Source organism: Nipponia nippon, unplaced genomic scaffold (genome assembly GCF_047370975.1).
Source record: "Nipponia nippon isolate SJK-2023a ecotype South Korea unplaced genomic scaffold, ASM4737097v1 scaffold_15, whole genome shotgun sequence".
In the NCBI taxonomy this organism is placed as follows: Eukaryota; Metazoa; Chordata; class Aves; order Pelecaniformes; family Threskiornithidae; genus Nipponia; species Nipponia nippon.
This window is the reverse complement of record NW_028262331.1, coordinates 5,875,917-5,937,549: the sequence shown is the minus strand read 5'-3', so window position 1 is coordinate 5,937,549 and position 61,633 is coordinate 5,875,917. Positions and strand designations below refer to the sequence as shown.

At 45.2% G+C, this 61,633-nt stretch overlaps 1 protein-coding gene across 6 annotated transcripts; it reads right to left on the bottom strand.

The window, feature by feature from the left end:
• Nucleotides 1-900: 900 nt before the first annotated feature.
• Nucleotides 901-17,882, bottom strand: LIG3 (DNA ligase 3). Of its 6 annotated transcripts, none has more exons than XM_087751609.1 (20): nucleotides 17,733-17,882; nucleotides 16,751-17,329; nucleotides 16,117-16,254; nucleotides 15,085-15,282; nucleotides 14,487-14,638; nucleotides 13,515-13,681; nucleotides 12,795-12,872; nucleotides 12,513-12,681; nucleotides 11,671-11,826; nucleotides 11,065-11,196; nucleotides 10,204-10,283; nucleotides 9,653-9,740; nucleotides 8,590-8,667; nucleotides 8,196-8,319; nucleotides 7,662-7,804; nucleotides 6,736-6,810; nucleotides 5,989-6,135; nucleotides 4,765-4,939; nucleotides 3,753-3,844; nucleotides 901-2,931 (listed from the first exon to the last, which is right to left on the bottom strand). In XM_087751609.1, exons 2-20 carry the CDS (start codon nucleotides 17,307-17,309, stop codon nucleotides 2,698-2,700), a joined length of 2,985 nt encoding a protein of 994 aa, XP_087607735.1. In that variant the 5' UTR covers nucleotides 17,310-17,329; nucleotides 17,733-17,882; the 3' UTR covers nucleotides 901-2,697. The 6 variants fall into 6 exon arrangements, 4 of the variants coding, with proteins under 4 accessions (XP_087607735.1, XP_087607736.1, XP_087607737.1 ...); XM_087751610.1 differs by having other exon boundaries at nucleotides 16,751-17,326; XM_087751611.1 differs by having other exon boundaries at nucleotides 16,751-17,228.
• Nucleotides 17,883-61,633: the final 43,751 nt, after the last annotated feature.

Here is a 61,633-nt window from a genome sequence, read left to right as displayed (position 1 = left end):
CTCCCCTTTGCTCAATTTTTATGGTCCTGTTACATTCAGACTGCTTATCAAAAGCAATTTCTTTTGTACTCTTTCTGCTTGTGAGGGTGGAGGGGAGATTCTGTGGTCTGATACGTGCCGACTGCAAGCCCTTACCGCTGTCCTCACGAGCAGCGTATTGATTTGGAAGCCTTGCTGGAGAAAATGGTAACTGGCGTAGTTTTCCTGCAAGCATTCAGTCCATCTGGCTGCTACCACAGCGAAGTTTCAGAGTCTTGATGCCTTAAGTTTTCAGCCGCCGTGGGATTGTATACTCATTTCAAGCCATTTGTGAGGCTGAGTACCTTCTGCCGCAGGTTTTTCCTGCCTAGCTTTCCCCTTTGCGGGGGAGGTGATCACTTAGTGTTCAAACTGAATCTCTGCATGGCTGCCAGCAGAGGAACAGCATAAAAAACACGCGTCCGCTTACAGCTTCTGGAGTAGTGGAAGTGCAGTTACAGAAATGATCACCAAAGCCATCTACTTTTGCAATAAGTGGTAGTATATGTTAACAGCAAATTAAACTTGTGTAATCTTTAACATGGAATGTTGTACCAGTTGCAACTTCCTTCTCAACTGGCGTGGAGTGGAGGGTCTCTACTCTGCAAGTTGGAATCAATAAAGCACTGAAGATGAAGAAATCTGTCGCTCAGTAGGCAGCAGAACCTCTGCACTACTGAGGTCCTCTCTGAACTCCATGAATATGCAACAGCTGCTGAGGTTTATTGAACTGAAAATTCTGAGTTTTACCTCTGTCCCTGTTCAGGTGGTTCTCTCATCTTTGGCTTAGGGTTTAACGACTTCCAGCATGAGAAGAGTACCGGTACGATTCAATGCATCATGTTAAAAAAAAAAAAAAAAAAAAAAAAAAAAAAAGGCAGGTAAGCAGTAACTGTTTTAATCTTTAAGAGGTTCAGGAATACACATACAAAGTGTTGAACCGCCTCATTTAGTAAATTCACTGTGAAAATTCATGTTGTTGTGTTTTTCAATAAACTCAGGGCTGGGGGAATTGAGCAGGAAGATTATTCCCCTGTGGACAGATGTACTTTTACTTGTAGAGGGTAGGCTTATTTTCTACAGCAGATAAATCAAGTTGCAGATCAATGTGTGACATTTTAGGAATGAGAAGATACACCCACCAACTGACTCTGAAATGTGCTTTCTGAAGGGAGGACTCTCTCTTTTTTTTTTTCTTTTCCTTTTTTTCCTTACTACAGTGTTTGTTTCCTTTGCAAAAATGGATTCTCTACTATGGATATGATGGAGTTGTTTTTAAAGGAAAATCAAAATCTGGAGAAAACGGATTAATGATCCAAAGGAATATAATGATCTGAACTAATAAAGTAAATGGAAATATTTATGTGCTTTATGTACACTGTACAGAGTTTAAATATTTTAAAAGTTAATATTCTACTTGAAATGGCATGTTATTCTCTATTAAATCCTGTCGGTACTATGATGGTTAAACTTACTAGTTTTGGTACAGAAGTTTGGTTTATAGTTTTATAATAAAGTTGAAATGTGATTTAGGTAACCTTGTTTTCTGACTCTGTTGCCAACAGGCTAAGAGAAAGCAGAGATCCTACAGCTACAGCTGAACCTCAACCAGAAAAAGGCTCGGGCTACCAGGTGCTTAAATGTCATTAGAGGGTGGGGTACAAGTTAGTAGGGGTTGTAGGAAAAAAGTTAACTGAAACCACTAACTTCTTAGCAGTGCAATCGTAACTTTGTGAAGATTACAAAGGGGAGAGCACACTCTGTACCCTTGAGACTACGGGAACCAGTAAACTGGTCAGCTCCACCTTCAGGGCTCACGCAGTTATTCAGCACACGTGCATTGTCATTTGCAAAACACTTAAGTTAAAATGAACCCCTATTTCTAAAACCTATCTTCCTCATTTTGTTAATATTCAAGTACTTGCAATAGTTTTGAACAGCTTCAGAGAAGGAGGTCTCTCAATTATCCTAAAAGATCCGGATGGTAGAGTTCCTTTCTCAGCTTTTACTTGTCGAAACATGAATAGCAGAACATGAGTAACATATTCTACGAAACAAACACTCCAAGAGGACGCTTGGATAATGCTACAGTAGTTCCTGTAATGGAAGCTTATTTGGTGTCCTAGTTTTATTATGAAACCTACAGCAGAGGTGTAAACTGCTACTGGATACAGAGCTGTGCTGAATGTTAGAAGACAGGAAAGAAAAGTCAACCCAGGAGGATGCGTGTCCTTCCTGTGAACTGTAGCCATGCAGCAAGATTACCCTGGCACTACAGCCAACAGTTTCAGGTATTCGGTGGTCTGTTTTCCTGTCCAGGCAGAGAATAACCTTTGGAAAATAAGTCCTGACAGCAAAGGAGAAACTGCTTCAGTTTTATTTCTTTATCTATAAAAATACCCGAACTTTAAAAACCCAAGGAGACTAAACCAGCACCTAGATAAGCGCATTGTTCTACATTATGGGCAGAAAAATGGATTCAGCAGTGACATTTCTTCAGAGAGTTTGTTTTAATTAATTCCAGATGGTTGCTATGGATCTTTACCTCTGATGGACTTAGGCATTTCATTTCTATCCATGTCTCCACAGAGGAATCTTGCCATTTCTTCCACCTACCTAGTTCTCAGCTGCTCCCCTCAGGGAATTCTTGTGTCAAGACTGGTCAGCTGCCCCACACTGCTAGCACGGGGCTACCAGTCTCCGTTTGCGGATGCATTCCCAGATCCAGTTGGGAGACACACGCTTAGCACCAGGATTCTCATCAATGTCCCCTATAACATGCGTTGCTGAGGCCGTGTCAAACTCTGGCACGAGATCCCCGTCGTACGCTATAAAGTACCGCCGGATTTTGTCGAAGTCCTTCACAGAGGGTGACAGGTACAGCTTCACACCAGTGAATATGTCCAGCAGCGTCTGCACATTGTGAAAGAGGATGAGAAGCACAGGTTAGTAAAAACATTAGATTGGTCTGGAAATTACACTGCACTCTTTGAGGCATGAACAAGTCCATTCACAGTTCCCAAGGTTATCGTTCTAATCCCGTGCCTAATAACTGTAAATTGCTCTTTGGCCTGCCATTAAATCGTACACAAGAGCAACACCCATGCCGGTCCTCTGAAAGCCAGATGTTACAGCTGACCGGTGCTTCCCTAGCTAAGGGGAATCGTCATTCCCCTTAGTGATGATGCTGATGTGGTCCGGTAAACATCACCTTAATGGCTTTGTCTTTAAGAAGCATCAGCTTGTAAAGTAGAGCATAACCGCACTGGGAGGGGACCTGCTGTTTACATCAAAATCACTACTCCGGGCTTATCAGGAAATTATAGCTCAGTGATTCTTAATCCACTCCTACAATTTGCTGCACTATGGGCTAGAAAGGACAGTTCTCTCCTTTTACAGCTCCCAACTCTTCCATAGGCAGCGGTCAGGACGAGCAGCTGCTCAGCAATCGCAGCGCTTTGTGGAGCAGGACCTTGTGAAGAGAGTACTGGCCGTTAGCGTGACAGACCCAGGTATGTCAGCTCTGCTGACAGGAAAGAAGAGCTGCAACCACCCGCTTCCTTTACAAGGGGGCTTGTTGCTGCTATTTCTGCCTTTACGTTTCATTTTAATTTAGGGTGCTGCTATAGAAAGATTTCAAAGACTTTTCCAGATGGAAGGCAAAAGTGAACAGACAATTGCAACTGCCTCTGCTTCCTCCCACCCCAAAGTGGTTGCTGTCCAGCTGTCTGTACCTTTTTTCCATTGTCATCCATCTCAGATGCTTTTCGCTTCTCCCCTCGTTTCTCCTCTGATTTTTGAGGGGATCCAGTGACTGCTTTGCTTTCTAAAAAACAAAAAAATTGTCTCATTTGTGCTCTCTGTCCAGATATTGGTTGTGTATTAAAGCAGGGGGAGAAAAGTAAAGAGGGTAAAAGGCTTCCCCCCCCGCTTTGTGAAAAATCCATGAATTAGAATGTAACTCATCAGACACATTTTTCTACTGCAAATGGTGTGGGCCACCTTCCTGCCCTCATCTCCAGGATGGTGCTGTTCGACTTCCCTCCTTGCTGTCACCACACCGCCTTTTTGAGGCTGCCCAGAAACCTGAAGCAAGTTACTCCCCAGTGAAAAAGCGCTGGTGAAGCAAACTCATTTCACAGCTTTGCAATTTACTACCTGGAAATCCCCTCCATCCAGGTGCCCTATTATATGCATTAATTTCATCCAAATAAAATTAAATACTGGTTCATGGCCAAAAACATCTAAGCAAAGGGCATGTGATCTGCAGGAACAGGAGCAGCAGGTCTGCTCTTCAGAGCAGTTTGTACAGTCTGCTAAGGGCATTTATCTAATAAGATTAAAAGGGATGGCAGTCCTAGAGAAATCCCTCCAAAGTAGTTTTGGTACTAACTATAACTGAGACTCTGCTAGGTTCAAGATATCTGTTCTAAGTAGCAGATAATCTCAGAGAGCTTTTATTGTCTAAACGAGTTGCCTAAGCACCAACCTGAACAGCATCATTAGTGCTGCTTCCCTCTTCTCTCAATCCCAGCACATCTCAGAGCTGTGGCTATTCAATCCACGCTGTGAACAACGCAGGCCAAACCAAGGCTCTCAACAGCTTTGCCCATTAACCCTGCCGTGCACATGAGAGCTGCCATGGGATCTTCAAGCATCTGACGGAAGGCAAAGATCCAAAGCCAGCCTGCCTCAAACACAGAGCACGCACCCTGAGGCTCCTCTCCCTGGAAAGCACCACCTTACCTTCTGGCTTCTGGGCTTTTGCAGGTGACTTGCTTGGGGGAGTTTTAATAGTGCTGTGTGGTGTGGAAGACCTGGAATTTCCCTCATTCTCTCCACTGCTGCCAGCCGTGGACTCATCTTCCTCCCCAGCAACAACACTGAAATCAGCCTTCTCTTTGGAGAGTTGGTACAGCTCCTGTCCCACCAGAAACAAAGCGTCGCCTTTAGCCACGGTGAAACCTCTGGTACTAGACACGAGCCCTAATGCATGTGCTCCTCTTGTTTGTTTTCCCCCCTCCAAAGTGTTCGCTCATGTTTTTTCTTCCCACATCTCTTTGTAGCCATTTTCCTGTCAACTTTGTTCAAGCTCTCTGCATTCCACCCAGCTGCTTGACATTGAGGGACCAAAAGCCCTATGTGTTCACAGGATCTGCTACAGAGCAAGACTAACTCTTCACAGCCCGGCTCCCTGACCTGAAAGATGAACAGTACCCGTTGCTCCCTCAGGGAACAGTCTGTCTGAAGAGGGTATTTTACCTTTCTCTCTCCTACCTGCATAGAGAGCCAGAAAGACTGCTGGGCAGCAGGTGGGCTGAATCACTCCTTGCTTCAATGGCATAACAAGCACTTACATCTGCTGCCAGTGTCCCTGTAGGCAGCGCGAAGACAGCCCAAATGACAATAACTAGGCTGAGAACAGAGCTCATCAACAGCTGACTTACTGCTGGGGATGGCAGCAAGCCAACCGGTCTCTATCAGTAAAGGAGGCAAGGAAGCTGCGTGGGGCGGTGCAGCCCCGCAGCCCTGGCAGACTGCGGCCTGGACCTGGGCCAGCCTACCCTCAGCCACTTCCCAGATGCCTCCCCCCGTCTCAGCAATTAATGGGAGACCGAATGACCATAAACACTTAAGAGAATAAAGGTCACCTCTTTCAGGAAGGAAATTCCTCACCATGAAGGCTGTTACAAGAGCTGATACAAACTAGCTGCCAGCACAGACTTTCCTGAAAGTGCACAACACAACAGCTCAAGAGACTCGAGATGCCCCATGAAAGAATAAGATTCACATCAAAATAATCCAGCAAGCAGCCTGAGCCTAGAATAAATGGAAAATGTAAGATACCGTCATAGGTACCAGTCAGCAGATATCTTCACTACATACCCCGCTATTCGAATTTGTCTTTAAATATAGACTGCTGTCAGAACTTGTTCTCGAGCGTGCTGCAGACGCACTGCGTTAACTCACCTTAAGCTGCTGGAGGTTGGTGGCTGTCTTCCAGTCTTTGTCATCTCGAATGCGGGTGCAGCGAGGGAAGCGAATGGAGATCCCATCTGCAGTGTGGGCTTCGGCTTTAGAGAATTCAGCCCCTGTGATCTCCCAGACTGGGGCTTTCTAAACACAGTATTGAGGAAGTCACGTCACGTTCCTGCGTTCTCTCATGAACTAACGCTAATGCGTCTGTGTTCCTCTGCCTCTGCAACAAGCCCCCTCCCTGCCCCAGCACAGAGTTCCATATACACAAACTGACCTCCCTGGTCACCTTCATTAGAAAAACTTCTGGTTTTTTCAGTGAGTCAGAGATCCTCAACTAATACGTAATGCCAATTTCTAAATAACACCTTTTCTATGGGGCATACACAGCACAAAGCATACTGATAAATTTCGTAAAATAATAGCAACTTTGGGGTTACAGTTGTGCTTCAACCATTTTAAGTGAGATTTTTCATGCCTCAAATTTAAAGTAAGTTCACTTCTGGCAGGGATTTAATGCACAAGAATATTTCCCAGAAGTGCTGCAGGTATGATTTCTTCATGAAGCTCTTAGTCTCAAATGTACCTGCAAGATTCAGAGATAAAAACTTGCGCTTAATTTTCTCTTCCCAGTATGAAGACTAATCTTGTAACAGAGACAATGTGTACACTTAAATGAAGTATAGCAGATTGCTATATCTGGGCTGGAAAACATAGTTAAATGACTATGACAGCACTTACCTTTGGATCTGGGACAATGAAGTCTGGGTAGTAGATTTTGTTAATTTTTAGCCACCTTGGAATTTTACTAGGATCCTATTAATTAAAAGCACAAAAACAGAATGATAGCACTTATGATCATATATGAACCTATTTCTACAAAAGAAGTTGCTGAAAGATAACCTAGAAATAGATTAGCATATAGGAATTACATTGCCTTTGTATGGATGAAACTTGCTTTAGCCTGCAGTGCAAGGTGCGCTGATCTGCAGCTGTTTCTCTTAGCTAGAGAATCACAAAAATGATCTGTAACACAGCTCTCCATTGCTGTCATTCTATATGCAAAACAGTAACATCGTTGCTCCAATTGTGATTCATATAAAACTACACATTTTTTAAGATTCTATAACCTTGCAAATGGCCTTCAGGATATCAAGTAAATGTTAAAATCCAGCTCTCTGTTTATATGTCAAGTCTTGAAAAATTAAGATTCCTCACCTAAATAAGGCACTCACAGAAAGTCTTAACTCCAACATGTCAGGTTATCTGCCACAAGACAACAGTCTGACTTGAGCATTTCTCACCTGCAGCCCCATCTAGTGACTGCCTTCACCAATTGCAATGCGCTCCCAAAAAACGGTACTTGCTGCGCTCTTCCCAATAAAACTTTGTCTTAGCAGGAAACAGATGGTGCCTGGCTTCCCACTCAGTCTCTGAGTACAAATCTCAGGCAGCGACTCATCTCAGGAGCTGGCTGCACCTACATCTCACTTGTGTCAGAGCAGTTGATCTGCTTTAACTCTAATTGAGCCTCTGTTCATTCCCAGCAGAGCACTTCAATTCCGCATTTAGCCAGCACCTCAACTGCAGCCCAGCAGGAAGACGGCTTTTATCAAGCCCTTTGCTGAGCATTCCTTTGATCGCCTCCATGCCAGAGCCCCTCTCACCTTGCTGATCTTCACCATATCCAGCTCTGTTTGCAGACGTGCCAAGGTGGCATCGTCGTGGCCACCAGAACACTTGGTCACAGTGCACCACTTCTCACTCTTGGGATCATAGCAGCCCATGAGGAAGATGGACATCATCCCACCTGCAGGAGGGGAGAGCAGGGTGGCTCACATCTACAGGACAAGCCACAGCTTTTCAAAAAGCAAAGTAATGAACTAAACCTGTTTTCCATCTTTGGGAGTCAAAGGGCCTTGGGCTTGGGATGGCTTCACAACATCAGCTCCCACACGCAGAGCTGAACAGAGCCTCTACACTGCACAAGAGCCCAGCCTGAGACCCAAGGCTTTGCCGTGCCAACGAACCCACAGTAAACTTGTAGCCTGGCATGTAGTGGGCTGCAGCAGACAGTCACTGACTGCTACCAGTCTCATTCTGGTGGGAGACCAAATGCTACAGGAGGCCTGGAACAGGAAAAAGCTTGAGAGTTTTCTGAACTGACAGAGCTCTGACTTAAGCCAACTCCAGAGACTTACCTTTACTGCCTTGTCCATAGAAAGCTCCCAGCACCACCAGGTCTGCTGTGTCAGCCATGGCACCCTCATTTAGGTAGTCCTTTTTCACTTTCAGCCAGTGTCGTTTTCCTGGTTCATAATTACCCTGTGCAAAACGAGGCAAGAATCCCAGTCAGCAAGATCATCTGGTGGACAGCTGTCTCCTCAAATAGCCCTTGCTTTTATCCAGCTTCGCGGTACAAGAGCACAGCAGCGCTCGGATGTATAAGGAGCAACTTGGATTGGATGTCAGCATCGACAAGAACCCAGAGATGTTTCGAGGATGCTCAGCCTTGTGTGCTTCATCCACAGACCTCTGTCTGTTGTTATTCCCCAACTCCCAGCATACATCAGTGAAGAGTAAATGTGAACCTGCCTTTATGTCTTTCAACACCAGTCCTTCCAGTCCCTCACGGATGACTCGGGTGATCATATCTGCCAGATCTGAAGCTTTCTGAAAAAGAAAGGAATCATGGTTAGCTCAAGACTGTCAAAGGGCTGTGGTCTTCAGGCTTTCTATTGGGAGCAGTGGTTCACTAAAATCAAAGCAACTGCAGAGAGATGAACAGGTAATTTCATAAAATAGTTTTCCAAGGAGAGTGCCATATGTGTTCCCTTTGCTGCACATCCAGTGACTAAGCTGGGAATATGTCCCAAGAAGAGAAGTGTTCGTTAGTTGAAAAGTACTCCTCAGAGACGAGGTAGCCACACTGATTCTGTCCCGAGTATGTCCCATATGTACAAGATCAGACTTTCGTCAGCCGGCAGTGCCTGCTTACTTCTCTGTCCCGCTGCCTTGGGACCTGTGCTCTTTTCTTCTCACCAAAATGCTTTCTCTGCCTCAAATGTCTAAGCATTCTCCACCAAGGTGGAGCACCAAGGTGCTACAGAAATCAGTAGCAGTGGGGAAAAATAATGGGCATAGGGCTTGTACAGAACAGTCAAAGGAAAAACTGAGCATGCTGCTGTCCAAATGCAGTTTTTGGCACTCAGGATGTACCTGGGCTGTGCAGCACTTGAAGTTGCCAGTTTGGGAACTGGAAGCAGTCTAGCTCCCTTCAGTCATACTTCAGTCTTCTCTACACGGCTCAGCATTGCACAGTACAAACTAAGTTACAAAAGGCTTTTGCTCCTCCTAACAATGTCAAAGTTACAATGGCTACAAAATCATTAAGAAACCAAAAAAAGAGATGTGCAACTTAAGACTATACTGAAGCGGTTGTAGCAGAGACAAGATGGGAGCACAGGCATGGCCCTCTTGAACAACACTAGCTCAAGAAGTCTTGCACAGAGACCAAAAGTAGAACCATTTTGGCAGGCAGGGAATTGCTGGATTTACAGCTTTAATCATAAAAAAGGCCATGTGGTAAAGGAGCAATGAAGTGTCCGGAGTGCGATCTGTGAGATCGCCACGCGTGCTATTTTAACATTGAACTCACTGTGACGTGCTTCATCTCCGAGAAGAGGATCCGGTTGGGGATTTCAACCATGTTATCGTGGAGAAACTTACGACGTTCACACAGAGGCCTAAACCAGGGTACGGATAATTAAGGACAAGCAAACAATTACAACATGAAGTACCAGTGACGTGAACATTGAGAAGAGGTATTTAAATAATTAAATGATGTATCCTACAGAGTTCCAGAAAGGACAATCAATTCTTATTTCCTCCAGGTAGTTATAAAATAGAAGTTTTGTGTTAAAAGTGCATTTCGTTTCAGAGGACATAAGATGAGGTGGGTACTGAGCCACACTGAGTTCAGCTGAAACGCAGTTAATCCTGGTATTTTGGAACTGCAGTCCAAGATGGAGCTCCATAGTGAAACTCCTTAGCATAGCAAGGATTCTCCCAGGATGTCTTGATTTTACAGGGGTAAATGGCCAGCCTTGACAGCCAATGTGAACTGCTCCGTCTACAGTGCTAGCGTATTCCAGAAAGTTCATGCTGGAAAACCTGTCAGGCTACTCTGAGACTGTGCCAGATACATACCTGTCCATCAGACTGATGTCATTGAAATAGATGCAGTCGAACACAAACAAGCAAACATTGGCATCTTGGAAAGCAGCTTTCTGAAAGACAATTAAAACCGATTAAAAGAAATCTGCTGTCATAGTAAGCAGCAACATGGAGTTTTAGAAAAATAACAGAAACAAAAGGATATATTTTTATCTCCACAGTCTTTTAGTTATAATAAGCTTAGGCCTCTTCTAAAAGACAGAAGTATTCCGAGAATTAAGATTTAGACTGAATGTATCAAAGCACAAACTAAGAAAATAAAACATGCTAATTTCCTAGTGATGGGGAAATAATGCCGCAAATATTAATGACTTTGGGCAATGTAACATCCGTCACCATTGCTGCAACAAAAACCCAACAAGCATTCCAGAGACTTCAGATTAATGGCTACTTTAAGTTAAAGCACTTACAATTTAACATTCATTTTACCAGCCTCTTCCTCACCACCACTTAATCTAGACATAAGCACTACATAATATTCATATGGACTAAATACTCTCTGCATAATTCTGGTCTTCCAATCAGCCATACACTGCCACAAGCAATGATAAGCAATGACAGAATTGGAAGAGTTTCCAAGGGTTTTTTAATATTTATCTTGAGCTGAAGTTTTATTACCGTCCTGCTAGTGACCAGGTTAATATCAAATCTATTGTATTAGAGCCGTTACCTTTTCATTAACATCAGCCTTCTCAGGGATCTTATTTTTTCCCCAAATGCTTTAGTAAGCACCAGATTTCCTAAATTATCCTGTGGTAACATTTCACATGCTAGCGCATTTAAGTCAGCAGAATAAGAGCCTCCAACCACAACAAAGGATTATTTTTTTTTTACCTTGTGCACGCCAAGAGTCCCAAAAGGAAGTGGCTTGCCAGTTTTGTTATCAATCAGAAGAACTTCTGAATCCAGGATCATACTTTGCCCACCAGGGAAAGCCTGGGGGATGAAGTCCTTAAAATGGGCTACCTTGGGAAAAAAAAAAAAAAAAGAAAAATATACGTCTACTGGCTGAAGAGATGGATGCACTTCAGTGCAGACGTCTTCTCCAGAAGCACGTCTGAGGCATGTGTAGGCATATCTGCACTAGCTTTATTTTCTACTGCGGTACAGACAGCACAATCTACAAACAGAAAAATGAGTCTTGAACAAATATAACCAAGTCACCCACCTGGCATCAAGCCTCCCCAAATGCAGTGCATAAAGAGGACTCTAAGGCAGATAGGTTAACCGTAGTTTCAAACTCCTAATGTCCACGAAAACTAACTGATTACAATTAAGTGTTGCTTTTCCAGATTCCAAGTATCTACACAAATTAGGCAAAAAAGTCTACAACAGAAGGTATCCTCCCTGCCTATAGAAACTGTTGTGAAACTCAGTTGTGTTTATAGAGGAGGAAGGTAAACGCTGGCATAACAGAAGAGACAGTTTATTGGTGCTTACTTTGTGAGGGAGGACAGGTTTGAGGCTTCTGCTGAAGTAGTTGAAATGATCTCCATTTTTATGGACCTGCACCCGCTCGCCATCATATTTGATCTCTGCATACATGCCATTTGGGCACTTCTTCATGGCATACTCAATTGACTTGCAGGCTTCAGCCTTAGAAAGGTGGAGAGAGAAGTTCCAAACAAACTTGGTTGATATATTTAAAAATAAAGCTACTCTTACCTAATTTCATGAATGGACTACCAATTCCTTTGTAGATCTTTCTGGCCAGGGTCTCTAATATCCACTCCAAGTTTTCTTTTTCTTAATTAGTCATTTACTTAGAATCATCTGCATATGCCCAGATAATTACAGCTTTTCAGTGTTTATCTCCTCCAAATACTTAAAGGTGTACGTACTGTGCCTTTTGTAGGAGTGCACTTAGCCCAGAAGTAAATATTTAACTCTGATTTGTTCAAACAAAAAACCAAACTTATTTCTCTAATCTCTAATCCAATGAAAAGCTTACGCTATTTCCAGACAAAGGATCAACTTCTGGAATGACAGCAAAAAAACAAACAAGACAGACACATCTGGACAGAAAACAAGTCAAGATTTCAGCTTCTGCAGTGTCGCTGAAGCTGCAAGTACTGAGTACATTGAATACCACCCTCTTGGTAGAAAACACTTTATAAAATGGCATTAAACATAAAAATCAGCACTGCATACTCTATTAGCCCATGCTACATGCAGTCACTTATCCGTCTACTGACTCTTAAAGGTGAGGGTCTCTGACAGTACATATGAGGACCCATCTCTTGCTCGGCTGAAGGTTACCATGGCAGGGGAGCCAACATTACCAGCATGGGCTGAACCGGGGTCATCAGAGAAGCCTGCACACTGAGGGTCCGCTTCAGCCCTGGCACCTTCTCAGCCTCCTGCTGGTTCTTCAGGACTCGCTCTACCACATCCTGGAGGTTGCGTGATGCTTTGAACGCCTCGTAAGCATTGGGATCCAAAGCATCCAACCTTGAACAAATTGAGGAGGAGGGAAACATGGATCAGCCGCAGGTCTGCCGCTCCTGGCTTATGAGGCTAATGCCCAATTCCGGTTTTATCTCACAATGAAAGGCGAGACTTACACATGCTTTGCTCCAGCGTTCATTTTCAAGTCATGCTTAATTAGCCTGATGATGCATTTCAGGTCATTGCCCGTACATCTGAAGGGCGAGAGAAGATTCAGGTATGGTAGACATTTAACCGAACTACATTCCAGCTGCAAAAAAGAAACTGATCCAGGCCTTTGTAAAGAAAGGTCCTCCCCTTCTGCAGGGTTTAATGAGGACATGTTACTAGTGACATCACAGAGGCACAAGAGAATATCCAAAAGGCTTTTGAGCATCTTTATGTTTGAATGCCAGTATTAGTTTTGCCCCAGTGTCGACATACCTTCCAAAATTCACTTAATGCATCAAGAGTAAATGATAGTAACATCCTCAGCCTTAGATCAACACAAACTGAGCCAGACCAAGAACGTTCAACATGTCTAAATGGCTTGAAGGCTTTTCCCAACATACCTAGGAATTAACAGCTAAGTACCATTAAGGCAGTTCTGCAAGCCACTTGACAGGCCAGTCTTGACAGGCAAGGATGAAATTCTCTGGCACAAACAGGAGCTATACATGTTCTCCATTGCTGGTCAGCAGTCAAGGCATCTTAATCAAACCACTAATAGCAGCTTACAGATGTTAAGTTCAGTCTTTCTGGCTTATGATTAGTTTTTCACCTATGCCAGCTTGTGATATGTAGATAACCGCCCCTAGTTTCAGGGTAAACCTTCAGAGGCCGATTACTTTCCTTACCTGCGAGTGATATGTTGCAGCACACTTTGCTGGTCGTCCTCCTTAGTAAGCTTTGATAGCTGGATTAGGAATTCATCTACCTCTTGGATGGTCAGGAGACTTTTGGCTGCTGGAGGACAAGACTTGCTCTGTTCAAAGAAGAGGCGTATGGTCTCGGAAACATCTCCCTGTCTCCAAAAACAAAATAAGGGTATGGGTCAGAGCTATGGCTAGAAAATGGGCAAGATGCCACTGGAGACTCAACATGGTTCCAATAAGTAGGAGAGCGCACAGGAATGATGCTGGGATTGCATGAAGAAATTGGAACCAAACATCAGAAAAAAGCTGCCACAACAGAGAATAAATCTTTTCAGGTGTTTCATTTGCAAAAAAAGGTAAGTAAGAGTAGCAGTATCATCTCATTGCTCTATTTTTCACTGCTGCGGCATCACATACCCTTTATTTCCTCAGGATGAATCCACTTGTAAATCCAAGGATCTCAAACAGTCTAGTGATGTCACTAGAAGGCAGTATATACCAAGGCAATAAACAGAGGTGAAAGAATTAGCTTCGTATCTAATTAACCCATTTTCTCCATCTTGCAATGAATGAGAAGCATGCATAGTCAATTACCAACTCCTATGCACAGGAATTAAATGCACACATGTGAGCACTTGCAATTGCACGAGTGTAGCTTAATTGTATGAACCAACTTAAGCTCACAGTAACAGATCCGTTACTTGAATCACAGTTTTTGATACGTGATGTTACAAAAAGTAACATAAATCAGTTACATAGCAATACCCTAGACAAAGCAGTTTAGACAAAGCTGACGCAGCCCAACTTGCCTAGATATTTCAGTCTTGCTTTCTGAAGTTTTGCAGGTAAGTTCACATCTTGCTTTCAATTAGGATTAAAAAAAAAAAAAATCATAGAATTTCCATACCAAGGGACCAAACAGCAGAAATTAAGAGAACTGCTGTCTGTACTCACCTGTTCCAGGTCCCGGATCATTTCTTCTTGGCTGCAGTTAAAAATCCTACTAAACAGCTTTACAATCTGCTTATCGTTCAAGTTGTAAACAATTTTAATGACGCCTGGTAACAGCAGCTTAATGGTCAGGTATACGTCACCATGAAAACCATCTGGAAAAAAAACACAGACCATTAGAAACTGTCACAATTTATTTTCACGTACAGGCTCTGGTTGTCTGTGCTCATCAGCATGACCCTGGGAAAAAAAATCCTGCAGCTGGGGCTTCCTCTTTCCACCATGCTGTTCTGCTTCACATGAAAGGAGATTTCTCAGAGGAAACATCCACAATTGTCCTCCAAATCTGATCTCAGCACTAAGCTTGGCGGCACCTACAAACATTCCTCACTATCCCAGCCTAAGACATTCTTACCTGAATTTGTTAATTAGAGAAACAGTTCGCTTTGCAAACATTATCTCCATAGCTGAGAAATCATCCAGCACACAGCTTGGACTACACAGCAATCAGATTTTATTTCACCCTTGCTTTTGAAATAATATTTTGAAGTTGATTTTGAGAGGGTTTCCATATGCTGAGAATGCCAAGCAGGAATCATACCTCCTCCAGATCCCTTCTTCAGAAAATCCTGGATGATCTGTGTTTTCACGTTATAGCTAGGCTTTTCAGCAACCATGGCACAGAGCTTCCTGAACTCTCGCAGCAAGCAGTCTTTGTGCTTCGGATCACATTTTTTTGCAGATAGGCTAGACTTGTGGGAAGAGTTTGCAGAGACATCTTCCGAATTCTTTGGCTTGGCTGCATCAAAAACATAAGTAGTTACTTTTTTAGCAAGCACAATATAGTGCAGACTTTGAAGCTGAGGCCACCTCTGCTTGGCAAGCTGAAAAGAACAATCCCAGTATGCTGGGGAAGCTTCAGAAGTAAATAATGATGTGTGCTACACCAAAACTCATGACTTTGAATTTTAATTATCATTAAAAAAACCCCAAAACTAATTCCTGCTGGTAGATGCTTCTGTTTTATTTCTAGTTTATAGGCCTTTGCCCTTCACAGCAACATGTTTTCCTAAGATAATTTCTAAAATGGGAGAAAAATGTCCCCATTCCCTCTTCTCTCATAATACCCACACACCTACTCATCTCTTTGGCTGTGTATGTGGCAACACGTGCTCTGGGTGGTTCAGAGCTACACACTGACTGTCCTGGAAGCTGCTTCTCAGGACAAGCTGCTGAGAAATAACCATTCTCCTTTCCATGAACTCTGCAACCGGAATCCCTCACAACCAATTTTTTACAGATTTTGAGCTCCACATGCGATATTGTTACTTTGTCCCTTCACAGCTTGATTGAAGTTGGCCAATGGACTAAGGCAGTAGTGGAGTCAGCCTGGCAATGTGGGTTACTGCATAAACCTTGTTTCTTTGGGAATACTATAAACCTCAAACATGAGTTCTTTCAAAACTGACAGCCTAAGAAAGCACTAACAATTTTTGGCAAACCAGATTTGAAAAAAGTAATTAAAACTAAGCCATCTTCTATAGATAAAGAACTACCAATCTGAGCCAAGTTAAAACACCTCTGATGCTGATATTAGGAGAGAAGGATTTCCCAGAATCAGTTTAAGTCCTACCTGTGAAGCCAGAGAACTTCTTTGGTGATGGAGTGATGAGAGCCAATGGATCTTTTGTGGTTAGTTGTCCTGTGGCAGTGAGCTTAGCTTGGACTATCACTTTTTTCTTCGGTGTACTTGCAGCCTTGGAATTAGCTTCTGTAAAACAGCGAGGTTCAAATCAGCGGTCAGAAACAGTCTCATACACCACCCAACATATTATGTAAGATATACTCCAACATACAAGTCTTACAAGAACTGGGGATAGAGGAGAAAAAAATGAAGGAACATTTTTCAGATAGCAAGATTAAAAGACTACATAATTTACTAGGGATCATAAAAAAAAAAGCTGAAAATGGAAACTAACTGATGCTTCCTCCTGGGATTAATCTGCACATGAATTAAATCACCTAGACCTTCTCCATAGCCAGTTGTGACAAATGAATTAAGAAGTGCTATTGTAGAAGTGACTACTTCTTCCCTTTCCTATAGGGCTGAGACACAAATTTGAGCAGTGCTACCCACTTTGTCACCAGGTCATGCTAATACATCAGTGAAGATTCTGTCATAAAGGCACGGCCTGTGTGGCAGTCAGTGGCATACCTTGAAAATAAGTAAAGTAGAAAAGTGACCCAGGTGCTGCCTTGTGTCTCACCTGAGATGTGTTTGTTGATTAATTCTTTCTCCCCATCTTGTAGCTCTTCCCACCCTTCCAAGTCTGTGATGTCTTCGATTTTCTTGGTGGTGGCCCGGGCCTTGTCTAGCTTCTCAAACATGCACTTCACGTGGTACCACTCCTTCATGTCCCCACCAGACTCCGTGAAAGGATTGGGAACAATCTTTCCAATGCGCACCATTCCCTTCACGATCTTCTCCTTGCACTTTTTGCAGCCTGCCGTGCCACGCTTGGCATAGTCTACGCAGTACCTCTGCTCTGCCATGTCCTCTGCAGCTGTGCAGGCTCGGCGAAGCCAAGCGTGCAAAAGCAGGGAAAAATGGAAAGCCCTGGCACCACCACCCCGGTTTCTGTCTGCAGACTGGAGAGATAGGCTCCTCAACAGCAGCTGGTACCAGTAACTGGGGCTGGCCCCGGGGAGGCCAACGCAGCAAAGGCGGGGTCTTGGCAAGGAGACCTGTGTACAGGGGGAGAAAAGTCCTGTGCCCCTGCCGAGTGCCCGGGCAGCCTGTGACAGTGTCCTGCTGCCTGTGGGCATCCAGCCTGCTCCGGTGCCTGCTGCAAGCGAGAGAGGAGACACTGAGCCGCCCCCTGGCCGCCTGTGGGCCCTGTGCCTTATGCCCGGTGTGGGATGGGACGTGAGGCCCCTCAGAGACCTCCGTCCTCTCCCCTCTCTCCCAGGCTGCCCCACAGCCGCCTCCCCATCTGGGACGCGGCCCCCGCCTCCAACGGCCTCCATCGCCCCCTGAGCCGGCCCCACGGGCCCCGATCCTCCACACGCCCGCCCCACAGCCCCTCCTCACCCTCAGGCCCCCCGCCCCTTCTCCCCTCACACAGGACCCTCGGCCCTCCCGACGGCAGCTTTCCCGCCCTGCCCGCCCCGGCCCACCCACAGCCTCCCACCGCTACAGGCCCCAGGCCCCTCCCTGCCCATCGCCGACCGCAGCTGCGAAGGGCTCACCGAGATCCTCACGGCGCCGCCATCCCGCCCTCAACTCCAGCCGGCGGACGCGCCACCCTCCAGCCCTCGCTTTAGGCCGGAGCCGCCGCCATCGCCGTGCCTTTAACCGTGGCCCGCGGGCTTCCGTAGAGCAGCGCGCACGCGCGTCGCCCCGCGCCCCACCTCTTCCGCCCGAAAGTGGCGCCCAACGTCCTGCGCGTGCGTGACGCGCCGCTGCGGGAGTTGGCCCCGCCCCCCGGGGCAGGCCCCGCCCCCTGCCTCGGCCCGCCACGCGCAGGCGCCGGCCAGCGCCTTCCCCCCTTGGGCTGAGGCGATAGCGCGCGGCAGGCGGGCGGGCGGGCGGATCTGCGGTAGCGGGTGTGAGGTGATGTCCTGCTGTCGGCTTCCAAAATCGGCCTTCCGAGAGCACTGCGCCAAGTTGGGGCAGGTCTGAGGGAATGCCCTATCCCTGGCATCACCATATTGGCCCTCCAAGGGTGCTACGCCATGTTGGTGCAGGTTTGAGGTGCTGTTGTATCACCTGGCCTTCAAAATGGGCTCTCCAAGAGTGCTGCGCAGTGTTTGTGCAGGTCTGAGCTACTGCCCTATCCCCAGCCTTGTGAAATTGGCCCTTGAAGAGTGCTATGCCATGTTTGCAGGCTTGAGGTGCTGCCATGTCACCTGGCCTTCAAAATGGGCCCTCCAAGGGTGCTATGCTGTACCTGCACAGGCCTGAGGTGCTGCTCTATCACCTGACCTCCTGAAATTGTCCCTCCAAGACCCGTACGCTGCGTTTGTGTGAGCCTGAGGTGCTGCCCTATGCTTGGCATCGCAACATAAGCCCTGCAAGAGCGCTCTCCTGTATTTGTGCAGGCCCTGAGGTGCTGCTGTATCACCCCAGCCCCCTGAAAACAGCCCTTCATCCCAGTACAGATGGGCACGTGCCTGCAGTCCAGCTGTTGGCTCTCTGGTGGTGGCAGCCATCCCTGTTTCTCTGATGGAAGTGCTGTTGCACCATGCCAGGAGGCTGCTGAGGAAGCTGGAGTGGATGCCATACGCTCCACCAACAGGATTCTTGCCTTCATCCTGGAAAAGGATACTGTGTAGGTTGTCACAGCTGGGCTGTCCCTGACCTGCTTTGCTGTACCTCAAAGGCAGAGTATGAGGTATAAGGTACAGAATTTGCTTCACCAGACACGTGTCTGTCTTTTTGCTGGCCTCCAGCTAGTTGCAAGGCGAGCTACAGGCAGTCTTCCTCTTTATCTCAGCACACCAAACTCCAGCTACACAAACCACGCTATTTGGAGCTGTGGATGAGCGTAACAACTACATCTGGTCACAAAACTGGGATGAAGCCCATGAGATAAACATTTCTGATCAACAGATCTGGCTATAAAGCAGTAAGTCTGTATTACTTCGCAATACTTTACATTATAATAGTTTGCTCTCGGACAATACGTTCAATCCATGATCTCAGAATAGAAACCTGTCCCTCATGGCCCAGAAGTGGTGGAAACCCGAAAATGAAAGAAAGAAACAAGCTCCCTTGACCAAATCCAACTGGGGCTTTGAGTCACAGGAGAGGAATTGCAGAAGGATTCAGGGAATTTACAAAGGACTTCTCGACTGCTATTGACTTTATGTTGAAGGCACCCAGACCAGCACTATGCTCCAGTTTTAAAACGCTGAACCAAAAGGCTGTATGCATTCAGCCCCAAGACCATGCATTTGACAGACTCGGATTAAAGGTATGTGTGCGAGTTTAATGCGGTTAAATTTTTAATCGTTCAAATTGCTTTGAAAAAGATGTACCATTGAGAAATTACTTACAGAACCAGCAGTGACTGGTGCAACAGTTTGCATTAATGCTGACCTCTCGTAGGGGAAGAAAATGATAAAACCCAGGAAAAGATGCGGTGGGTACACTGTTCAGAGAGAGCTTGCAGGGAGCACAAAGCACAGTGCCGTGTTCACGGCATCCCCTTTGGTGAGATCTCTTATTCATTGTGTGTTTCAGCCTGGTAAATGAGATGGAAAGATAGACTCAAGGGCTGATAGTCACTGCGGTGCATCGTTACCGGATTTAAGTAAGGCAGCTGAGCAACCTCTCGGCGGTAGGATTCGCTTCCCTAACTTTTACTGTCGAGAAGTCAGCAACATGATGTAAACTAGGCTGTGTCTGTAATCAGCAGAGGAACCTGCAGAGGGCATTTCAGAGGCTTGAGTTAGGGTGGGATGAATTGCCTTCTGGCTCTTTTCAGTCTGGAAGGTGTTTGGAAGGCAGCATGCACAGGTAAGTGGAGGGTTCCCCTCGGGAGTGTTGTGCTGAGACTGGAGATTGATGACCTGATGGAGTATGCACAGGCAGGTGGCAGAACGCTGCCGGGAGAAAATGTGAGTTTCAGATTAATTTCTTCAGTGAGAACAGACACAACTGATGTTTGGTTGCTTTTGAAAGGCCTGGGAATAACAGCAGCTCTCTTGAGCAATGTAGCTGAAGACTCTTCAGCCTGGAGCATTAATTTCGCTGTTCTTCCACTGTGGACCCAAGGGAATGGGTCGAAAGTTGAAACTGCATTTTCTGAGCTTTTTGTGGCTAACAGGTCTGAGATGACATTAGGAAGTGATAGGAAAGTTTCAACTGGCATGGGACTGAAGGCCCCTGATTTTGGCCACTGCTCTTAAGTTTTCCACATAAGCACTTTCTTCCCCTGAAGTTCCAATGTGCATTTGCTGTTCTTATTCTGAGTGGGAAAGTATGTTTGCAAGGGGAGGAATTAAAATTACTTCGGGTTTTACAGTCTTATTTGAATAAACTCCTCCAGCTCCCACTTTGGCCAAGATGTACCTTTACACAGCTGTGACTAGAGCAATATATCCAGTGAGCGTCTTTCCGCAAAACTACAGGACACTTGAGTTCACAGAAAGCTGAGAGAAAACTAGGAGACAAATCACTGCTGTTTCTCAAAGGATCAGTGAGGAATCGCTGCTGGTGTCTCCCTTGGTAGCTAATACTGGAATTGCTGAGATGAGCCTCTTAACATAATGCTCTCTCTGTGTATGTCATCAATGACAGACTAGTAGAGAGGCCCCTCGGAAAGTAGAACTCTGGTTTAAGTAGTTTATTCCATTAATACAGGGAAGATAATGCCCCAAAAGTCAGATTTAAAGGTTCAAATGTGTCTTTGCTTAAGCAAAGTGGCCATCAGGAGTCCTATCAGGAGTTAAAATATGCGTGAAAGCGAAATAATGGTCTCAGGTTTTGTTTGTGTTTTTTTCCTCAATGTTAAGAAGTGAAACCCAATTTTGGTTTAATTTTAAACTGGTGTTGAAAACAGTTCATTAAAAAAGGTTCACCTTGTCCAGATCTGCTGGGGATACCTTAAATTGATGTGGTTTTGAACTGAAATTAAAGTTTCGATGCAAGACTTCTTTCAGAGTTAATTCCAATGAATCCAATCTTCTTGGTATTGAGAAAATGTCCAGAATCTCACTAAAATCAAATAAAGGGAGGGAGGTCTTTAGAATTTTAATAACTGCAATGAACAAATATATCTCTCTCTCTGGCTGCTAAAGAAGATACTGAATCTGGACATGTGATTTATTAAAATACAAGAGATAAGAGAAATGGAGATTATAGAAAACAGACATATATACATAAAATGCATTTAAAAAAAAGGGAAGTGATGTCAGTTAAATAACAGATCAAGAAGGCATGTAAGGGAGTTATAAAGCTCAATATTACTCACTTATTTGCATATATATTTGTTGGTAAGACTTACTTTGTTGGGGCTTTGAAAGGAAAAGCTAGTAGAGGCTTAATGGTGAAATCAAATATAGAGTGGTAGATGGCAGTTCAGTCTGAAAGGATTCGCAGTGCTTTTGGTTTGACAAGTGGCTTACAAGGCTCTCTGGCTTCTAAGGGTGTGAGAAGCTGAAGCTGGATATAACAGGAATGAAATCTCTTACAAGCCTCTTTCTGGCCCTCAGTTTAGTGGGGAAAGGGGAGAATATAATCCATTGACAGTTTACAAATGAATTCAGTTCACATTTTCTTATGGACAGGAAGGGTGTTTCCTGGAACCGTAAGTGGGACGAAATATGATCTAACGCTAAAAATGTGGATCTCAAGAGAATAGCTGTTCCCTTCTGTAGGACGTGTTATCAGGTGTACGGATGGTACTTCACCTTTCCTTTCCCTCACCTTTCCTTTCCTTTCCCTCCATGTTAGCGCTCTCCGGGGCGGTGCTTGTGATTCCGTGCATATGACACATGCAGCCATGTAACTCCTCTGCATCCCTGTTCCCATCGCAGTGACATGCCTGCCTAGGGCGGTGACAAAAAGATGACAATGAATGTGGTATTATCCTGAAATTGGTATCTACAGCCTTCTGCAGAGGAGACAGTTTTGGAACGTGAACTTTGTCCTTTAATCCAAATACAGCAAAAGTCTGTCTCTCCCCTCCCTCTTACCACATCTCAGCTGTCTTTTTGGGGGAAAATCTTGACATTTGGTACATGGACATTATGAATATCTGAGTACAGGGAAACAAATGTGAAATTTGTCATTTCTAGTGCGGGTTGCCCAAAGAGTCATTTAACAGCCACAAAAAGTGTGTCAGAGATTTCCAAAGGCGTTTAGGAGATGCTCATGCCCATTTGCTGTTAATACTAACGAGAAGTGAGTGTCCAAATCACTTGGACGGGTTTTGGAAAGTCTCAGCTAGATTCATGTCTTCCTGGAGGAAATTTCATTTGACAGGAGGCTTCTGATGCAGAGAGAACAAGGGCATTGGAGGCCACTATTTGAATTCATTGTATTTCGGTTCAGAAATCTGCCAAATGTGCAATATATACAGATGCTGATATCTACACCTCTATTCTGCTGTCAGCTAATATAATATCCTTTATTTTTCTGCTTACTGCATATGCTGTGAAATTAGATAGACGTATTTGCAAGGTGAATGACAAGCGTAATTGGCTATAAATGCTCCATTTAGAGAGATGGCAAACTATGTTTAAGTTACACCCAAGTGCACCTGTACTTGAGATGCAAAGTCATTCAGCTCCCACAGCACCTTCATTACAACCATACTTCATCCTCCCACACAAATAGATTCTGAGGAAAATAATTTCTCCCCAAATGTACATCTGCTGCAAATTATACCAGCATCGTTACACATGCAAGTATAGTGAACACAAATCTCGTGTTGGTGCTGATTGAATGATGACACCTACTTTTGGAAAACAAAGGAAAGCTAAAATAAAAGCTTGACAGGTTTTTTTTTTTGTTTGTTTGTTTCAAAGCATCAAAGCATTTCCCAAATTCATTTGTCATTTCTGCATGCTTGGAGAAGATTTTTTCAAAATTTTAATAGAAAATTTTAGCTTTGAATCCTTGCAAATGAGATTAAAACCACAGCTCTAATTTTTTTTAATTGACCTTGTTAGGGGATCAGTGTTGCTAAAACCTAGAGATTGTTTTGGTACTATTCTTTGAGACATCTAAAATTAATTTCAGAAAAACATGAATATTTTCAAGAAAGGCTATAAAAGTTTAAACTTTTTTGTCTTTTTTTCTTCTGGAAAGTCTTTAAGGCTTCTGATAAAAAGACTATTTTTGAATGCAAACAGCTTTTTATTGAAACACTTCTGAGTAGTTCTTCTGCACAGTAACACTTGTGACCAGAAAGAAAATGGTGCAATTTAATCGGTGCCTACCTTTCATTGTCCCCGTCAGATCTGCGGTTGGTTGTGTTAAAAGCATACGCATGCAAAGCACTGCTTATTATCTTAACAGCCAGGAATCTTGCAGGTTTCAAATTCCCAATTTCTCTTCTCTGTTTCTTCATTATGCTATGTGGCAGTTGTGTACCAATACAGAACAGACAGGGCCGAGGCAGTTTTAACTTCTTTTTGTGTCTCAGGTAATCAGTGTTCTCTGCTTTAATACAAAGTAGTCCCAAGGCTGCTGCGCACCTTCCTGTGTTCTTTCAAGCCACATCTGTCAAATCTGTACTCGACAGCTGGTCTGTACGGGTGTCATACATTCAAAGCAAAGACAGTTAAATGAAAGAAACTCCTAAACAAATTCAATATAGATTGTGCCCTGCTGCCTGCGATGTGGGACTGAGGTACGCCTGATTGCAGATCTAATCTCACTCTGATACCTGAGTAGCAATAATGACAGTCGCTCCATTTTGTCCTGCCCGAGGAGGCTGTGGGATATCTTTAGCTCTATGAAGTACTAGCACTCTTTAGGCTTTCCACAGCCAGGACTGTGTTTCAGAAGGCAGATGGAAATTCAGGTACAAGAGGACTTCTGGAGACCCCAGCTCTTGGCCTCTGCTGTTCAGCAAGTGTAGGAGTTGTTATCTCTGGGCTTTAACAGAGCCTCAGGATGCCACCTGCTAAGGAGGCATAGACAAACCTCTGCTTGGAGGGAAATTTTGCTGTTTAATGTTACAGGGAGCTTTCTTACTTTAGTGATAAACTACGTTATTTCTCTTTGAACCTCTCCCGAAGTAGCATGCAGCATTACACATTGCTATGCTAAGGGCTGTATGTGTAATTAGTGACTTGTATGACTCCCAAAAGCTAAACCTTAATCCAACCTTCATGTTGATCACCGTGCCACATCTCTTGAAAGCATTTTATGATCAGGGGACTGCAATTCTTAGAACCAATTCCACATTGGAGCTGACTTTTATTAGGGAGACAGTATGTTAAAAAAAAAATTAAACTGATCCTCATTAGAAACTGGAGACATACAAGTCTCCAGAGCCAGATTGTGACTGCCACTGCAGAGCTGTTTATGCAGCTGTTTATGCAGAGAATAGTTCTCCAGGGATGGGCTATTTGCTGCTGCTTCTGCTCCAGAGACCCTGCACCTAGATTCCAGTGCTGGAACCAGGGGTTTGCGGTTCCTGCCTGACCAGCGTGAGTCGTGATGATTGCTAAGTGCCTCCCCCCTCTGGAGAGTGGCTGGGTTGTCACAATACCTCTGTCTTACTTGCAGTGCCCTGGGGCATGGGAACGGGATAAAAACAAAGGCAAAGCAAATGCAAAACCTCTGACCTATCTACAAATGTTGCTTTTGGGGCTATTTGTTTCTGTGTATCCTCAGAGTACGTTGGGGGATGCCGGTTTATTGCTGCCTGGGATATCTTACTGCTTCGCTTTCAGTGAAATGCAACTCCTTTTTCTATCTTAAGGGTTTTGCAAATGGCTTAAGATGATCAGAGGAACTGCCATTTGGCTTCCATGTATCTCCAGCCAAATAACTACATGTTCACTTTGTTGCTGCCAGAACCACCAGGTCTTTCTCTGCAGGGCTGCTGCCCAGAAAATCAGGTCCCAGCCTGCACTTATGCATGGAGACTAAGCTGTCCCAGGTAGAGGGGCTTTGCTGAATTCATGAGGTTCCTGTTGGCCCCTTTTCTCCAGACTGTTGAGGACCCTCAGTTGAAGTCCAGGCTTGGCCTGCCCCTCTGTCTTCTCATCCCATTCCTTCCTGGCTCCCAGTTTTCCCCCTTCATTATTCCAAATCTGGAATCTCATTGATATAAACATGAGTGAGTGAAAACACCTGCACATTGAAGCAAATACATTTAAAACAATGTTAAAAAAAGCTTTTCCATCTTGGTTATCATCTGTTGTTGGTATTTTTGAGAAATCCAGTCTTCTTGCAGTTACACCATTATCTTTACACACAAGGTCATGTTAGCTGTCTGAGCAGATGCCGACAGTGTTGGAAACACCCACCTGCTGCAGATGAAACCCAATTAACCGGCTTCGTGCTGTTATAAAAACCCCAAGCAGCAGCTCTGCTGGTTCTTTGCCTGGGGAGAGAGATGTGTGGGTTGTGTTCAGGCTCAGAGCTAGGAGTTTTACTCTCTCTTCTGTCTTTCTGAAGACTCCTTCCCCTTATGGTAGGAGATGCTGTGCTGAATAACACTATTTGAGAACAATGCCTGTCTGATCAGTGAATTTTCTTTAAACCAGGTCTAATTGCCTTATCTAGATCAGTGTCTTTTTCTCCTTACTTTCAGGGGTATTTTTAGACTAGTCAGTAAGTCTGTGATATGACAGGACCCCTTAAAAGCTCTGGATAGGTTGGCCTGTAGAGTCTAAAAGGAAGAGGTATAGGATTTGCCTTGTAAGGAGGCTGACAGCTATTCTTAAGGTGTTCAGATCTAATCCATACTAATGAGATAGCTTCTTATCTAACTGAACTGCAACATTTCTTAACTGCTTTCTGTCTTCTTTTGAAAACCTATGTATTAAATTACTATGAGACAACAGTTTCTAAAAGGCATTCTCCTAACCTTAGTTTCTTCACTAAATTGAATGAATCTAGTGAAGTGTCTCTTAGAAACAAATCTTTTTTAAACGTGCACTCTATTCTTCTTAACCCCTCTGCCCTAAACAATTTCTGAGACAAGATGAATACCAGCCTGTGAAGATCATAGCTACATATATTCTACTTAAGCATTCACTTGGCTGATAGCCTGGAATAAGTCACTTTTGAGGGTTAAACAACTTCTGGGGCTATAGATGGGACCTCATTATGCAATGCGTGAGGAGAGTTATTACTGTAAGCTAGTCGCTGAGCTGTAGTTGCTGTGTTCATTACCTAGAAAGTACAGGCACTGAGGTTACCCTGGTGTTGGAACCAAAATCTGAAACAAGTGGGTTAATCTCTCTCCCATGGGAACCTTCTGCTGCCCTGGTTTTGCTAATTTAGGGTTCTACCATTTTGCTGCTAGAAAATGTAGGAAAGGAAGGTTTCCTTTCCCTGTAAGGATTATGTCCTTGCTTTGCAATGCTTTGAATTGCTAATGCTAGCTTAAATATGGCCTGAGCTAATACCGCTGTTGAGAAGCAGACCAAGTCATTGACAAAACTTTGAAATCAGAGGCTTCCAGTTTGAGTGTCGGATGTCCCCAAGGCTCTTGAGCACAGGCAGACAGTATGCCTAAACACGTGAGGTGAATGATCCTGCCTTTGTACTTCAGTGGGATAACCAGGATGACCGTTTCTCTAGATGTGTGTTGCTTAGAGTGAGCTCCACCTCCCAGTGTACTCTCACGTTACCTGGCACAGGTGAGCCAGGTTGCAGAATTTTCTTCTCCTTTAGGGGTAGTTGGAGCTGAAACTTTGTTTGGATTCTTCTTATCAGCCAAAACCCTGCTATGATCTGTCAACAAAAGCTTATTTGAAAAGCGGTGGGAAATAATAGAACCAGGAAAATGAACCAAAAGCAGTTGTTTTCTTTGTTAATTAAATAATCTTACTAGCTTTTTTTGCTGATAGAAAGTTACCTTCTGAAGGCAGATAAAAGGGGGTTTCTAGCTAGATTTATCCTGAAATGGGACTGGAAATCTGGATTGTTGGTTTGGATTTGCATAGCAAGGGGGAATTGCTTTGTCATGTTCAAAGAACAACCAAAATATTAAAGGTTCCAAACTTTCATGCTGCAACCTTAAATGTCTGTGTCCTAGAAAAATCACTAAACCAAGTAACTGCTTTTTGGACCCATCTGAAATGCTTAGGTCTACAGGCTGAATTTTGAAATCCCAGTGAAATGCTTGAAGTCATCTTAGATTAAGAGTTTAACTCACCTGTACTGCATGCTTAGAGTCAGATGGGATGAATAATGACATGATTTGGATCACTTTTCCCACACAACAAATGACACTCATATATATCTGGTTGAAATTCAGAGTGGAATACCATACCCAACTTTGTCCTACTCTATGTGTAGCTTTTTTAGCTGAGCTTTGATCTCCTCTGACTTGCTGCATTTCCATGTGAGCTGTGTACCTCTTCCTGGATTGACATGAATTCTGAGCAGATCTTCAGACTGGTGGGGTTGCTGCATCCTGGGCTTGCTTTCAAATACCCACATCCTTACGGGGAACCCATGTTCTAGTTAATGTGGTGGGACATTCCTTCCTCCTCTGCATGCAGAATGAGCACCAAAAAATCATTGTCCAGCTAAAACTGGATCAAAGTTCTCTAAGCACTGAGAAGAAATCACCTGGAAATAGTGCCAACTGCAAGTAAAAGTGGCCAAATTTTGTATATTTCGTGTATATGAAACTGCATAGAAAGAGTTATTTCAGAAAGAACAAGAGGTTTATGCTTTTATGTAGATATCACAAAGACATATAGGATTATGAGAATGCTAGGAACAGCAACTAATGTACTAGGTCTTTCAGTAATGCCATTTCCTCTCTGTTAACAATACAGTGCTTAAACTTTATTTTTTTCTTTTTTAGTGGATCTGTGTTTCCATGCTAAAGCACTGCATGTAATTTTGGGGTATAACTTTTATAAATGCAAAAAAATTCCCTGCTACTCTCCTTCCTGCTCTGCAGACCACCAAAGAAACTACTAATGCAATTTTAATTTATAGCTCTACCTTTTTCTCAAGCTCTGGGACAAAGATTCCCTAAAGTGCTTTAGAACAGAGGTCAGACTGCATTTTTGAAAAAGCTGTGAGAAGTCTCTGATCTGTAATATAAACCCCATGCTATCCAGCTCTGCAGTCTAATCAAGCTTGGAAGCTGCTGATTTGGTAGGAGGGTTACTGTGCGGCTGTGTAGATCACGTCACATCTTCATAAGGCAGATAGATGCTATGGAAAGCCAAGTTTCCAATTTTCCCTCTATTACTGTACCTTCCTTTTCCTCCAGAGCCATTCCTCAAGCACAGGAGGCGTCTTAACCAACCAATGCCAACTGTACCTGCTTAGGATGGTCACTAGCTTCACTGCTAGTGCTGCACTCCACATTGAAATGGTTACAGCCTATCTCTTTGGATATATTAAGAGCTGCAGCGTTGCCGAACATGCTTCCCAGAGCTTCTGGCTTTTGGCTTGACATGTTTGTCCATTTCTTTGTTAGCACACACAGCAGAGAAGCCCTTATTCAGCTTTGTCTGTTTGCTCTCGCTTTCAAGTACAAATGTCAAGTAACTTTGAGCCATCTATCTTTTAAGGGTAAAACAGGCATGAAAATCAAATGCAGCAGTTTTTGAATCTGGGCAACTTCCAGAGTATGAGCTTCTAAATTTCTGTGCTGTGAGGCAGATGCTTTTTAACAGTCTTCTTGCTTATCCAATGATCAAATCTCGAGACAGTTAAATGATAAATATGCGGCAGTCCTACATCTATCATCCAAAATATGCTTGGATTGTTTGCTGCTTGTGCAGATAGTGTTAGGTGCTTGCATTTGGTTGGGACCATGTTACATGTCACATGTCTGATGCTTATATCTGATGCAAAGGAACGAGTTTTGAACAATTTGTATTCCCATGGTAGTTTTTTTTCTTTCTTTTCCTTACTCTTTTCTTTCCAAGATGCATGACCTCTGTATACTCCCATTTTCCCTCTGTTTTCACTCCATGCCACCAAAGGTGCACCACCTGTGCAGACAAATGTTTCTTTGAGGACAGAAAGGTGAGGTTCTGTAATTCCAACTTTTAAATATGTTTCAGTTCAATGTGTGTAGAATCACCTAGTGAGTCATCTTTCTTCAGAGAAAGATGAACATACTTTTTAGCAGCAGTCTGGGATGTATCTGCTCTCACCTAGTGAGGCCAGGTGTTACAGTAGAAGAAATATTTTTAAAACTGAAGATACAAGTAGTGAGTCAATAGTGGGAATTTTTGAACTGGCAGTCACAAGAAGTGTAACTTTGTTACTGGGTCTGTTTTTTAAAACTTTACCAAAAATCTTTTCTAAGTGCTTAATGATTTTGGTGTCTTAAACTTACGCCATCCCTCCCCCGCCAACTTTACAAACAATCTTATGATTAACCTGCCTCTGTCAGGCAAAACACTGGTATGTAAAGCTGAGAAGAATGCAACAGGTGTATGTTGTATCTAGGACTGATACTCTAAAATCTGTTGGGGCAGGAAGCCCTGTTGCAGCATAAAGAGAGTGTTAAGCTTTTCCGGAGGAGGACTAGATGGGAATATCTGTAATAGAAAGAAGAATGAATTTTAGAGGTTCTTCCTTAGAAAGAAAGGGAGTTCACTGAGATTTATCAAATGTCAGGCAAGTAATTAAACTTGGAAAAGCTGGTTCAGAAGCAGTGAGTCAGTCTGTCAGTCAGACTTTGAAGCAGTGAGTCAGTCTGCAAAACAAAACTCTGCTGAGAGATTTCAGTGACTCTGCCTGAAACTTCAGGTAATGGTGGCCAGTGAAGTTCTGTAGGAAGCAAACTCTGCCTGCACGAGAGCTTTGCAGTGTGGCAAGCAAAGCCAACTTCATAAAAGCTCCACCACCAGGCACCTGCTTTCATTTTCCACTGCTAACAACTCTCCTGGAAGGGATTTCACTAGAGCAGTGTAACAGGATTGTGCACACAGCATCACCTAACAGTTGTCTTTTCCCAGCTGCAAGCTTCTTTTTTTGCACCCTCTTGTGGCATCAGGATTCATTCTGCGAGGCCAGATGCTGAACTGCAGTCACGTACCTGTCTGAACTACTGAGAGCCCCTGAAAAGTAGTTCTCATTAGGGCAGACTGGCAAAATAAAGTCCTCTTTAATCTCTCAACTGACTTATTAAATACAAGGTGTTGTTGGGGCTGCTCTGGTGTTGTCAATCTTGTTTGAAGCAAAGCATGAAAAATGTGCTTTGCCTTGCTGCTGATGGGGTTGTTGGATAGAAGAGGTGATTTAGCAGCTCTGCTCCCTACCTTCCATGTGTAATCTGCCACTTGAAAAGCTGCTGGTAGTGCCAGGGTGGTGCTAAGCCATAGGAGGTAATTTTTCTTCCTTGTGCTGTTGGTAGGAGAAGCTTTTGCACAGAAACTGCCACTTTGACCTTCAATTTGCAAGAACAGAAATATTAGCCTTTATGTAGGGAAGGAAGGGAACCTGTGCTTATCTTTCAATGGGAGAAATCTGCACCTCCAGCAGGCTTGTCTGGGCTCAAGTAAGAAGAAAATTATTTAAATGCTGTACCATAGTTGTGCCCACTTGTCAGATTGTCTTATCTTCTCCTTCCTTTTCCATTTTTTCCTATCACTCTTTAACATGTTAGAAAACATTTTCATTTCTTTCTGAGTATGTGAATGAGGAATGGCAAACAAGAAGTTAGTAGTAGAGAGGAAAACATGGCTGTGGTCACGTCTTCCATCAGATCAGTTTCAGGTGCTAAGCAGTAATGTGGTGTCAAAATACTGAGCAATGAAGCATTAGGATGATGCATCTCAATTTGTTTCAATCCTCTGGAATCTGGAAGGAAATCCACTACTACTTCAGATCCCATAATGAAATAATGGCATTCCTCCTCTTCTGCCTCCCTCCCTGCTCCCCTGGGGAGAGATCAGGCCATTTTAGATAACTAGTCTTCATTCATGTGGCATAATGACATTATAAGAGAGAAGATATTTAAAAACAAGCAACAAGCAGGCCTGGAATCAGAGACTCAGCCCACTCTGCTTGTCATTGATGGGAGGGGAATTATGGTTGTCTTTTTTGGAGAACTACTCCTCGTGCCATTTTTGCTGCCTTCCCTACTAACTTCATTTCCTTCATGGGCCACGATATCCAGTTTCTCGCATACCCCCTGGTTCCTGACATCAAATACCAGCTCAGTAAGCAATGACTTTTGAAAGACTGGAAAGTGGTAGAAGAGAGAGGGAAAGACAGCATGCTCAGGTGATCTAACATGCTTCCAGCCAGTGCAGCTGTCTGAGAGCCCAGAGCTCCCTTCCTCATTGTGACCATTTCTTTCTGGACTCTTCCACTTGCTCACCAACCTCAGTTTTCAGCATGATGAGATGCCCTTCTGTCACAGGCAGTAGGTCAGCCTGTTCTCCATCCTGCATCCCGTAAAGAGATCTGTCATCCTGTGACGCGGCCAGGCAAGGAGAAACAGGCTCTCCCGAGTTTTTCAGGATGGCAGATGAGCAGTCTGTAGCCTCTAGTGCTCTGGGCAAGAACAAGTTGTTTTTGATTAGAGCTGTGGTGTATTGGTAAACTGGCAGCGTATGAGGGACAGCTTGAAAAATTCAGATCCTCCAGGACTAGATAAGCATAATTGTGTATTTGGAATTAGCAAAACTGCAAGGATCAAAGCAATCTCCTGGATGGATGACTAGATCAAAGGAGAGACTTTAAAAGGAGAAAACATGGATGTTAAGTTCTCCATCTACACTCTATAAATACAAGATGCCAGTGGTAAAGAGGATATAGGAATAAAGGGAGCTTTTGCACATTTCTCAGCAGGAAATAATTTGGTGTCTGACTAGTTTGATTTTAAATTATGATAAAATAACAGGCACAAAACTCCAGCACAAACAAGGTTCTCCTTTTAAAAGCTGAGTTTGAATCCTTATTAAGATACAGGATAAAATCATAACTTCTTCCATAATTTTACATGAAAGAGCAGTATCATGTTCCTCTGCTTAAAGAACAGATGCTACCTGACTAAACAATAAACTGCAACATACCCAAAAATTTATCAAGAAAAGACTGTTACTTGGTCTCACTTGAAATCACTCCCTGACATTCAGATAGAATCAGAGAATACAGATCTCTCTTCGAGCACAAGGGGCCCAGCAAAGTGCATGGCAGGTTGGAAACGTGACTGCTGCTCGTTGTGTATGCGGCTATTAAAAGCATATGGTATTCCAGATGAAAAATAGTAATGATAATCTGCTCAGGCTTGCCTTATCTTTTGAAGGGGCAGGTGCTTGCTTTTAATATTGGTCAGTCTTATCTTGAACAGCCTGCAGATGTGGTTGTCCTGCTTGTGAATTGACTGTGATACTCTGACCAGGGTGGAGGTGGCAGCCCAGTGGAACTGGGGTGAGAGCTGAGCTGCAAACTCACAACGGAGTCCATGTGTTGTGGTATGAATTGTCTTGTCGTATCCTCGGGGATTGAACTCCCACGCTGACATGTGCATCCTGCTGCAAGTAACACTAATGAACAAATACTCCTTCAGTTAAATGAGATGTTTCAGAGGGTTATAAAAGCAGCTTTCTGGGAGTCAGAAAATAAGCTGAGCAGCAGCTTATGCAAGAAGAAAGTGCAAATTGTAAATGTCTGTACACTCAGCCTGTCACCCTTACCTCACTCCGTGTTTGTGGATCTGGAGGTATTTAAAGGATTAGGCAGGCAGCTCTGAGGATCTCAATGTTGGACTGGATTGGAGTTTGTTCGCTGAAACCCTTTTGTGAATCTGACCCCTCAGGCCTATCCCATAGCTTGGCAGTGAAAATATCGAACGCTGGAGAAAATATCTGGGTTTTAGGAATAGGATTGACTTAACTTTTGTGAAGGAGCATTTAGAACATGGCAGCATTAATGTTACCTCTTGCTACAACTGAGTTTTCTGCCTGAGGCTTTCCTTAATTACACTTTGGATGGGAGACAGGAAAGAGAAGCATCCAAAAGAACAGCCAGCACTGCTGTGCCTGGCTCCTCTTCTTTCCCGAGCAGGTAAAGCTGAGAGGAAAGGAAACATCTTTGATTGTACACTGCTGTTTTTCCAAATTCTGAGATCAGTTAACTGCCAAGCACTTTCTAATCCAACCAAATCAATTTGCAAACTTTCATTAATACTATCAGGTAATCTGCAAGCTGTTTACCCCCTGCCTTATTGGAAGGCCCATTAATACACAGGATAATGGATACCTCAGGGAAGACAGACATTAAGTTAATAATTAATGATTACAGAGGCCTTGAGGCAACTGAATGCATTTACCTCTGTGAGGATATTGAAATTGCATTACTCTGATTTCAGCTATCTCCCTGCAGTTGGTACTCAGAGCTGGGTTGGAGCCTGGCTCCAGACTAGATGGGCTCACCCTGGATTGCAATGTATAAAGCGTTCTTGAGAACTGCTGGGCTATCCTGTTAGCTTGTGCTAGCGCTGGGGGAGACGTATGGGGCTAATTCCTCCTGACAGGCTCCTATGGTGCTCTGCTGGTGCTGTTGGAGCCTGCTGTGCATGTGTTGTGGGTGCTGAATGCAGGGTGGGTGGAACTGATGTGATGTAAGTGCTGATGCCTTCAGTGTCTTCTGAGGACACTACAAAATAGTTGTACAACCTTAGAAAAGGCTCTGTGAGCGGGAGGCATGGTGCAGGGTGGATCCTGCGAGGGACATGCAACCCAACACTGGCCCTGGTCTTCAGCTAGCTAGGGAGGTGGTATTCACTGAAGAAGCCTCTCACACAAATGGTAACAGAGAATCCAGCACAGCCTTAATCCAAAGATCAGGATCAGGATCCAGATCAGGATATGGATGGCTCAGGCTCCATCAGTAAGCCTGAGAAACTGGGATTTTGGTTGGCAGGTCTTGGGGTGTGGTATGCATGTTTTACCTCTGCAGTTCACTGCTTGTACAGTCTGCATAATTTAATGGTCTATGTTCATTTAAGAATCTCAGCTTTTCATAGGTTTGTCTCTAACTTTTCTTCCATTCTTTCTGCACAATCCACAGTTTCATACATTACCTCCAAAAGCCCTGGCTCCTGTTTGACCGGTACCCAGTGTACATTCCCTGTTCTCTCAGCCCACGTGGCTGCTGCCTCTGAAGTTTCCTTTCTGTGTGCTACACTGGGCTGATTTTGTCCAGTTTCCCTCAGCGTCTGTTCTCCTGTAGCAGCGTTGCCTGTTCCAGGGCCAAACTAAGTCTGTTTGGGGTCAGTGTGCTGGGCTGTGGCTGAACCTGCTACTGACTTCAGGACAACACTGAGCACGTGCCTGTGCTGGGACAGTCACAGGGCATTTGGGCAGAAAGACTTTAGCACAGGCATATACAGATATGAGGGGAAACTGAGCTGGGTGTAAGACACCTAGATTTTTGGCCCTTTGGGTGACTTTCACAATGCAAACATAGTACCAACATCCCCACTGCCATGTTTGGATGAATTTTTGCCAAGTCTAAAATAGCATTAGGCAGACCTCCCCCTCAATTTATAGCTCTTCAGTTCTGAAGAATCTGGTTGGAAAGTGTGTTTAATTCTTACACCCATTGTTTTCCCTTCAGAGCCTCTTCACTTTGGATGAGAGAACAGCTACTCTGAGCTCCTTGTCTTTCATCCAGTCTCCTGGAGATAGGTCTTATCTGGCTCTGAGGTGTAATTTGTTTGAAGCTGTCCTTCCTTACTCATCAGTTTCAATGATGTTAACGTGGTGCTTAAGCTAGTTCTTTTATTAAGTTTCAGGGGTTTTGTATTCCACAATCCAATTTTGCATTATTGATAAAGTCTTGAGCAGGGGATTACTTAAGACATGAGCTTTCTGGCGCATTAGTCATACCTGAGTTGTATTTTTCAGAGGAAGCTGTTTTCCTATTTAGGCCAGTTACTTGCCTGTCTGGCTGCTTCTGTCCCTCTGTAGTATGGACATTTCTAACTCCAGGCATAATTGCAGGCTCATGTTGTCAGGGAGCAGCAAGGGAGAATGAGCAGGGAGCCAGGAGTGACAGCAGGGCAAGCGGAGGCTGTGGCCTTGCCGACAAGCGGTGCAGTCCCACAGTACCCCAGCAAGAAGAGCAGAGCAGGTCCAGTGACAGCAACCAGGGTCAACCACAGCCCAGAAATCACTAGCCAAGTCCACAGTGCTGAGGTCAAGCTGGGAAGTTAAGCCAGCAGGTCAGGATCAGGAAGGTACGTGGCCAGGCACAGGCACTTGCTGAAAAGTGTGTGTAATGCTGTCCCTTGGGTAACCAGGTGCTATGTCTTCTGCTGGCTGGCTGTGGGTCCGTCATGGCCTTGGGGAAGGACATGTGCTCACAGCAGTCCCTCTGGGTGCCGAGCTGCTTGTCCCAGGACAGGCAGTCTCCTGGTCTTGCAAGCTGGTAGAGGTGGTGCCAGTTCAATGCTATGCCAGGAGCAGGATGTTTGCAATTTTCTGGAGAACTTCTGCAGAGAGCTCATACCTTTTCCATGGCTAAAATGAAGTGGCTTGGAGAAAGGAGAGCAGGGGTGTGTTGCAGAGGCCTGCAGGGCCACAGGCTGCCTCTATAGGCTGGCCATAGTCTCTGCCAAGGTTTGAAGGGCAGTCTTGAGCTGTGGGGGAGTCCTAAAGGCATGTGTGGGGAAGACTGCAGAGCCTGTTGATGCACTCGAGGCCCTGATGTGGCTCCTAAATTACATCTATTTCCCTATGGATGGGCATGCTTTGTAGCCTTGCAACCACAATGATTTTTGTGCACCACTTATTTATAAGTCTAAGAAAATGTTAAAACAGACCCCCCCCCCCCCCCCCCCCCCCCCCCCCCCCCCCGATTTCAGCAAGATGATCTTAAAGACATTGAAACTAGTGACAGCCTTACTTAATCTGTTAGCTGACTGGTAGACATGCATGTGTTGGTTCAAAAACAGGCTATGTGCAGCCTTCCACCTTCTCGGCGGGGCAGGGTACATCCTTCCTGAATCGTCACCACAAAGCACAGATCTGCCATTACGGACTTACTCACAAAATAGCATCAACCAGAAAATGTAAACCAAATTAAACCACTTGTTCTCTTTGTTGCAAAAGGAAGGAGATGTTTCTTTCTGCAACAAATTTATGTCTTGGGTTTTCTACAGCTGATTTATGTATTTTTTAAACCACTGTAGAACTGCCAGAAACAACATATTGACAACCCCAGTGTTCAACTCAAAATAGACTTGAAACTTGTTGTGCAACGGTTCTTTCCTCTGAGGGTTTTTTAGTGCCGTTTGCAGAACTGTGCAGTGAAGTGTGACTTGTATGCAGTCTGGTTTTGCTTTCCTTGACTTGTGTATTATCACTTGGATAGGACAGTGATGATGGAGTGATGGTACTCAAAGGACGTACTCCTGCAGATGATGTTACATGCACATTTCAGTCGGTACTCCCCATCCTGTTCATGCTCCTTATCACACACTCATTGCTGCAGTTATTGCCTTCCAGATACACCATAAAGGCTAGAATAAAAATGTCCCCTCTGTTTTTCCTTCAGCCTCTCTCCTCTTACGTGGGTGGAGGGGGAAAGAGGAAATAAAAAAGCCCTAAGGTTGCATTCTTCTGTGAAACATCTTGATGGCTAGGATGAAGGCACACAGCTTCCTTTTAAAAACCACAGGGAAGTCTGGTGTTGGTGAGACAGGAGACCTTCACCCTCCACTTGGGGAGTGTCTTCTGAGCTGATCCACCAAAGTTGCGCCCTGTCGACTGAGAGTGTGTCCTGCAGTTGTGGCTCTGATCCAGACAGCGGAATGTCACAGAGCTGAGAGTGGTGCCCAGTCCCACAGCAGAGCCTGCCCTGGCTGCCCAGTCTGGGGGGCTGGATCCCAGCTGCTCTACCTGCTCCCCATGAACCTCTGCACTTGAAACTATTGCAGATCTCCTCTGAGCTTCCTCAAGCCTCTATTAGCTGAAGATTTGACAGGCTTATATTTCTGTTACAATTCACATGCTTAAAGGCCTTTTACTTCCCCCTCCCTGCCCTAGCCTCTATTATAGAGGGCTGGTTTTATAAGCCTTATTAGAGTCTCATCTTGCAAAGCTCTTGGGGGCTATTTGCCTTGATAAAAAAACATATAAATTGGAGTGGCTGTTGATTTTGGAGCCTTCTTATGAGACAATTGTGTTTCCAATTAGGGATTTCCTTCTCTTACATGCACAACATGTTTTTTTCTTTGCTAGATGGCTTAAAATGCCTGCCATGTGCTGATAAGCTCTGTGCTAGACCTTTTGTATTCTCCTGGTGCATATGTACAGGACAAAGTGCACAATGGAATACTGGATGCAACTCCCCAAATCCATTGCCAGTCATACAAAGGCTGATACAAGACAGTGTTTTTTCTGCCCAGCATTTGTGGGGATGTACAGAAAATTCAGTAATGAAGGTAGATGCTGGTTGGACACTGCCAAATGTGGAATTATTTGGTTTACAAGACAGCCTCATAAGGCCAAGAAGGTAGATTAGCAGGGCAGGAGTGCTGGCAAGTGCTGATACCAGCTGGCTGGGCATGGTGTCTCCTTGGTAGGAGGCCTGGCTGCAGGGAGGGGTGCTCATGCGGGGTCCCACAAAGCCAGGCACTCCTTCAGGTGAGGAACAGGGAGCAGGGCGAGTGAGCATGGGCCATGTCAGTACTAGTACCCACGGGCCATGGGCCAGTACTGCCCAGGTCAGAAATAAGGGAAGGATCACAATGATATTTTTGTTAAACCTTTCTTTACTTCTCTTTGCCTATTCAAAAGGACTTCCATCATGAATTAGACTTGATTGTAGTGGGGTTGCAGATTTCCCCCCATCCCCTCACCCCAAAAGGTTATAAGAGAAATAAGAAAGCCAGGCTTATTAGAGGATTTTATCTATTAGGATAACATGGGTTCTGATTTGGGGGCCCAAAGTGATCTTTTATCTTTTAAAAGATGACTGGCTAAAAATGCCTGTGAAGCTGGCCTTGCTGATGCTTGCAGATTTTTAAGGGTGGGGGAGAGGTGGTAATTCTCTCATACTTTTTTAAAAAGAGTGGGAGATAAAATTTACTCGGGAGTCCGTAACATGCTCCAGCACACTTGTCCTCTGGTAGTGGCCTGTGCTAAAAGCACATCAATAAAATTGCTGATGCTGCTGTTAAGTAACAAGGTAATTACAAAGGATGGGGAGGGGGACATAACTAAAAATCTGAAATAGTAGTTAATGCTGTTCCCATTAAGTTACCAGCCTTAAATACATGGCTTACTGCATCTCTAACTCTTAGTGCTATAAAATGGTACAAATTGCAGACTTAAGAGATCATTAGAATAATACACAATGGATTTATCTTCATGAATAAAAATGATGCAACACAAAGCTTTTTCTTTTGTGGATAAGCAGATACAAGTCAAAACAAGAAAGACTGTGTTCCCAGATAGTGTTTCTTAAGAACAGCAAATCTGATTGTGCCCCAAAGGTTATGCTATATGTGTGCTTAAGGCTGTGTCTTAACCTCCTGGATGTAAATAGTTCTTAAGATAAAAGATGAAGCTCTTCCGAGAATATTTTGCCGTTCCCTGGTGACAAATCAAGAAAATGTTTTGTGCTGATTAAGTCACTGTCAGAAGGTCAGCCATCTCAGTGAACTGATTTAGAAGCCTCTTAAATAAATCACCTCTTCTTCTCCCCCCTGTCCATTACTCATTCAGCTCTGTACCTGCCCTGGACATGCGGACAGGGCAATGTGCGCTGTAACCTCAGCTGTGACTCTCCCCTCACTTCAGTGGAAGCTTGAACAGCAGAAACTTCACGTGCTGGCGTCTACTAGCTCCATTGCAGAGCAGCTCCTGCTGTGCCCCGTGTTTCCCTACAGAATGCAAAGGGAGGACAATGTGTTCCCATAGTGAAGGTTAGGTTTTGTCTGCCCTTGAGCTGGTTATGTTAATTGTGGCTATTCAGGTTTAGACTGCATCCAGCTTTAAGATGCAGTGAAACTGTGCAGGTTCTCATTCTAGCATGGTTGGAAAAGTACCCTAATTACCCCAGAGTGTCTTGTTATCCCAAGCAAGTCTAGAAACAATGTGCCTCCCTTCTCTGCTTCATTTCATATCTGGTAATGAGAGAATGTGCATGTGCCCCACTTCTGCTTAGCTAAGTTGTCTAGAGGACGGGTCTTTCAGGTTGTAATTTCACAGAAGTACTCTGGATCTGGGTACAAATAAAGCAGTTGCACAGCCAAGTCAGCAAGGTGGTACAGTAGTGACTGTGTGCTGACGTGAGCCTTTGGCATGCTGCCTGGTATCCCATTCTGTCTTGCATCATACTGGATACCTTTGGGCAGTGGTACTTCTTGGCACAGTACCTGCTGGTCGTGCCTTTCCCAGTCAGTTGTGACTCCCTGTGACTGTGCTCTTGGAGATGGAGCGCATTGCTCTGCTGTTGCCAAGTGCCTGCTGGGAGTCCCTGGCCCTTGGGTGAGCCCTCTTTAGAGCCTCAGCACTGCACAAGATCGTGGTGGTACCAGCATGGGATGGTCTGTTCTGCACTGCCGTGGTACATCATGTAATTTGGTGCTGGACTGCTGTACTGTCTGCTCTGTTTTCCCCTGGAGCTCCAGCAGGTCAAGAGCTTACACCCCAATCTGCCTGGGTTTGTACTATGAACCACAGATGGTTGTGGCTCTCAGACCTTGCTTGCCTTCTTGCCATCTTGTGTCGGGTAAAGCAAGCATTTTTTCAGGAGTGCTGGCAGTAAAACCCCACTGGCTCATGCCAGAGGAGACTCAGTGCTTAAGTCTTAAGGCTAAGGCAGCCGTGCAGTCACGTACAGCGACCTCAAACAGCATCAGGAGAGGGAAGACTGCAAAAAAGGACTGTTGCAGAGGCCTGTGGGATTTTATTATGAGACATTAACCAAGCATAAATTCTGTTATCATTGACATTTTCAATACAAAGCTGAACAGATCCAGGAGCTTTAGACCAGATCAAGGCTTTGTATCATGTGGCCATTACAGCTTTTGATACTGAGCCAACTTCAGCCTCTCACGAATCAGAGCTTTGGCTAGCAAGAATCTGAAAAGCTTTTCCTCTGTTTTCTAAGTGGAAGAGATGTATCACCAGTGCTCCAGCTTCCCTTTTCTCCCATTTCCTAAACCAATAAATGTTTCTCATAGATGGACCTAATGGTTTAAGCACAACCTGGCAGTTCATGAAATATTACCTTGGTTTAATCAGAATCCTGAAGCAAATAAGAAGGGAAATAAAAAGCCAATAATATGCTTGGTTGTGTGCACAAAAGTAGAATGAAATATATGAAGCTGGTAATGGCTCTGCTGTCACATCTTAAAAACATTTGCTTTGACTTGCCTAAGTGTCAATTCAGCTTGCACTTGATACATTACACCATGGATAAAGCTGCTGGCTTTTAAAATCAGGTCTCTTACTCAACGAATGTGGAGATACTCTAAGTAGCTACTCTGTGTTGTTGGGTAATGATGTATATAGAAGAGAAACCTTTTTTCTTTAAAAGCTCAACTTTTAGGTTGCAATTTTTTCTGCCATGTCTCTGCATTAGGGAAGGAGCCCAGAAGCTCAGCCACAAAGCATGATTAAAGGCAGATTTCTCTTGCCAAGGTTACAGCAAGTTCAGCCTCTTGGCCATTTGCTGGGGAAGTATGTTAAGCCAGGCCTCATGCTGTGCCAGTGCAGCTTTCCAGCTTCTGGGCAACCTGGCTGGGAAGAAAGCGGAGGAGCTGGGGGCTCTGTGTGCAGCTACCTGGAAATATTGCAAATCTCAACCCCCATTTGTTAAACCTTCTGTTTCCTTGAACATCCTTGTGGTGGTCCTCTATGCCTACATGTTGTGGCTTTGAACAGAACTGCTGCTCTTTCTGCGTTGGAAATACCTCACCTCTCTGCGCCTGTCACAGTTACATCATTTAGCTGGTCTTGCAAGGACTGAGACTCCAAACTTGTCTAGATGCTTTGTTATTTGCAGGCAGTGAAAGCATGACAAAAACTCTTCTGTTCTAGGCTGTTTGATCTTATTTCTGTGTCTCAGATGTTCAAGGCCACCCAGTTATTTCTGTCCTCTTTGTGTTATCATGGCAACTGAAATGCAACACCTGTGGCACCACAGAACAATTTTTTTTTAGAGCATGTGAATCGCAGGACTCTTGGCAGCAGTCCATCAGGTGCCTGCCTCCAGCCTGGCCGCTCCCCTTACAGTACTGCATGCCTTCTAGTCTTTTCCTTTGTTTCCTTGCCTGCATTTAACTTCTCATCTTTTATCCTCTCCATCTTAACTTTTTTTTCCCCCCAAAGGAAGAATGCTGTACAGAATAGCAGATTGGATCCCCTGAAAAGCAAATTTCATTCCCTGCCCCCAGCCCAAGATCATGGAAGTCTGTCAGTCTTACCTGGGAATGCCTTCTAGTTTCTCCTTTGGGATTCAAAATTGACCAGCAGCCTCCTACCACCCAGAGAACTTTCTTAATTCTTTCCCCAAGATGACACTGAACCAAACTAAAGTCTCCTGTCTTCATCCTCTGTCCTACCTACCATCTTTACCATACTCCCACCTTGCCTCTTACTTTTGTGCCTGAACATACCACATTTACTTCCTGTGATCAAACCTGATGGATCGATGGATCTTTTCTGATGTTGAGGTCACATCTGTCATATGCTCGTTCACGTTTTTGTCCCAGCCTTTCCTCTGTTTATCATGAGAGCTTCTGCATTAGTGTGGTAGGCCTAAGGTCCCTGTCTAAATGCAGCACTGGTGCTTCTCTAGCTGTGTTGCTCGTTTCCTTTGTACTTTCACATTATTTGCCCTCCTATTGTAAGTTGTTCCTTTATCCCTTCCTAGAACCTTGTAGTCCTCTTCCCATTTTACTGCTGCTGTATAACAAGACCTTGTCTCTGTGCTAATGCTCTTCTTCCATTTCTGTGCTTGTAGGTTTTTGCATTGCTCCTCCACTTGTCTGGAGTCCCTCCTGCACGAACGGTCCTCGTTCCAGAGGCACATCCCACCAGTTAAGCATCTCTCCAGACCTTCGTTCCAGCACTCATCTGTGAGCCACCTCTGCTCTCCTTCTGTCTGGGCTGGAGAAATCCCATTGACACACTCGAGTGCTCTGTCCTTTGAGCGCCCACTTGTCAGGGTGGCAGCATCCACTTTGGCTTGTTCAGCTGGGTGTCTTACTGGTGTATCCTGGAGAGTAGCTAGCTCTTCTGAGCAAAAACTCTAGGCAGGGAGAGATGACTTACAAGGGGCTGTAAGTTAATGCACCTTGCACCGGGCAAGACAGTTTACCTTACAACTGCTTCTCAAGACTTTACAGCCTCTAATTTTCTTGTCATACTGCCTTGAACTTTATTTACTCTGGAGACAATTGAGGAGATGGCTTGTGAGTGTTTCTCAAACACTGAACAGCAAGAGCTGTATTGGGATGTGTGAATTGCTGAGAGCTTTAAGTGACAGCTGCTGTACTTGTGACTCTTGGGTGAGGAAATTAGAGGCTATGAAACCTCTAGAAAGGCTTTCTGCCACTTTATTTACTTTGCCCAGGGTCCCTAAGGCTCACTCAGAAATGTGCTTCTGAGAACTGTTAATGCTCGCATGTTTACAGTGCAATGGAGTTAAAAGCACTTGGGATTTGCCTTGCTGCTGGAAAAGCTGGGTGGGAAGCCAGGCTGCCTTGAAGGCTTTTCAAACAGGATTAAAGCTTTCCTTACTCTGAGGACAGGAACCGGAAGACTTCTGCCACAGTGTTGTTTGATCAGTGGGAAGGGGGATTCATACCTAGGATTAGCTGTTGTCCTGCTTGAGGGGCAGTCTCATGACGTGTGGGAGGATAAATGTATCTGGACTCTTCCAAGCCCATTTTTTTCTGCAGGCAGTTTTAGGATTTCCAAACTGAGCCCTCTCAACTTTTTTGCCCTGCCAGAGAGGGCAGCAGTCCCTAGATAAAAAAGAGGGACCTAGTTCAGAGAGGCAGTCAGGATATCAGATGTTTGCTTTAAACAAGATTTTTGTCTTCATAACACTAGTCCTACTGTCTCTCCAGACTGCTCCTGCATCTTGGAGGAGGGCTGCAGCCCTTCAGGTAACTTTTCTCACTCGTCATGCGGATGGATGGGAAGCAGGAGCATTGCAAAAGGCCTCCACCACATCCTTTGCAGAGCAGGGAGGTCCTTCCTCCATTTGTGCTTCGATATTCGGGATCTAACTTGCCAGATCTCTTCCTTCAGCATTGGTTTTAGAGGGAGATTCCCCCTCTCCTGCCCTCAGCCCGAGGATCTTGACCTCTGGAGCAATAAGCAGTATTGATGTGGATCCTCATAGCCACGTTAATTCCACTGGCTAATGTGGTTCTCATTGGAAATATAGCTGAGCCCCTCCATAACTCTGGAAGTGGGCGGCAGAGCGCTACGTGAGAGCAATTGAACCGTCTGTGAAACACTGCTGGAGCCTATGGTGTTTTAAGGAGTCAAGGCCATGAAGAGTGATTGCAAAGGATGTGTCATATTTCTGAATCGGCACATTATCCCTCCCCCTGGATGCTGCTCAAGTGTGTCTAAAAACTTAGTTTAAAGGCAGCTTTTCCCAACTGCTGTCTCTGAAATACAGGGAGGGAAATATCCCATTTATCACAAGGTGAACCCAGAGATGACAGTCCTTGTAGGCTTGGAAGATCGTTCCCTTCCCTATCAGAAACCATGGGGAGGGTCTTCATTTCCTCCATGATGAGAAATGTCTTTGTACCGCTCAGCACTGGAGGTGCTGTTGGCAGTGAAACACTGCATTCCAGTGCCTATGCCGGCCCTGCGGTGAGGCGCCTTCCTCGGGGAACGTGCTTGCAACTAAATTCCAGGGTCAAAGCCCTTTCTGAACATCAAGGTGGTATTTCAGTCTTTTTCCAAATCAACTCTGGGGTAGTGAGTTCAGGATATTCCTGACAAAAAGAATTTGGCCACTGACAGATTTATAAGGCTAAACTGGGAGATGGATTCTGATTCCCTGCTCTGCCAGTGACTCTGTGACCTTGGATAAGTAAGTCCTGCTTCTGATGGAGGTGGCTGAGATGAGAGCTTGAGTTGTTTTCATCAACAAAAAAGTGCTTAGGTAGGCATAGGAAAAATAAATAAATAAATAATCCAGGAAATTTTGTAATTTTTTTATCTACCGGTACCTGGAAGAAAAAAGTATCAAGAAAACTTGGCTGGAGTCCCTATTCACTTAATCCTTTTATCCTTGACAAATGCTGTGAATTCTCTATGCTGGAGCGTATTCTTCAAGAGAAGTCTGGCTGTTAGTACATTAAGAGGCAATTTAATATTGAATGCACACTGAAGAAGCAGAGTTCTTGACTAGAAAGCAAACAGGACCAGAAAGGGGATACAAATAAATAAAGCAAGCACCAACCTTTTCCCAAGTCTCACCTTAAATTCCCTTTTTAAAAAAGGTAAAGCTGATACCACCATTTCCTGCTTGAGGAACTCCTGCTACTTTATCACTGTATAAATGCAAACCAAGCCCAGCAATAAAACAGTTCTCTGGTGATCAGTTGTGTTGCTGACAGCCCTGTGGCTGCGGGTCCTTCTCCTCTGAATGCAAGCACAATTTTGGCTTTTTTTTTGCTGTCCTGCAAAGCCCAATGCCTCAGGCAGGTTTTACCCACAATTTCCTGCTGCCTATTTCATACAAATAGTACATTGATAGCTGGGTTTTGTTGTTTTACTTTAGAGCATCCGTTTTCTGTGAGATGGTTTTCAAACAGATCAGGGTGGGGGGAGAGTCTCTGCAGCACGGTATGGAAGACAAATGTTAAAGCTCCATCCTCACTGTGTCAGCTTTAGAGATAATGGAACATCTTTGCATGTTGACATCGCTGAGCTCTTCCTGTTCCACCCTGCACCCCTTAGTTACTTGTCATATCTGCAGGTAACAGCTGCGTAAATAAAGCTCATATGCTAATGGTAGGATTACCATCTTATTATGCTCTGCTCTCAGCAACATGAGTTGAAATTATAGCCGTTCCCTTTTCAAGGCTGAAGATGCACTCTGTTGAACAAGTATGGGAAAGCTGGAAATTTGTGGTATAAAAACTTTCAGGTTGGCTGGGAAAAATTCTACATTTCAATGCTTGTTACAGTTCTTGCCTCAGTCCTGGCAGTTGTACTAAAGCTGCCCACAACATTTCCTCATCTCTGCAGCATACAGATACTGTATTATGGTGCCCAGCACTGATGTCGATACTGTAGATTTTAGTGGAGTCTGGTTTATATGGTGGCGCCTGGCTGAGTTGTCTGGTTTACCCAAAGATGCACTGATTCCGTGGGGAAACACACTTCACTCTCCTAGCCCCTAGCCCAGCACCTCACACCCAAGACATACCTTTCCACCCTTTTGCAAACATCTTTTTGCAAAACCTGTCCATATTCAGAGGCATCCAGTGCCGCTCTGACATCCTTTCTCCCTGTCTGAAGCAACTTCCCTTAAGCAGCTCCTTCACAGAGCAGGCAATCCCCTACAAATTGTTGGAGCCATGGCTTTGCCAGAGCAGCGTCTGGGCTTCCTGGAGACCTGGAGAGGGGTTCACTCTGGCCTGCGTTTGGCACTTTTGAGCCTCCCTGAAGTGAAGGAGAGTTGCTTCCTGTCCTGTCCTAAGGACGTGTTTCACCGCTGTGGAGTTTGAGGGAACAGTGAGACTTGCGCCAACGCAGCAGTTAATGTCAGGGCGTTAGGGCTGCGTGCAGGTTTTGGCTCCTCAGCCTGAGACACAGTGTGACTCTGTCATGCTTGCTGCAGCTGCCTCAAGCTTCTCCATGTGTCCCCTGTCCCCCTTTATTTTTGCCTTCTAACAGAGAAAGGATTGAAAAGCTTGTGGAGGCTGAATCAACCTCTGCTAGTGGTGGGGACAGGTAGAGAAATGGGGCTCTCTCAGCCCCCTCCCCTGGGCCTAGTCAAGGCAGAATCCCTTTAGTGCCAGAAAACTCCTCTGAAGACAACGCTTTTCCCTCCCTCCTCCTGTCTGTGAGCAGATAAAAATTGTCCCACCATGCTCTGTGGGTTTAACTTCATTACAAAAAGTGTCCCTGCTGAAAGCCATTGCCCTTCACAGGTGCTAAGGGAGAAAAATGTGTCTGAAATAGCCCATCTGGTATGTGTATTTTGATTACTTCCCCCCTTCCATCTCACTGCCCTCATTACTAAGAAATGCCCAAACGCTGTTAACAGTCCATTCCCCTAATAACGGTGCTGCTTCATCAAGTGAAGCCTCCATTAGAGGAGAAAGTGAAGGACCTTTTTTCTTCTTGTGCTGGGGAAGGAGGAAATCATGTCCACTGATTATTACCCGCTGCTGTTGTTTCACGTGGGCACCAATGATACAGCCAGGAGGAGTCTGAGGAGTATCAGGAAGGATTACAGAGCCCTGGGGGCAGCAGTAAGGAACTCTGGAGCGCAGGTATTTTTTCATCAGTCCTCCTGGTCAAAGGGAGGGGGTTTGAAAGGGCCAGTCGAATCTGGCAGATCAACAAGTGGTTACCGGACTGGTGCCACAGCCAGGGGTTCGGCTGCTTAGACCATGGTACTCACTTTGAGAAACCTGGTCTGGTGGGGGCTGATGGGGTCCATCTGTCAGAGAAGGGGAAGAGCATCTTTGGTCATAGGGTTGCCAAGCTGGTGAAGAGGGCTTTAAACTAAAGTTGCCAGGGGAAAGGAACCTCAATCCATCCCACTCCTACCAGTTGGATGCCAGTGCCAGCAATGGATGCCCAGAGCCTGGAAAAGGATCACAGGTCAGCAGGAGTGCACCTGAAAAGCAGCACAAAGGAATTCCAGCCAGTAAGTCAGCTTCATCGAGGGCCCAACTTAAATGCCTCTATGCAAATGCACGCAGCTTGGGGAATAAACAAGAGGAGTTAGAGACATGCACATGCCTGCAGGGATATGATCTTACCGGCATCACGGAGACGTGGTGGGGTGGCTCCTGTGACTGGAGTGTTGGAATGGAAGGATACAGGCTCTTTAGGAAGGACAGGCAGGGGAGACGAGGAGGGGGTGTTGCCCTCTGTGTCAGTGACCAGCTGGAGTGCCTGGAGCTCCGCCTGGGTGTGGATGAGGAGCCGACCCAGAGCTTATGGGTTAGGATTAAAGAGAGGACAGGGACAGGTGACATTATAGTGGGGGTCTGCTACAGGCCACTCGACCACGAAGACCAAGCGGATGAGGCCCTCTATAGACATATAGGAGCAGCCTCACATTCACAAGCCCTGGTCCTCATGCAGGACTTCAACCACCCCGACATCTGTTGGAGACAACACAGCAGGGCATAAGCAATCCAGGAGGTTCCTGGAATGCACTGATGATAACTTCCTTCTCCAAGTGATAGATGAACTAATGAGGAGAGGTGCTATGCTGGACTTTTTACAAGGGCACATAGTGATAGGACAAGGGGTAATGGCTTTAAACAGAAATAGGGTAGATTTAGATTAGATATAAGGAAGAAATCCTTCACAGTGAGGGTGGTGAGGCACTGGGACAGGTTGCCCAGAGAAGTTGTAGATGCCCCATCGCTGGAAGTGTTGAAGGTCAGGTTGGATGGGGCTTTGAGCAACATGGTTTAGTGGAAGGTGTCCCTGCCCATGGCAGGGGGGTTGGAACCAGATGATCTTTAAGGTCTGTTCCAGCCCAAACCATTCTATGATTCTATGTTGGGAAATCATGTTTGGACCCAGAGGAGGGTAGGGAAGGGAAGAACAGTCCTAGGGCAATAGATAGTGGAGCTGCTGTTCTGCCAGTGTGATGGGCCAGCAGGTTTAGAACAGGCAGTGCAAAAATGCTGAGATAACACATACTGGGTTTCGTTGTTCACATGCCATAGGCATGTTGCCCTGTGCAGCAGCACGCAGATCAGCCCTCAATTTCCTCTGCTCTTACAGGACTGTAAAACTCCCTTGCTGTTTTGGGAACATGCACATGGTCTCTCCCCCAGAAAAATATAGTGCTGAACTTAAGAAGAAACACTTATGTATGTATCTGGAATAGTAGATGTTTGAATGACAGTTAGATGGGCCAGTGATTTTGAAACTACCAGAGGAGAAGATATGACTAAGAGCTAGCTAAATGAGGAAATTAGTTGCTTATGTAGTCCAAAGCCCTGCAAAACATTTATGCCACCAAATCAGATGTCAGTTTAGTTGCTGCTTTCTCTGGTTGTGTTCCAAAATTTCTGTTTCTTCCTGCTCATTCCTCATGCTCCCAACATGACCACATCATAACCCTTTGTCTTGGCAGTTTAAAAAAAATATTCTAGGTGTAGTGACCTATCATCTCTGGCCTCTGTCTTGAAACAATAAATTGCACCGTCTGGACATGTGTGCTGAACAACAAATTTGTCTCTTGTGTTAAGCAGAACTGCAGCGTGGGGGGAAGGAAACAGTGAGGGTGTGAATTTGTGAATTGTGGGGAGATATTTCTATTTGTCTTCTCCTGATTTGCTGCTCTTCTCTACATCTCCCTGCCTGGCTTTTGGGTAGTCACTGGGACACTTAGCCTCTTCTTCCCTCTGTGAATTACCAATAAACCAAAAGTGACTTTTTCCTGTGTCCTGATTTTCTGGGGGAGGCTGTAGCCAGCACCTGATGCTTGGGGAGAGGAAAGATGTGATGATATTTCAGTCTCTGTACTACATTTGCTCATGCCATGCACATACATTTGGTATGTACCTTCCACACCGCGTGTGTGTTTTCTGTTGGCACAGAACAACAGGCTGCTCACTAATTGTGGGTTTCCCACATGAAGTGTGGCCCTGCAGTCTCTGCAGAAGCTAGAGGAGCATTTTCTTAACTGGGCACTGAGCAGATCTTTCTACCAGCCATAACAGGCCTTAGTGTTAGCCAGGAATAAAGCTAGAGAAAAAAGATCATGTAGCTGTGGCCGAATGGAAGTTGGGACTGTACTAAGCCTGTGTCCTCTAAGGCATACATCCTTGTTTCATAGGTTGCAGCTCTTGGTTCTTTTTGCAAAATGTTTTGGTATTTCCACAGCCTCTTCTGTTCTTATTCCACAGCAGAAGTGAGCCTCGTTCAGGAGCCTTGTTTCTTTTACAGGTAAGTTATTGGGGCTTTCAGTAACAATTGCATCTAAAGCAGCCAGCAGCAGGAACAATGGCATCAGATCGTTAGCTGAAAAAGCAGCTTCAACATTTGATTTAATGTCTTTATGGAGGAGGCAACAGAGACAGAACTGGTGTGGTGTGGGACCACTGGAGTCAAATTGTGCTTGTCAGGAAAGCATGCTAAATTTCTCTCCCACTGTGTCATAATTTTTTGGTTTATTAGAAGCATTCTGAGTTGGTTCTCCTTGTCTTGCTAGCAGGAATCCTCATTTCACCTTCTTCCTGGTCCTCCCCCTTCGGTGTTCAGATCTTGCTAATGCTCCACAACCTCCTTTAGGACTGCATGCCCTCTCACACTTTGACTTCAGCAGACTTTGTTTTTCAGCTCTAGCTGCCAGATGGGCCACACAGAGCTGGACTGTAACTGCTGTGCTGCCTTGGAAATAGTTAGTCCGAGGCAACAGTTACCTCTGACAGCCCTCTCATTTTTCATTCCCTTACGGCAGAGGGATTCGCAGTTCAGCCTGGACACCCCAAGTGTGGGTAGCCACCTCCCCACCTCAGACCTCTCACTCAATTGCAATGCAACAAGCCTAAGATAGTGGTTGTTTCACTCACAAACCCAACAGGAGCCATCCCCAAAGTCTAGGTACTGCTTTGGATGCCCAGACTTCTGTGCAGTCCACCACCATCCACCATTGTCTCTATCACTGTTGCTGCTGTTTCATTCATTGGGCCTGATGACTCTTCTTCCAAAAAGGCTTTAGGAGCTAGCAGTTTCCACTTGTGTTGCAAGAACCCTTACACAACACAGGCACTTTCTACATACAGGATTAGTGCCTGTTAAACAGTGCTGGAAGGGGAGCAGCTATCCATCTCAGTAAATGTCCAGCTGAGGACACAGAGCCTGGCCCTGGCACAGGCAACGGCATTCTGCAGGAGACAGCTTGGTTACTGCTGCCTGTGTGCTCCTGCCAGAAAAGGGTTTGCCTCTACTTTCAGCCTGTGCTGTAGATTACATGCTCTCAGGATTCCCCAGGAAGGCAAAGGCAGGTCCGAGGAGAGGTGTTTGTTGGTGTGGACAAGGAAGGAGAACGAAGTTCGAGGGGAAGATGCTGTGATACTCTTGATACAAGTCCTGGCTTATTCAGCTCTTTGCCCTTTACAGAACAGGCAGGATGAAGGTGCAGGGCCAGGAATACCACTGGCAGGTCTCTTCAGCGATCTCATTCAGGGATACTATCAAGGGGATTTCCTGCATTTCTTGCAGATGGGAATCATTTCTGGCATTCTTTTCATGGGCATGGCTGGGCTGAGCCAGATGCACAGATAGCAAGAGAAAATCTCCTATTTCGAAGTGGTGTGATATCATTACACAGCGGGTAGGTCAGCAGGAGAATAATGTCTGTGGACAGCAGCCTAGATGTGCTGGAAAGGAGAGCAGAGCAAATATTTGAGAGATTTGTGCCCTAACACAGCTTCTCAGGGCCAGGGCTGGCACTTACCTTGAGTACAGTGGGGTTCATCCCCATAGAACTTTATAAAGCTCACTGAAATCTTTGTCATTCTGTCTTAATAGTGATGTGCACTAGTGGCATGATGAAGTGGAGGTTATTGTACAAAACAAGAATAGCAGAGTTATTCATTATCAAGATAATACGACCATGATGAGACTAGCTAGGATGCGTGAAAATAGAAAAATTAGCCATTATCTTCCAAAGGACTCTGTAAACTTGTTACATGCTTATGTTCACATAAGTCTACTTCAAAATATTCTGCTGAGATCCTTGCCAGCTAAAAACCAGGAGAGCCACCACTTATCAGGGTAGAAAACTTTATCTGATTCCTGCTCCGCTTCCCACAACTCCTGCTGTCCTGTAGTCAGATGGTGACAAAAGCCAGGTCCTAGCCTGCCTGGCGGGCTGATGTGCCTAGCACCAAGCCAGCTCTCACAGTGAGCATCTGAATCCACACAACGTGTCTTGATGCCTTGGTCACCCCAGTAGCTCCTGGCTACTCTGTTGAAGGTTGATGGGGATCAGGGGAAGGAAGACAGCAAAAGGACTTGAGGCAAAGGAGCTCGTCTGCTTCTTAAAGTTGTAGAACTGACAGGAACCACCAGAAAGTCCCAATTCCTCCAAGTTAACTCCTGACCAGCCACCTTGCAGCTCTGCTCACTGCCCCTAACTCTCCCCCGGTCCCCCCTGCCCACCCCAGGCACAGCTTGGGGGTTTCCCAGAAGGGTGCAGCTCAAAGGGGACTTGGAGCGTGTCCTCCCTGTTCGGCGTGCTGTCCCTGTGCCACTGCAATGAAACTAATATCCTTGTTTCAGTTCCCCTTCACCAGCCAAATCATTTACTGCCATTTCCTACTCTTCCCTACCCTGGCAATAACGGTGTATGCACATAAAAGCTTAGTGAATGCTAATCAGGATAAATGTAACGGCATTTCTAGCCTTGTGAACACATGCTTTATGACTATTGTGGGTTTTGGGTTTTTTGGTGGTTTTTGTTTTATTAAAAAAAAAAAAGTCCCACAGGGTATTTGTTAACATAATTGTGTTGAGCAAATTTGAAATATTTGAAAACTTTTAAGTGCCTGTTATGTATACATCCAAGGTTTGTCTTGGAACATGCTAGGTTGCAATAGACATTTTCCAATTAAGTGAAACAGCAGTGAGGATAATGGGTTTATGGAAATGGAAGAGCCATGCTGGAGGGAGATGGAAAGCCAAAAAGCATTAATCTTAATAGGATCCTTTTTCTTTTTTTTCTTTTTTTTTTTAGCTTTGCTTTTCCTTTAAACTTTTTAAAAATTTCCCTAGGCGTGTCCGTGGTTCTGCAGTGGCACGTTCTGTATCTAAAGAATCTCTTCCTCTTTTTTTCCTCATTTACTTCAAATTTCACTCCTCCTCTTTTTTTTTTTTTTTTTTTTTTTTTTTTTTTGCTTCTTTCTCTGCAAGAAATCATCTACACTATCCTTTCTACAGTGATGGAGGCTCGTGCACACATACAGTCATCTGTCACTTTAACTGCGTGTGCAGTGTGGGAAATGGGGAATTCACAGCCTTCTGCTCTGGAAGGCAGAGTAACCCTCCAAGGAGCCAAACCCTCCCTCCCTCCCTCTGCCTCTGCTAGAGGAAAACCTCTGGGAGAGGTCTGGGCTCTGGTCCAGTTCTGCAGCCCAGTCACCTTGGGCCAGGATCCTCCCTTCTGTATGGTGAGTAATTATCTTTTCCAGGAGGCTTCCCAGTGAAATAAGCAGGATCCAGGGTGCAATCAGTGCCTAGGACTGGCATCTTTTTATGCTACTATAATTGTCATGTTGTGCCTTGCTGGGTCAGTGGTTTGCTGGGAAGTCCCCGTGGACTGAAGCAGCCAGGTGGGCAGTGAGGCTGGCCCAGGAAGGTGGCGGTGAGCTCTGCTGTGGGGGGCATCGTCTTTGGGAGGAGGCTCTTTGAGCTGAAGGTGGGATCAAAGCGGAATTTGATACTTATAACCAGAAATCGGGACACTGAGACCCTAGCCAAATCTCCTGGGAGTAACTGGAGCCTAAAGAAAGTAGGGCACTCGTGGGTTGCACATGACACATTATGCAGAGGGAGCACTGTGCCATCTCCCAGAGGGATGCTGGCCTTAACCCACCGCTTTCCTCTGCCTGTCACCTCTCCCACCACTTCTAAGCTGACCTGGAAGCATTCCCACTCCCAGCTCTCACTCCTGCTTCACCTTGATTGTGTGACTACCAGCACGGATTTCTGTGCGATGCTTAATTGGGCTACATCTCTACAGAAAAGATCACCTTGAGTCTGGCAGGGTGTATTTTTTAGCTTCCTTCCTATCCCTCGCTGTAAAAGTGGACAATGTTTCTTTAAATCTGCTCACTCCTTTACAGTTGCTGTTTTGCAGGAAACAGTGCTTAGATCTTTAATCTGAAAACAAAAGAGCTCAGGCTCCCCAACTGTATTTATCTTTGCTCAAATCAGAAGGGTTGGAGGCTTAGACACCAGGCACCTCTCCCTAGAGGTAGATGCATTTCAATAGTGGATGAAGAGATCTATATATAACATTCAGGTTAGATAGGCTTTTGCATGGGAAGGGCCCCGAAGGTACTACATAATTCCACTCTATTGAGGTTCTAATACTGCACCTGTCACTGCGGTGTCAGTATGATATTAGAGCGGGTCACTGGGGAGAGCATATTGATCCCATCTGTGTACAGTTTACAGCATCCTCTGCATCCTTTATGTCCAACGCATCAGTCCTTGCCCAGTTTCCCCCCCTCCTCTAACAGCAAAATCTTTCATCCATGAGCCAAAGCAAAACGGCTTCACCAGCTCTGATGTCCTCAGGAAACATGTTGGGCTTCTGCCATGAGTACAGAGACTACTTCCACACCCAGAAGCTTTCAAGCAGTAAGCAGGATTAAGACACACAGCCGTAGGCTTTGCTGTGACCTTTGGGTATTTAAACAGTCTTGGCCTGGCTTCATGAATATGAGTAGACTTCTATCTGGGTTCTAACCCAGCGCTCTCCCTGCACAGAAATACTTGAAATAGCGGTTTTGACTATGTTTTTAGATGGCTTTCTTGGAAAAGTAAAAAATAACACTGTAAGTGATAATCAGACTTTATGCCTTTATTTCCCCATGATATTATGTTTCCCTCTGTTTTCAAGCCCATTCTGTTTCTGTCTTATGCGCACTCTCAGTGCATTTTTTTTGAGCTCTAAAATCCTGCATTTCTGTGTGTATGTGATGACTTTAAAGGCTTTCTCCAAGCTATTCTCCCACTAGAGGGTACTCCTGCTACATCAAAAATAGACATTCAGGGCTGGACGTGGTTCGCAATGCGTCCCTCTTCTTTCGGAGCAGGCTGTTCATTGACAGCACAACCTGGATGCGTTCAGTCGTGCTGCTTCCCTGCTTCAGCAACGGTGGAGCTGCCTTGTTGCTGGTTGTGCAGGAGCCCAGAAATGCTGTAGTGCCATTTTGGCCTCTCCTGTTTCCACCCCGTTGGCTACACAACACTCTGCTCCTCTGTAAGCAGAGACAGTTTGTCTGACCCGCTGGCCATCAGGCTGGGGCCTGGGGTTAGTGCCAGCTCCAGGGAGCATGTGGAGAGCCCCCTACACCACACCACCAGGTTTTGATTTGAAAATGCTCTCCATGGTCCTGCGGAAACAGGACCGCTGCTGAGCTGAGGGGTAGAGTTTGGGCGCTCTTGTTTTTGGGGCATGGTATTGGGGTCAGGAAACAGAAATTTTACTGGCCACCCTTTTTTAGGCAGGAGATCAGACCACATGGTCTATTCTGGCCTTGAACTCTGTGCGTGTGTTGGCTGTTGATGGATGGGAGGCTCCCTTAAGAGCAGATTTATTTGCCTTTCATGTTGCGAGACTGCAAAAGTAGCTTTGGGGATGGCTGGACCCCCTCCTTTCTCCTCCATGCCTGAATGCCCCTATGTGTTTATGGCAGGCGGGCTGCCTGTGGGCAGGCAGGCAGGATGCTGCACATGCTGTGGTTTATGCTACTCTAGGGGCTGTTCTTTCATTGCAGCATGGTTTCAGCCTGTGAAATGGCACAGCTAGCAGAGGTGATTTTTGTTTTTCAGCTCTCATCCAAGGAAAAGCCCCAGGTTCCTTCCCTGTGGTTCCTTGTATCCGAACTATATCCCCAGTGTCTTGCTCCCCTGTCAGCATCTCCCCTTCACACCTCCCTGCTCTGTAGCCCCTCTGGGATTTCCACCACTGCCTGCTGCTTTCTCTTTTGAGCATGCTCCTGCTTCTGTCTGTTCACGCTGATTAAATGAGCAGGCAGGAATTACAGTCAACCATCCATCACCAGAGTCAGTGTTTCCTTGACCCAGTCAAGATGAAAGAGGTCAAAATCTTTCTTTCCCAAGCTGTTCCTAACAGTGAGATAGCCAGCTATGGTTTTCTGGCAGTGCAAATCTGGAACAATGCTGGGGGTGGTTCTCCTTCCTAAAAGAAGCCCAAGTGGGCTCTGTCACCAGCTACACAAAGTGATATCTTTAGAGCAGTGAGAGTCAAAACTCAGTACTGGTAGTTGGTTGAAAAGTCTTCCATGCTCAGGAGAATAAAACATCATCTTTTGCAACAGAGAGGGCCTGTAGCATATGTTGGTATTTGGAGCAATAAATCCCAAATGTGGACCATGAAAGGGAATTATGTTGTCTCATCAAGTCTATCTTAGGCCTCTCCAGAGCAGCTCTTATTTGTGTGTGCTGCCTATGGGTGGGTCTCCTAAGTGTGTGCTGTCAAACACAGGTGAGGAGAGAATCCAAGACACTAAATGCTCTACTTGAGCATTTGGTCCTGTTTGGCTGAATCTGTAGGCTGTGGGAAGCCTAGTGGTGGTGGGGATGTAGTTGTTCCTGGAAGCATCAGCAGAGCTGCCTCCTCTTCAGATATCTGTGTGGCTGCTGGAGTAGGGGTAAGGAATGACATGTATGAAGCTGGAGAGTAAGTTATACTCTAAAAACCAGCAAAGCCTTCTCTTTTCCCCCAGACTGACAGCACTGAGGCAGCAGAGGCCGTGGTGGGAGGCCAGAATAGCGCTCTTTGCTCCCCAGGACTGGGAGGGAAGTTGGGGTGACAATCCGAAAGGGGAAAATTGGAAAAGAGAGCCTACAAAGGGGAGTAACTCACCACTGTAACTAACTGTTCCTCTTGGAAAACCTGAAGAAAGTAATCTAGCAGCTCAGAATTACAGTAAATTACAGACCTGGCTTAGTCTGTCTGCTGAGTGCTCTCAGCCTCTATTGATTTCAGAACCAGGCTACGAATTGCTGCCAGGCAGTGAGCTGGCTGGTGGCTGAACCCTTATATACTCCCCTGGACCCGATTCTTCTCTTTGTCCCAGTTCCCATCAGTGGCTGTAGATGCTATCAATCAGTGCAGCTGAGTGGTGAATCTACTCTATTTTATCCCCGTGTAAATCCAGAGGAATTTCACAGATGCTGTAACAGCCCTTTCAAGCTTGCATCAACGTAATGGAGCCCCTTTTTCTCTCCAGTACATCTGATTCCTGGTCATTATCCAATGTGCTCCTGAAGGCAGCAGGACATCTTGAAGCTCTGTTGGAAGGAGGAGTCTCTATTTCCTTCTGCCACCCCCAGACACGTGCACCAAGGGCAGCCTGCTGAGCGTCTCCGTGCCATGCGCCTCTGGTTCCTTCCCAGATGAGAGTGGATCAATCTCAGAGGTGGAGAAGAACATCTCACCCCACCTTGCGCACACAGAACTGCCGAGGCCGCTCTGGAGAGCTGTTGTGCAAACAAACGTCTGTCTGTTTGCGCAGCCCATAGCAATTAGGACATGCTGAACTCTGTATTTTTTTAAGCAGGGGCATGCTGCTCCAGAGGACAGAGGACCATGTGAAACATCCCCAGCTGGGGGACATGAGTCAGCTCCGTCCAGCCAGCCTCATCTGTTGGTGCTGACAGGTCTCTGACAAGCCTCTGCTGCTCAGACAAAGGGGGAGTGTATTGAGCCAGAGCTCCCTAATGGAGACATTGTGAGAGGGAGGATGAGACTTGCTAATCAGGAGGTGTCTGGTGCCCTGTGTTGGGACAGCTTTATTCATAACGGTGAGTCATGTGTGCTCAGGTTAGCAGCCTTGGGGGTAGGCAGTGTAAATAAAGAGAGGACTTTCCCTTAATCAGAGCTGCAGCCCTATAATCGAGGCAGCTCCAGTCCATGAGATGTTCCCAGCCTCCAGCTGCACTTTGTTCAGCTAAAAACCTGCTGGATTTGCTCTGTTCTCAGGCTTTTCTTCGCTTAATCTCCCTTGATCTTCCCACATCATGCTGTGGCATGCAGCCCTTCCTCTCCCCTGTTTTATGTGCCTTCGCTTAATCTGTGGTGCCTGTTTTGTGGCTTTTGGTGTGACGATCTCTGAGGTGGGAGGCTTGTTGCTCTGTATGTTGAAGTTAATGATAAAATACACAGTGTGGTACAGAGCAAAACTAGCAGGGAACCTTTGTGAAAGAGCTGCTCTCTTGGGTGATCAGACAATGATGGATTCAGGATGCATTCTTCAGGGCTCACAGAAGCTTGGAGACCAGCAGTGGGTGGCTGGGCTTTGCTGGAGGTCTGTAGGAGCTGTGTTGGAGGTCTGGAGTGGGAACAAGGCTGGTGTCACGGCTGGGGAGTGGGGCCAGCATGGAGAGATGAGAGGAGGGAGAGAGGCAGAATGAAGCCAAGCTGCTGCTTGATTGAAGTTGGCCAGTGAGGCTTTGGAGGGGGGACATCAAAGAATAAGCCTATGGCTAGGGGGAAAGTGTGTAAGAGCAGCATTTTGGGGTCTAAATCTAAATCCCTGAGGATGGACCAGCATGTGAACGCATCACATGAGGAAATCCTCAGTACCAGCCTAGAGCCTGTGGGGGAAGGGGAGACGAAACTAATGAAGATAGACATTGTACCTGGAGGGATGTTTGCTCTTGCTTCCATTAGGTACTCAGACACATGAGAAGAGTGAATAGCTTCAAAGACCCAGAATAACCTTGGGAGCTTTATCAGGACCTGTGCCTGTAGTTCCCTCCGTATAGGCTGACACAAATGAAGTAACTAATGATGGTTACCCCCAATTACCACAAAACAGCTTAAAAATTGAGCACCTTTAAAAAAATGGAGCTGTGTCAGATCCTTAGTCCAGCGTGTGCTGTCTGTTGCTGTGACTGCTGAGCTGTTTGTCTGATGAAGGCAGAAAAATAATGTGAAACTAGGCTGAGACAAGGGGTTTTTTTTGTTCTGTCTCAGCCTTTCCAGGCGCGTTCCAGTAGGTGCCAGTCTCACCTTGTGGAGCCGGGGAGAATGGAAACTGCTAGCAATTCTTCACAGAAATACGAAAAAATACAGCACAAGAGGGGGTGGGAGGAAAAATGAAAGCCTATAGGAAAGACCTCTGTTCTTTGGGATGCTCACTTAATTTCTTTTTCCCTACTCAGCAAAGTTTATCTTGGGCTCGCTAACACCGACCAGTCTCCCCCCTGCTCTTTAATTAGTGTGTAGTAAAGGAAGAAGGTGTTGGGGGAAGGAAAGGGAAATGGGATATTGTGTTTAGATGCCCCAATGGGTAGAAAAATGCATGGTTTCCAAATATGATAGTTAATGCTTAATCTGACAGACTGTCTCTTATCAACAGGCTGTATGTGACACCCCATTACGTGATAATGGAATCCTATATGAAGACCACAGGAGACCCAGTTCCATTCAATTAACTTACAAAACAGCAGACCTCTGAAAGCGTCTTTGTCTTCTCTTTTCCCCACCTCTTTCTCTCCTTTTTTTTTTACCCTGAGAAAATGACAGAGAGAATATTTCTATTTTGTTTTGCAGAGGATTAGTACCAACTAATAGGATTAATATCCCGAGTTGTGTGGCAAATGGAACATTGTTAATAGGGTGATTATTAGAGAATTATATGGAGGGGCAAAAAAATTAAAGCAGTTGAAAGAGAAGCATCTCTGTGTTGGAGAGACTGCCATTTCTGTGCAATATCCCAGCTGCTGGCCTGCCTGTTCTGGCTCATACTTCTTTATTTCTCAGGCTTGCTCTGCCTCTGGGATTGACTTCAACATCAGCACAGGGCAGGAAGCAATTTCAGAGGCTGGAAGTGCTGGATGCAAAGAGCTGGCATCTCCTCCAGGACTAGCTACTAGGACCCTAAAAGTAAAAGGAAGGTAAAGGATTTACAAGTACCAGATAGTCATAGTTTCACCTGGCATCCCAGGGATGCCTTCCAGCCATCAGTGGACTTCTGCTCATGATGAAACTCCATCTCTCCCTTTTGCTTCCTTCCTCTCTGGTCGGTTTGGCTTTGCCCACGGGCTCTGACTGCAGGCAGGCAGCAGCGAGAATTGTGGTGTGTGTGTGAGTGGCCATATCTTCTGGGAATGTTTAGCACTTGAACACTGGTGGCTGTGTAACACGTGCAGGAGAACTTTATATGAGTTTGCAGGGCCAAATACAGCTGGCAAAAAATTTACAGTGGTTACATGCCATTGCTAGCAGGTGCAAGATAGGCAACTTCTGCAAACCAGTGGGTAGAAAGGCCTGGAGCTCTGGTTCACAGCTAGGAAGGCATATAGCTACATTCTGCTCGGAGCTTGCATAGTCCTTAGGAAATTAAAGGACACTTATTTGTTTCCCAAACCCTGTATGCATGCGTGGGTCACATTCACCTACAAGAACGTGTGTGTGAGTGTGAGGCCCTCAAGGAGGGACTCTTGGGAGAGAGGTTTCAGCAGCAGCTGAGCACAGTTGATGCAAGGAGATCTTTTCTGACATCTGTCTGAGAGAGTATCCTTATGCACTGCATAAATCCTTCTGTCCCGGGCCACAAACCAAAGCCATCCACAGCAGTGGATGGTTAGTGGACAGGGAACTGGCATGAAGGGCTTTCTGCCTGAGAGGTATTATCCCTGCCTCTGTATTTCCAGATGCCTAGAGGTATTTGGGCCTGTGCCATTCAGAGGCGTTTGCTGTAGGAGGCTTTGTCTGAGAACTGATAGGGATTTGTTCCCCTGAACTGGATCCCCATTACACCATGAGTCACTACTATTTATATCAGCTGTCGATCTCTCCCAGTGGCAGCTATTTCTGGCTACCTGCCTTGTATTCAGTGGAGGTTTAGCACTTTTTTTTTTTTTTTTTTTAAATTGAACCTCCTTTTAATTCTTTTTCAAACATTTATCTTAGTTTGTGTTTCAGCAGCTGATGAGCTGTCTGGAGTTGAGTTGCCGTCACCTGCTGCTTGTTGTTCTGCTGAAAATGGGAGTATCCAGTGCTACTTTACAGCAGATTCAGCTTTGTCTAAAAGAGTACTTTGCTATAGAGTAAGAGTGTCATGCCATTTAGAAATGAAAGGCTACAACAAGAAACAAAGCACTTTGCATCAAACATGCATTTTAAACACGGTGGAACTGCAATCCAAAGTAGGTGGTTTGCTTTGTTTATGGCCCTTGTTACCCTAGGGACTCTGCAAGCAAACAGTAAATAATCCATTCTTGCAAGTAGATCAAAAAAGACCGACCCCTTTTATTGAAAGGAGAAGGGAAATGGGCCATGTGAAGGGCTGTGTCTCAGCTGTCCTGAAGAAAGTGGTAGCAGAGCTGAGAGTCCGACCAAAATCTCCTGAGGTCTATTTGGATGCTCTGCCCACAAGGCTGTGCTTTCTGCTGTGGTCTGGTTTCCCTCCCTGATCTTCCTGTACATACTCAGAATTTCCAATCTATCATAATCGGTTAAACAAAACACAGTCATTCTCCTGTCTTTTATCAGGACCAGGATTTCCTTTTTCTCCCCACATCCCAGTCAGCCAAGGGATCTCCTGCCTGCCTTGGGCTCTCCCTGTAGCAAAGACCTATGCTGGAAGAAGTTGTACAGGAGCTGCGTGCACTTCCAAGGAGGAGGAGGTCCTCTGGGACCTGTGGGGAGACTTCTATAGCATAGCTGATTTTCTGTGTTGCACGAGACAGGGGCACAGTTATTGCGGCACCTGGCTACACCTGCAGACTCAGCATGAATGGCGAGTTACCCGTTTTACAGCTAGGTCAATTGAGGGCAGGCACTGGTAAGACAGGAATGTCCTGAGGGACTCAGACTGTTGGATTGTGCACCCTGACCCTCTTGCAGAGAGGTCTGAGGAGCCACCTCTGCTCGTGCATGAAGCCAGCTGCTCTGAGGCAGGACGTGTAGGAACAGCAGGATGGTGTTTTACCTTCACCTCCATGGAAGGTAAAAGTCTGTGTAATTTAAAGATGAGTTCCCTTATGCCAGGCTATGAAAAGAGTCTTCAGAACACCCCCAAGGTTTCCATTTAATTACCAATTGCAGCTGATTTCACAGAGCAATTTCTAAGCCTCCAGCAAGGCCTTGTGGCAGTTCTTTCATCTCTCAGGCTTATTGGGAAAAGCTGTATTAAATGCCTTTTAATCCTGCCTTGGATGCACTACCTTTGATCACCTATGATTTTATACATCTGTGCTCAGGCTCACGTTCCTACATACGTGCTTCCCTGTCCAAAATGCTTTAAACTGTGTCCATTGATTAGAAAGTCTCTCCTGACTGATATAATAAAACATCCTGCAAACTTGACTGAAATACCCTGGTAGGTAATGATGATCCAGAGGGTCTGGGTGATCTGACCATAAGTTTTGGCATTGCTGGACAGACTGATGAATGTCAATTCATCATTTATGTTTTACTCCATGTTTTCTTCGTAGAGAACAAGTTTCTGCAGAGGGAAAGAAATACAGTAAATGTCCTTTCATGAAAAGAGAGAGCTTTAGCTGGATCTGGGATGAGACACTCTCGCGTATTAATACAACTTCAGTCTCAGTTGAGTATG

Bases quoted from the DNA above. Each gene is read 5' to 3' on its own strand.
- LIG3 (XM_087751609.1), bottom strand. From the start codon at position 17,309: ATGCCCACAGGCAGCAGGACACTGTCACAGGCTGCCCGGGCACTCGGC. The intron at 15,283-16,116 runs GTAGGACTTAAA...TTTTTGATGCAG, and splicing joins GAAGTTCTCTGGCTTCACAG to CCAAGCCAAAGAATTCGGAA. The intron at 11,197-11,670 runs GTAAGCACCAAT...TTTTTTCCCAAG, and splicing joins AACCTGTCCTCCCTCACAAA to GTAGCCCATTTTAAGGACTT.